Here is a 70,724-nt window from a genome sequence, read left to right on the forward strand (position 1 = left end):
TCTGGAAGTGATTACTCTTACTAAGTTTTAAAACTTGAGAAGCCAAACTTCCCTTGCTATAACTGGTTGAAATGGGCCGGCATGCTTTGGCTTCTTCCTATCCATAGGAATTTAAATGATTTTGAAGGTGATTGTAGAGTGAACTCTTCACACAAAAATCGCAATACAATGTCAAAGTGATTATCGTCATTTAGACTCCACATTTCACACTGGAATATAATTTTCCCAAACAGATAAATGAACCATATGTCCATTAGAAATTACTACCCTACTGTGGAAATGCTACCCAAGAACTAGACAAGAAGGGTTGTCCATCGCCCTCTGAAGCTGCTACCTGTTTGTACACGATTCCTCCAGAAACATGGGTCCATGCTGTGATGAAGTGACCCTCTTGTGTAAAGCAGAAATGGGGAGGGATAATGGCCACAAATTGTCCTGAAAGCGGTCCTGCTTCTCTGAAGTGTTCTCAAGATAAGCGGTTGCCACGGGAAACAGCTTCAGTGGCTATGGTGTCATGGGGCTGGTGGTGCTGTCACCTCCCTCAGTGTGGCTGTCTGAGTTTGTCCATCAGTGTCACACCTTTATCCCCTTCCTTTGGGTTACCATGACACGAAGTGAACTCTGGTGTTGCTGTTGTCGGGTGTACCAACCACAATCAGTTTTCTAGCAGGGGGTGACAGCCCAGCCTGCTAGAGCATCCCATCCTTCACTGAGCATGACTGAAGTCTAACTGGATCGGAACTTAAGGAAGATGCCCAGACGACACATTCAAATGAGTCAAGATTTTAAACTGCCACCTATATTTTCATTGGCAGAATACTGTTTCTTTTTTCCTTCCCAAGCACCATTTGGTAAATTCAGAACCACTGTACCCCTCTCCCGGGATTATAGTGACATGTCTGAACAGGAGCTGAGGTATCAATACCAAAAGAGCATGGGGAGTCTGCACAGTTCCTCTTAGATCGATAGGAAGGTTCACTTGTACAATGCCTGCTTCCTCATCTTCTATTAGCACTAAATTCGTCACTTTAAATTTTGAAACCAGGGAAACGCCACCTGTCATTCTGTCCCCATTCCCCATAGCTCTTTGATCTTTACATACCACCAGACTTTTTTGGTAACTTGTATCCATCCCAGTGTCTGCAGAAACCCCATCATGTAATGTACCGGGCACCTTCTTTTAAGAAAATGTTTACTCAGTGGGTTTGGTTCCTTTCAATTTCTGTGTTCTGACACCTATTTTTTTAATAAAGATGAGAAAGAGAAAATGACTGTTGCAGTACGTTTCTAGACCTACTTTACCTCAGATGACAGTTTGTTAACATATATGGACACATTATTTTTAACTTTATGTACAATACATTCAACAGAACAGCAAAATTTTTAGAAATTTTCCATTAATTTCTGTAACACGCCATGTAAAACGGTTACAAATAAACACGTTTGAGAACAACAGCTTAGCCTGGTTTTGTTCCACAACTTTCTAGCTGGTCAAGCAAGGGATTCGAAGAGGAACTGGTTTCTGGTGTAAAATTTCGCCTCACCAGGAAACAACCTGTTTCCTTGGCTCTGAGCTGAAAAGATCAAGGTTCCCTGGTGGTTCCTAGTCAGCGGGAGTGCTCTGCCTTATTCATATTGATGAAACCTAGAATGACTTGGAAAGGCAGGTAGTGTGGAGCTTAAAGAGGCAGAGAAGTCTCTGTAAGTGTTCACTGGAAAACTCTCCTTACTGATGGCTGCCATGGAATTTCCTGCCTTCATCAAAAGTCGTTTGCTCCAAGGGTCTTAAAGAAGGAAGCATTCTTTTCTCTTTTGAGTATTTTACACATGCATATTTTTAGAAAATCTGAGCCTGAGAAAGGGAAAATTTATGTATATTTAAGAACCCAAAATGAATCTTCATATTAATGTGGTGTGCGTGCGTGCGTGTGTGTGTGTGTGTGTGTGTGTGTGTGTGTAACTGAATCAGTTTACATATCTAATAATGAACTAGATTTCAGCTAGGTGATTGAGATGCCGAACCCCACTTCTGTCACACAGTGGTGGTGTTAATGATTGCATAAACACAAACCTTCAATCTGGCCTTGTTATACTGAAGGGACTAAACAGATGTTATCACCAATTTTGAGAAAAGGAGAGAAATGGCTTCGATTCCAGTAGAGGAAATTCAGAGCAGACAGAAACAGCTCCCATATGGGAAGAAATACTAAATCATGGACGGAGGAACTCCAAGATGCTCCAGCAGTTTCCCTTGGTAATACCCATGTACCCTTCTGAGCAACTTGTGTGTCCTGGTGGGTTCTAGATGCTCCATGTGTGTCCCGTCCGTTCCCACTCACTCTAAACAGTCCAGAGTGGTTTCGAGTGATCACCAAAGCCTTAAGCAAAGAAACAGACAAGGAAATTCAGAGCTGCGTGATTGGAAGTGACAGCCTGGAGCGTTTGACGGTTGAAGTTCCTCTCCCTAGAGCTGATTTCTATTTTAAAAATCGTTGGATAGCCACTGATTTCATAGCCTTCCACAGGACTGTTGAAAACACTGGATTTTGGGTTTCACCGCAAACCTCTAGTTGAGCTTTGATAGTAAGTTTGATTTCTAAACATCTCCAGGTTAAGGTAAAAACAAAGGATCATTGACTGTGCCTCTCTGAAGTTGTTAAATAAACACTCACTTCTTTAATTAGCACCTTAGAAGAGGTGGCTACACAAAGGGTAGGGTATAAACCTTTCTGCCCAACTAGTTCAAATTGAGCTGAAACTGAGCCCTGGGGATTTACTTTGCCAGCCTAAGTGAATCTTTAAGAAGTGACAAATTAAAAGGTGCCCTATTTAACTGTGAGGCATCTGCCAAAATAAATCAAGCAGACATACTCTTCTTTCATTCCGTGCTTGAGAGCAAACCCTTGTTGTTTTGACAGTGAATGTTTTTTGTTTTACCCGAGAGTGACAGTCGGAAAAAACGCAGAGAATAAAAACGGCTTTCATTGAAATCAACCTTCAGAGCGCTGAAAGACTTTTAAAAGGTGTCTGAATTCAAGGGAAGTGTAAGCAATGCTGCCTGAAAGGTGGGGTGTGCAGGGTGGTGGGAACAGCTGTGAGCAGCTCCAGACCATTCCGCTTCTCTGAGTCTGTGCTCCAGCATGAGTAATGGTCGCCACTGTCTTCTGCTTTCTTCGGGCCACTTGTTGACTTCCGGTTGTTTCCAGGTCCTTAGCAGCAAAGACTGAGAGCAGAGAAGCTTTTTCCCATCTCACAGGCCCCGCTGAAATCAAACCTCATGTTGTGGAACAGCTCTGTGTTGATGGCTGAGAGCCCGGCCAGAGAGGGAGCAGCTCTAGGAGGTCTCTTCCTGCAGCTTCAAGCCACCCTGTCCTTCTGTAAAATGCTTCTGTGTCCACTTCCAAGTTGTGGCTATTGTGTCAGAAAAATCACAGCATACATTCCTCTGTCTGATTGGTACAGAGATTGATTCTGTAGTAAAAAGCTTGTAGTTATTTTAAAACAAAGCGGAAAGTTCAGTTTTATTCCTGAGAGCACTAAGGGCTCTAACCCAGTCCAATGAATATTTAATTCCAAAACAAAACCCTCGAACTCTCTTTATCTTCCGAGGTACAGAGATCTGAAGAGGAATCTTTTTGAACAGGCTCTGCTCATTCTCTGCTAAAGAATATTAATGCCTGCCAAGTGGAATATGTCTAAATGGTCTTGTGAGATGGCAGCCTCTGGTGACTTGGATCTTTCATCCTCCAAACAACCTCTTGCTGCATCTGTCATTCAACCTCGGGTCACAACCTGGAGTGGAGAACCCACTGCATGACTGGAGGCAAAATAAGCAGACCAGGAGCTGGCATAGTGTCAACAGTAAAATGTCAAGACATCTCTCTTAGTACTGGGCCAGTACCAACTCTACCATACCTGGGCTTTGGTGTAAGGAGATGCCTCTCCTATCTCAGATAACGGGATCACAACTCAACTAAGAGCTGAGGGACCTGAGCTCAAGTGTCTAGGACAGTGGTTCCAACCTTCCCAATGCTGCAACCCTTTAATTGTTTCTCATGATCATTGATCCCCCAGACAAAACATGATATTTTTTTGCTACTTCATAACTATGTTTGCTACTGTTATGAATTATAATGTAAATATTTAACATGGAGGACCCCACAGGGGTCATGACTCACAAGTTAAGAACCACTATTCTGGGAAGTTGGTGAGTGGCTGAAACAGTGTGTCCTCTTATTTGTCTTGTGCCCTTTTGAACTTTGTGGAAAGAATGAAAAAGCACCCAAGTGTTCCACAACCATGTTATTCCCTTCAGAATAGAGCACATCATAGCATAAACTAATTAACACGAGACTCAGTGGTTTGCCTATGCTCAGACCAAGGAGCGAAGTCAAGGAGATAGCTCGATACTAGTTTGCTGTCTTCCTCTTGGGCACCAAGAGTAAGCAAAACCTGGGAAACCGTGCATCTGAGCAAGCTGTCACTCTCTGCTTGGCATCTGTCTCTTTTCTCACATATGTGGAGGGCATCGTTGCTATTGCTGAGTCCAAGAAAGTTGTGTTCAGATGGTGGGCTTCGAATCTAGAAAACCCTTGCTTTAGATTTTGCCTCTCTGGTCTGCAAGTTGTCCAAGCTCAGACAAGTCACCTAAGTTGTCTGGAACACACATGTAAACTTGGGTGTGATGATGAGAAATCGATTTGATAATTCCACAATGGCAGTAATGCTCAATGCACGCTGCCTTTGGTATTATCAAAGGAAGGTATAAGGCAAGGTGTGCATTCATACTTAATTCTTCACTTTACACTTAAAGTTCCCTTTCACACCCATTATCTTAACATGGTAACTCGCAAAAGTGCAGAATACAGATGGATTACTACCCCTCTTTTCTTATCAAAGAAAAACAAAGAAGTGTACACATAAATCCTTGAAATTTTTCACTACCAAAATGTGTCAAGGATTTATTCATATAACAAAGAATTATTAGACATAAGCTGCTTGCCAGATCCTGAGATGAGTTGAAGATTTAAAATTTTAAAGCAAACGCATGCACCACTATCCTAGCCTGAAGGCATTATGAGCCTTATAGGAGGAGAATATGTTAGGAGAGTCATAACCTGTTGTAAGATTGGCTCTGCCATGAGGGTTTGTGCTAATATCATGGCGCTGGTTGAGCTAGGTGCTCGGATATGAGTAGTTGAGTAGGAAGTGATCAATGGCAGTGGGTGGAAGAGCATCAACAGAGATGGCAGGCCCAGTGGTCATGGAGTGCTGCAGTAGCTAAAAGTGAAACCAAAGAATGAAGCCCCATTTGTGCTGTTGAATAACACAAAGTTTCTCACTTCATATTTCAAAGCTAGGACAGTGAAGCATCAGCAGAGAGGTACATATTACAGCCTCAGTATCTAATCATCAGAAATGGGTCAGCTAAATGCAAATCAAGCACAGTGGTAAACCATAACTAAATAAAGGTGATACTTGGAATGCAAGTAATAAGTCTAGAGAAGTCTGACTGTCAAAGACATCACATCAATTCATTAACCCCTTGAAGACATTAGAGAGTCAGCCTGGCAGTGGCATACTCACATCCCTAATTCTCAGGGGGATCCTGAGTTCTAGACTCCAGAGTGAGTTAAATCACTCAGTAGCTTCACAAGACCTTGTTTAGTATTGTCAAAAAGAGGGTGGGTGCTAGGGATATAAGTCAATGATAGACGCTTATCTGCTTGGCTAACATGTTCAAGGCCCTGAGTTAAAGCCTGAGGATGAAGAAGAAGAAGAAGAAGAAGAAGAAGAAGAAGAAGAAGAAGAAGAAGAAGAAGAAGAAGAAGAAGAAGAAGAAGAAGAAGAAGAAGAGGAGGAGGAGGAGGAGGAGGAAGAGGAGGAGGAGGAGGAGGAGGGGGAGGAGGAGGGGGAGGAGGAGGAGGAGGAGGAGGTATTAGAAGGTAGAATTTTAGTAATATGCTCTTAGTACACTGTCGTAGTTAGGGTTACTATTGCTCTGATGAAACACCATAGTCAAAAGCAAGTTGGGATGGAAAAGACTTAATTGGCTCACATTTCCATATCATTGTCTATCATTGAAGAAAGTCAGGACAGGAACTCAAACAGGGCAGGAACCTTAAGGCAGGAATTGGTGCAGAGACCATGGAGGGATGTAGCTTACTGCCTTGTTCTACCTAGGTATGCCAAGTCCTTCCCCATCAGTCACTAATTATTTCTTACAGCATCACCTACAGCTTCGTCTTAAGAAGCACTTTCTTAATTGAGATTCCCTATTCCTCAGTTGACCTAAACTAGCCAGCACACACATAAAATAATATTTACCTCAAACCAATAACTAACATGAAAAACCTCTCCAGTGGACAATGGTAAGGGTCCCCATTGAAATTAGAGGTCAAAGATGGGTGTGGTGGAATATAACTTTAATACAAGCACTTGGGTTTTCAGAGACAGGTAGATCTATGAGTTCTGAGCCAACCTCAGCTATGTAGTGAGATCCTGCCTCAAAAACATAAAAATTAGAGATCAAGGATATCGGTTATTATACCATTTATTGGCATTATTCTACGGTTTAAGGCAGTGAGTGCAAAAAAATTAGCATGTTTAAATAGCATCCACCTATGAAAATTGTTGGCAAAAGAACGCTGATCTTCAGTGGGCTGTAAGCAGGCAGTGTGGCACAGCGGAATGTGTAGCCATGGACACCAGGAATGCATCCAAAGTGGGTGGAGTGAAGGGAAACTTGGAAAAAGAAATGAGGAAACATATGATCTTAGAAATAATAATCCTTGACCACGAAGGGATGTCACTAGAGTGTTCAAAGATCAGTAGCAGTCTTAAGGTTGAACCAATGACCACGCAGTTCATAACCACAGTGTGTGGCGCCAATCGTTGAAGCTGAGTGGTGCGACAACAAGCACAGATGAGAGTAGACACACTGTGTGCAGCACCAAGACTGGAGTGAGATCCTGTGATGTATCACAGAAGCGCTATATCAGAAGTGCACAGCCTGAAGCATTTTTGGATCTAGTACATGTTTGAGTTAACCAAAAAGTCTGTTCGAATTTGAAGATGGTGAGAAGTTTGGCAATAATGAAAGGTCTCACCACTTTCAAATGCCGTTATAACATACAGTTACCTCTGTTTAGTATGCACCCTTTGTCCTAGTAAACATAAAGGCTAAAATTTTTTTAAGCTATAAAATACATGAGTATTAAATATTCATAAATCTGCTCCTGGTTCCTTCGCAGGAAACCCACTAATTCACATAGCCCCTCCTGCATTCTTCCACGTCTACATTTGTGAATGTTTACTTCAAGAAATACTTAGTTCTGTCTCAGGGGCTTTTTAAATAAATGCTTTCATGTACTTTGTGCAATATGATTTTCTTCACTGAGCTATAGATTTGGGGGTGTGTTGGGGGATCACCTTGTGGAGTTGTCCCCACAGTCAAGTGCCTGTGTCTCCCAGTTTTATTACTGGTGTGTGTGAAGTGCCTAGGCTACGGTAAAGGTAAGTTCTAATCCCTGCCTGAAAGTTTGAGGCCCACAGACGGTGTGGAGCAGAGCTGTGTCTTTCTTCCATCTGTGCACCTGGCTGCTGATGCCGCGTGTTCCACTTACGATGCTGTTTCCAAGGCAGGAACCGTCACTGATCCCACCGCTCTTCTGAGCAAGCTGTGGACAAGCATACAAGTAGCTGGAAATTTCTCTAGGAAATAGGCGGTGGAAACCCTCACTTTCCAAGGCTCTGTTTGGGGAAGTCCATGTGACTGGCCTCACCCTTTGTCAGTATACTAAACTCCCTGGGCTTTGCCATGGCATGTGAAGTGGGGAGGGGGGTAGCACTAGATGCAGAGTAGTTCTGCCTTCCTTCTTGTGGATATGGGCATGCTCAGTGATGAGGGGAGAAATGGGCCCTGATATCTTCTGGGCCTCTCCCTGTCTGAGCCTCCTCCCAGTCTTTACAGATGAGTTCTGATCATTCCACCTTGACCACTTGTGAACATCTCTAGCACACCCTACCATTGAGAACCTAATCTAAGTTGTCATCTTGTCTGTCCTTTAAATCCATCTTGAATAATACCTGGTAAAGGATTCCCAACAGTTCTGCTGATTTACACTGATTTTTCTAAGTCTTTCCACGTCTCTCTGTTACCTGCACAACAGAGAATGGGGAATCTAGTATTTCTTCTCAGGCACTCAAACCAGACTGGGGTGAGGGGGGCGAGAACTAAAGTTGTAAGTGGCAGAACTCCTGAAGCTTCAGCACTAAAATATTACCTGAGCAGTTTCGGGTTCACCTCGACATCCCATGACCCTCAGTGGGATGTCTTCTTGTCCAAATGGGGAACCAGCTGAAACAGGGGACATTTCTCAGGTTTCTGCTCCCTTTGCCCTATGCCAGCACTCTGCTTAGAACTGAGTAGGTTGCAACCACCACAGTTAATTTTAGCAACCCTACCCAACCAGCAGGTAGATTTGGAGATGCTGGGTCCTCCCAAACTTAGAATGGGTCTCCAAAGAACCAGGGCCTTCCTTTCAGATCTGGATGTGAATGTCCATTCCCAATAACCAAGTTTTAATTCCAGTGTGTAATGTCCAGTGAGACTAGTGCTTCCCACAGTGTCAAGCTTGTCTACCTGGAGCTCCGACAAGGTTTCCACAGCAGGGTCATCTTGTCCCTGGAAGACTCTCCCTGTCTTATTGTGCTGAGGGCCTGCTTCAAACACTGCTCATCCCCCACCTTGTAAATCCCCTGACTGCTTGCTAAGAGATACCAGATCACTTGACTATTCTGTCTAGCTAAGCTATTTGGTTACCGGGTCCTGGTATCTCCTCATCTCCAAATGCCTGCTTCAAGTATCTGTACGTTAGTTAGCTCATACGTCATCTTTGTCATGCACAATGTCCTTCTTTCCCTATCCCTTTTAAATGTGTGTGTGTGTATGTTTGTGTGTGTGTTTATGTGTGTGTGTGTTTATGTGTGTGTGTTTGTATGTGTTTGTGTGTGTGTTTGTGTGTGTGTGTGTTTATGTGTGTGTGTGTTTATGTGTATGTGTTTGTATGTGTTTGTGTGTGTGTTTGTGTGTGTGTTTATGTGTGTGTGTTTATGTGTATGTGTTTGTATGTGTTTGTGTGTGTGTTTGTGTGTGTGTTTGTGTGTGTGTGTGTTTATGTGTGTGTGTTTGTATGTGTTTGTGTGTGTGTTTGTGTGTGTGTTTGTGTGTGTGTGTTTATGTGTATGTGTTTGTATGTGTTTGTGTGTGTGTTTGTGTGTGTGTTTATGTGTGTGTGTTTATGTGTATGTGTTTGTATGTGTTTGTGTGTGTGTTTGTGTGTGTGTTTGTGTGTGTGTGTGTGTGTGTGCGTGCGCGCATGCGCGCGCACTCGAGAACGTGCATATCTACATTCTTGGTTTGCTTTCCTCACAGGAAGTATGTATATTGTAACCCTGGTTTTATGAAGGTAGAAATCGAAGCTCAAAGGAAACAAACACCATGCCTGGATATATGTGACAGCCAGTAGCTGACCTCTGACTCACAGATTCCAAAGCCTTCACTCTAACTACTCGTGCTTCCAGGACAAAGTGAGGGACAATCCTTGCTTTCAGGAAGCTGGGAGGATCTGCTCTGCCCAGTGTGTCTCTTGGCTCATTCCAGGTCTCTACCTAAGCAGAATGGAAAGAGCTGATCTGATGAGCTGTATTTATGGGTGGGATTCTCTGCTAATCATGCCGCATCATCTCTGTGAAAACACTGGGTTTATGTGTGAAAAGTTGGGTTTCTCAAGAAAACGTTTTGTCAAACCCCAAATAGGCATCTTTAAAAAAAGAGTGTCAAAAAAATCCACGTGTTCTGAGGGTGCCTCGGGAAGAGCAAGGGGGTGGTCTTCCAAATGTTGATGTAATTCTGCTGCACATGAAGCCATCATCTCAAGAAAAGAAATCTCTTTACCAGGATCTCCGACAACAAGGAAACACATACCAGAGGTATAAAGAAAGGTGGCCCAAGGATGGGTCTTTAAGTGTGCCAGATCATGTTCATCTGTGTGTGTGTGTGTGTGTGTGTGTGTGTGTGTGTGTGTGTGTGTGTTGGCTTCTCCAGAGCATGAGGACAGTGAGTGGCAGTGAGACTAGGTCTCTTCATCAAGACAGGGATCTTAAGAAGAGCCTCAGAGCCATGGAAGAGCCTGGGTACAAAAAGTGCCAAGAAAAATCCAATAAAGTGCTAGAATGCATAAGTAAAGGCAGGAAGTGGACAGAATCTGTCATCAAGAATACAGAGAGAAGGGTTCAGTGCCAGGGTAAGAGAAGACAGAGCAGAGCTCCTGAGAGAGCACCAGTGTCTCCATGACCCTCTCTTTCAAGCGACTCAGTCCACTGATGGACATTGGTCCTTGTGGGAGGACTAATAGTGCGGATGACTTTGCTATGAAGCTTTAGTGAAGAAACATGGCTTATCATGACACAGAGCACCATGCCTACCATGAAGGGGGTGAGTTCCACATGGAGGCACTTGGAGAACAGGTAAGGCTGAGAGAAAGCCTGGGCTGAATGAGAAAGCCTAAAGTTGGCTTGCACCTCTGCTTTTGCAGACCTGGGAAACCTCAGAAAAATTATCTTCCTCTAAAGAGCCTCAGTTTCTGAGTACAATGAAGAGACAGGGGGTGAATGTTATGATCTTGCAGTGTTATAAAATAGTCTGAGCCTGTGAATAAATGCACTAGGGAATGTGAAATTGGTGCCAGTGGAGCTGTTAACCTCCTTCTGAGCAAAAGTGTGTCCTACTCGAAGGACACTGATAAAGGGGCTGATTGTATCCAGATGAATAAGGACAAGGTCTCATTATGGAGAAGAGCAGAGGTAGGGAACACTGGACACAGGAGCTTAGAATCACACTATAAATGAACATGTCAACACCATCCCAAAGAGTCCAATGGGGCCAAAACAGGATGGTGAGGGGGTGTGTCTCAAAGGAAGGGGGCATTTGAGAGCTTGGGTGTGAAAAGGAGAACTCGAGTTCATCAAAAGGAAAATGGGACTCAGAGCAGAAAGGCCAACCAGACAGAGAAGGCTGTACACCAACGATCACAGGTCAGGGAATGTGGGACTTACCAATGGAAATTTAAACCAGAACATGATACACTGGTTATGGCAAGGAGGGAGACACCTAGAGGGAAGGGCCAGCGGGTGCTGATCCACACCATTCAAGAACTGACAGAAGAAACCTGACAATGGGCTTCTAATCGGGAGAGCTGAAGCTGTAGACTGAGTCCCAGAAGGAATGTTGACACCATCCCCACCACGGTTTCGACTGTGTCTCACCCCCTCCCCTTCCTCCATCATGTCTTGAACTGATAGTGCTGAGTTTAAATAGATTCATCTGCCGTCCACAAATTCTGCCATTTGTCTGTCCCATCGATAGGAAGACAGCTCTGCCTTATGTTCATGGCTCAGTTAGAACCCATTGCGGGTTAAATCTCAGTAAGGGAACACAGATTACAAGTAAATCTGTGGACTTTTAAAATGATAGCTTGTGGGAAGAAGTGACTTTCCTAAGGCCCCAGAGCTACAGGGTCTCACGCATGGGATTAAGGCAAGCCGGTCCCTCTGTTTATCTGACTTGAATCTATGATCTTTGTATCTTCTGTCTCTGATGTCCCTATGATGAAATGAGAACACCTGCATGCCCCAACACCTTTTTGTAATGCAAGGCACAGATTGAACAGTATGCTTCCAGGGCTCTGTGTACTTCAGGACACAACTGGGAGCCTGCTCAACAAGGGAAGTGTCCCAAAGATTTCTTCCTCACCTAACCCTGGAACTTCATCACCAGCGTCAACTGAGGCAGCTACGTTCGCCTAAAGAGCCCTTAGCTGAGTGTCGCGGGGGAAAGGAGGGATTCTAATTTGCTACCAGTAAAGAGAATGAAAAGCTGAGGTTTGACATAAAGTTCTCATCTTGCTATTATCAAATAATTAATATAATTGCTATTTTCCTTTTTTCCTTTTTTTTTTTCCGGAGCTGGGGACCGAACCCAGGGCCTTGCGCTTGCTAGGCAAGCGCTCTACCACTGAGCTAAATCCCCAACCCTATAATTGCTATTTTAATACCATACCTGACTTGAACTGATCCTATCTGGGTGCTAAGTATCATAGAAATGGCTCCCACATATCATCCTTCACCCTGACAAAAATCCCAGAGAGGAAGCCTTCCTGTTACATGGGTGAAGAAATGTACCTTGGAGAGTCTGTGGCTCACGTCCAAGGTGACAGAGGGACCCTGTGTGGCACCCGAGGACAGATCACCCTGACTCCATACCTTGTCTCTGAGAGCTGTGTGACCTTGGGCACTGCAGACCCCTCATCTGTGATGTGGCAGATAATGATAATAATTCATGTTGTGGAAGGACTGTGGGAATATATAAATCAAAATGAATAAAATAATTCTAACCCAGCTGGACTGCTGTCAGGACTGAATAAGTTGATATGGGAGAGTGCTCAGTAAATGGCAGTGCACCCTACAAATGTTACCGTTATTATTATTATTATTCCAAAACTATGGCTTCTCCCATACACTAAAGCCCACTGTGGCATGTATATATGGCAACATGCCTCAGAAACAATTTCCATTGTGACAGGTTGCCTCCCTATCATGTTATTAAAAGGTTAAGGAAAATGAACAGTGGAGGATTAAGATTAGATCTTTCACACATGAAACCACAAAATCAATAGAGGCCCCTTAATCTATCTCGTGATATGAAGAAATATACTGAGGTGCCTGGAACAATTACTCAGGAAAATGTCAACAGGTATTGACAGGAAGCCTGGCAGGGAGATGGTGGCCAAGGCTCGGCCGCTGACTCCCTCACTTCCTGGCCGAAAGAGACTAATAATGTTCCGAGAACTTCAGAGGGATGGGGAACCCTGAGAACAGGCACTCTGGATTCCCCCAAAGTTCTGCATCTGCTTTGTCTGTTTCTGCAATTGGGTCAGAGCTGCATGGGGGAAAATGAGCTTCCCAGAAGCACCATGGGGAGCACGTGATGACACCTATTTGTGGCCACTATGGGGCCTTGTTAAAACCTGCTATTAGTGTCCTTATACTATGATGGTCATTATCACTGTCAATGAGAATTATTTAGCATTTACAGAATGCTAGCTATTTTCCAGCCACCTGTGGGATTGGAGACTAAGGCTGGAAAAGGATTCATGGGGACAGCAGAGGAAGAAGGAATGTGATGAGGATTCCAAGCAAATTTTTAAGTCAATAGTTTATGATTTGACTAAATCCCAGACTCATGTCTGGCACTAGGACACCCTAGTTATTATGAAAGAATAGCCTTTCATAAACCTTGACAACTCCATGGTTCTCTATCTGGGTGACCTTCTTCCTACACTTGTACATACAGGCCAAAAGGGCAGCTTCACAAGTGGGAAATCTGCCCAGAGTCAAGCAAGACCCATGAATTTACATACATTATCCCCAATCCTTATAGCCCCCACACAGCTCCCCTACCTTCACAGAGAAAGATCTGAGGATCTGAGAAGTATAACACCAAAGTCACACACTGATGGGTGACAGAACTCAGCACAGTTCAGGCCCTTCTGTGCCTCAAATGTCCAGTGTGCCACTCTTTAATTTTGCTGCTCATAAGCACCAGTATCCACTGGGCATGATGTACACCCACTTCTTTGGAGGCTGATTCAAAAGGATCTTAAGTCCAAGGCCAGCCTGGACCACATAGTGAACTTGAGACCAGCCTAATCTGCATAGCAATGCTCTATCTAGAGGAAGAGGAGGAGGAAAAGGAAGAAAAAGAGGAGGAGGAGGAGGAGGAAGTAGAAAAGAAGGAGGTAGAGGAGGAGGAAGAGGAACAGGAGGAGGAAAAGTCACAAACTAGAAACTATGGCTCAGCCAGACGTATAGGGCAGAATTAATTGCACAACTCCTTCCAAACAGAGCCAAATAGTGGGACCCACAGATACTGAGTGTATCAGCAGCAAGAACCCTAAAAGGAGTACAGAAAACGAGCAGACCCTGGGGCTGGCCAGGAAGGGCTTGACTAAAAGCTCAAGGTTTATATATAAGTGGGATGGCTCCTTGACAAGGAAAAGCCCTTGGGAGAACCCAGACTCCATTTGAACTGTCCTAGCCAGCCCTTAACTGTCAAGCAGCCAAACTAAGTCAAGAGCCCTGTGAGTAGAAACCCATTTGGACTACTGCAGCCTGCTACTGCGCTCAGCCTAAATTCTTGACCTATAGAATTGTGGCTATAGTGATAATGTTGATTTTTAAGTCTTTATGATTTGGGGTCATTTCATCTGATTACAGAAGCCCTGCATACCCATGACCGCAACAAAAAGCTTGACCTTTTAACCTTTTTGTTCCTTTGCTCAAGGCTTCACAACTACAGATTCTTTCCATATTTCCCTAACCTAGCCCCCAAACCAGGACTCGATTAAGAACTACTAATTCATCATTATAGATATATGCAATGATTTGAATTTATTTTCTCTCCAAAAAAAAAAAAAAAAGAAGGCTCTTTGAATTCAGTGAGCCAGGCATGAGAGCTGCTGATGTACCTTCCACCTTGGCGTAGAGCTTGGGCCTCTACACAGTGAGCATTGAAAAATGATTATTTTTGAATGTATAAATGAATCGATGGAAAGTCCAGATTTGTGTGAAGTTGAGAGCATTTGAAGCACACAGATTGAAAAATTGTTCATTTGCTGGGCTAAGGAGTTTGAACTTGGTCCTCTAATGAGTGAATGAGCAGATGAACAAAGTAGATAGGTGTCATCATTTGCTGCGGCTAATCCACAAAATCAATGCAAATACATAATCCATCCAGTTGTTTAAAGTCCCCCAGGGAATTAGTTCCGTGGCACATTGCCAACTACTATCCAGGTTTTCCTCCTCACACATGTGAGCATTCCTGGAAATATCTGAAATAGAAAATGAGTACAATGAATATTTCTATTGTCTTTAAGTTCAGCTGCCTGCACTTAGTTTATTTTTATTCATTATTGTTATCGCTATTATTATTGTTATTATTAGCATGTGTGTGTGTATGTGTGTGTGTGTGTGTGTGTGTGTGTGTATCAGAGGCCAGAAAATCAACTTTGCGGGGCCAGTTCTCTCCTTGTACTTTTACATGATTTCCAAAGTTTAAACTTGGGGCACCAGACTTGCCTTCCAAGAGCTCACCAGGGTTGCCTCCAAGAACAGTTCAGCTCTCCCATGATCGTATATTATCCCTACCTCATAAAGGTACTACTCCACCACCACTAACGTGCTAGTGACTGAGATTCTGCCACACACACCGTGGGAGCTGGGGCACACCCCGAAGCCATGCTTAAGCCTTAGCATTGCCTATCCATGTTTGTCAGGGAGAACAGCACATTTCTACTTTATGGACCTAACACACGCAAGAAGAAGCCTGTGCACATCAACCAACTGCCTATTCTCATGAAGAGATATACAAAGAAAAGACACACAATCCCTCTGTCTATCAACACAGAACAAACAAAACCCTTAGATGTCAGTGAACCTCTCTCAGTAAATAGACACCACCTTTGGGCCCCTCCAGAGCTGTCAGGACAGAGATGGCTGTTTCTCAACCATGACTTTTCCAGGAACTGTGTGCCATGCTGTGAGGTGGGGAATGAGAATGAGGTGGGTATTGGACTATTAGTTTAGGTAATGCTAGTCAATATAGCAGAAAATCACCGGCATCTCCCTAGCACAGAACAATGGTGATCTCTTTCTAACTCAATCATCTGCTCAGCAGAGGGTGGGAAAAATTCTGTTCCATGAAGTCATAATGGGATCCAGGCTGCCAATCTACCCTGTTCTGCATCAGCTTCCAAGTTCATGCCAGCTGTCCACACCAATTGGAAGAAGGAAAGAAGAGAGTCTGTGGGATCATGCATGTCCTGTGTACATCTCTTTAAGTGACATGACTATTGCACACCTTGCCTAGCAGGTCCGTGCTGCAGCTGCTGGATCCAGTGCAAGGCAAAACTGTTGCAATCTTTTCTCCTCAGCATTTTCTCAGTATCTTCTGACACCGCAGAAGCTTATTAACATGAGAGATACTTCTCAAGTGTCCCTGTTGACTTGAGATTGATTTCTGTATGCTGAAGAGCTTGGGAGGCCCATCTTTTTCTGGTGAGGAATTGGTAGTTGATAGCAGTTGGTGTAGGAATAGTTATAATTTATTTGGGGCTATGGCCACTAGTAGTTTGTCCATGATCCAGGGAGTGACCCCATATCCATGTACTAATTGGACACATTAGAGATATATAGATATAGGTAGACACAGACACAGTGATAGATGACAATAGATAGATGATAGATAGATGATAGATAGATAGATAGATAGATAGATAGATAGATAGATAGATAGATAGATAGATAGACGGACAGATGGATGGACGGATGGATGGATGGATGGATGGATGGATGGATGGATGGATGGATAGATGAGGTGGGAAGAAGGGCATGTTGAGAGTGGGAGCTGGAGAAGGTGAATACGATCATCATGTATTGTATACAACTATGAAATTCTCAAATAATAAAATTTAAATGATAATAAAGAAAAATAGATGAAAATGCCCCACAGGCTTATCTACAGCCTGCTATTATGGGGACATTTCCTTCATTGAAGTTTCTTCCTCTCACATGACTTTAGCTAGTGTCAAGCTGACATAAAATTATCCAGCACACTGCTTACACCAAAATGCGGGAGGGAGCATCCCATTGTGGATGGTGCTGTCTCTGGGTTGGTGGTCCTGGAGAAAGAACCATGAGAGCAAGCCAGCAAGCAGCATTCCTCCAAGCCTTAGCTCCTGATTCCAGGTTCCTGCCCTGCTTGGATTCCTGTTCCAACCTTCTTTGGTGATGAACTGTGATGTAGAAGCAGAAGCCAAATAAATCATGCACTCATCACAAAAATAAAGAAATAAAAATAAAAATAGGTGAAGTGGCATATATCACTTCTCCCTCTGTTTACTGAACAAACTTCAGACCCAAGGCCACACATAATGAACAGTAATGGGAGCTGGGAAATGTAGTACAGATTGACCGGAAGGGGATGTGGCTTCCATCGACAGCAGTTCTCTGGGCCACAAAGGGATGAGACTCTCCTGTATACCAGGGCTAAGATTACTTTTCCTTTTATTTTTTTTCCATCTTTCTCATTTGGATCTTGTTTTCCCCAGAGTGTCCTCCAGTGAGCTTGCTGCACACTTATCCCACCACACTTCTTCCAGGAACAATTTTAAGCCACGGAGATGATAATATGCATGCCATGCATAAGGAGTTGCAATATGCACAACCACCTCCAGGGACATAGTTAGCACAGCCAGCCATCTGCTAAGGCTCTTAAAAGGCAGGTGCCCTGGACCTCAAGGAAAATCCTCCAGTCAATCTTACAGAAATCAGGGGTTTTCAGACGCTGGCTGAGACTCTGCTGCTGCCCATAGGTTGTTTGTGTGTGTGTGTGTGTGTGTGTGTGTGTGTGTGTGTGTGTGTGTGTGTGTGTGTGTGTGTGGTGGCGGTGAGGCAAACTCCAACTGCCCAGAACAATGCTGCTCTGACCAGCTGCCTCTCTCAGCCCCTGGGAGTTAATATGCCTTCCTTAACAGAGCCACTATCTCTGTCATAGCACTTCTGCCTTTGTGCCGAGCTGTGCAGCATCCAAAGCCGCTCACAGACAGCATGGCATTGGCCTCTCTCACTCACTCAATGCTCCTGCTCTGCTCCTATCTCTGCAATGCCTCGGGGCTCCTTGCTCCAGTGCTTTTCCCTAATCCATTCTCTGCACTGCAGCAGAAAGACTCTCTATCACAAAGCAAGCTGCCCCTCCCCTCAGCCCCTGATGTTCAGATGCTTCCCCTGCGCTTAGAATAAAGTCCATGTCAGCAGCACTACCCATGAGGCCCTGGTAACGATCCCAGACAACCTTCCCATTTTCATTCCTCCATACTGATAATCATGCTGAATCCCCTATGTGGGAGACCTTTGTGTCTACCCTGATACCCTCTGTCCCTGCATCTGCCCTCCCTCTGGTTTTCTGACTTCTCCTTAACCCTTAAAACCAGCTACCTTCTGAGAACACACCCCCACCCCCAACTACATACATGCTTGTGCACTTGTCTTGTGCACAGACTATGCCAAGCAGACCTCTGTCACAACGCAGCTTCCACAGGAAGATGTCAACTTTCATGGACAAGGGCCAGTGCATCTTGAGACCTAGGGACTTGGCCTGGTACCCATTGTCTAGTAGGTACTCAATAAAATGGCTACTGCTGCAGTATTGCAAGAAGCCTCCATTTGCACTCAGGTAAGTATTTCTCAGAGGTCTTAAGGAACTTGTTCAGGATATAAAGTAGTAAATAAGTTATAGTGATTAACCTTGACTAGATTAAGGACCGCCTGGGAGTTTAATAAAACACACCCTTGTGTGTGTGTGTGTGTGTGTGTGTGTGTGTGTGTGTGTGTGTGAGGGGAGGCCTCTCTAGTGATGGTTAGATGGTAAAGGTCATCTCTAAAAGTAGTTTTATGGTAGGGGGTATCTCTAGAGATGTTTATATGGTAGGGGGCATCTCCAGAAATGGTTATATGGTAGGGGTCATCTCTAGAGATGGCTAGATGGAAGGGGGCATCTCTAGAGATGGCTAGATGGTGAAGGCACTCATGAATTGAACATATTACTGGCTTGTTTCTTTCATCACAGGATGGCATTAGTTGCAAGTGTTGAAAGGTAGGGCTTGAGGTTGTTGGAGAAAGTAGGTCTTTAGGGGTCTTCCTTGAGGACTTTATCTTGTTGTGGCCTCTTCCTGTATGCTGCATGATCATTTCTCGACTTTCAAGAGGTGAAGAATCTTCATCACATGCTTCTGCCGACATGACATTCTGGCCAAGCACATGGAACCGTAGAATATTTAGAAACCACGAAACAAACTAACTCTCCCTCCTACTACTTCTGTTAGGTAGTTTGGTCACATAGACAAATAAGCCAAGTTGCTTTAGATCAGGGTCTTTACTACAGCAACAGAAAACAAAGACTCAAAGCCAGAAGCTGATTGAACCAACACAGTTACCGGCTTTACCCAAACGTGGCAAGTGACCCACAGAACCCTGAGCAGACAGCTGCTTCTTGTTTTAAGTCACATGTAGCAGTCGTGCGTTGTAGATTAAAAGGTAACAAATACAGAGTATGTACTAGGAATGCAGCGCTTTTGTGGCAAAATCATAAAACTTGGAGTTGATAGTGGACCTGGTTGGACACTGCAAAAATCCATCAGCAAAGGTTGGCAAATGGATTCAGATGGTAATGACTTTTTATAAAGAGTTTAAAGGTTTAGGGACACATGACCCAGTTTAAAGCTCCCTCCTGAACAGCAAAAGATGTACAGCCCTTTTGATGGCCTACAACGACAGTGGGACCAGAGGACTGGTGAAGTCTTACCTTTTTGCCAGACCTGAAGCAATGTTGACACTCTCTAAGAGCAGAGGGGAGCCTCTGAACATAAAAAGACAGAGTCTGGGGGTCAGAAAAAGCAACCCAAACCCCTCATATCTAGCAGTGGATTTGCTGCCATCCAACTATGGAAGCACTGTGGGGCCACAACCTCCAGGCATGGGAGGAATCTCTGTTTGTTAACTTACTGTTGACTTCAAACAGGATGATGACTGGGAAGACAGTGACATTGCTAAAGATCTAGCTGTGGGGATGTTAGCTATTAACTCTGCAACTGCCGGCTACCTCCCACATGACCTTACGAGAGCTGCATGAGGAAGCTCAGAGGGTGCTATGAAGTTAAGATTCCAGGAGGTGTTTTTAGGGCCCACAGGACCTGTGAGGCAGGAATAGCTCAGCTGGGAATGCCTATTCATCCAAATGACATTGGCATAAAACAATGAGTACTATCTACCACGCTGTGGCACCTATTCTAGGCAAGTATAGAGGTGAGAACCCATGATTCATTTCTGTAACTTTAACTTTTAGGTTCCTTCATGGGTAATTGGCAGTGAGGAGGTCCAAAGGAGACTTTACTATATAAGGACTTAATCCCTCCTCTTAGTCCTCTTACACATGCTGGGATTTCTTTGTTTATTTGGTTGGTTGGTTTTGTTTGTTTGTTTGGGGTTTTTTGTTTTGTTGTTGTTGTTGTTGTTTTAGAAAATGTCTGATTGGTCTGTGGGCAAATCTGTGGGGTATTTTCTCGATTAATGATTGGTGTTGGAGGGCCCAGCCCACTGCATTTGGTGCCACTACTGGGCAGGTGGGCCCGGAATGTATGAAAGAACGAGCTGAACATTTGGAGATAAGCCAGGAAACAATATCCTCTATGACCTTTGTTTGTATCCCTGCCTCCAGGCTCCTGTGTTGAGTTCCTTCTCTGACTTCCCTTCAGGGTGGACTGGGATCAGGTTGATTCAGTCAACTAAACCTGATCCTCCCTGGATTCTTTGGTCGTGGTTTCTATCATGGCAATATAAAGCAAACTCATACACGCATGGATGGAAACAGGGATAGTTCTTAGAACTCAATTTTCTGCCTGTTTACCAATGATTAACTCCGGTAATCAATTGTGTCAAAGTTCAGGTCAACTGCATCCTTTGGGAATGTTGGGGAGACAGTTTGTGCTTGAGTTAATGGTGACTGTAATATGAATAGGTTGGTCTACGGTAGAACATGTGCTGCTGAACTGTGAGCACAGGGAATGTGAGGGGACCACTATCTTCCCAAGATGTCCCTGTACCCCTTCTCTACAGCCCAGCTACTGCAGCAGACACGGAGAGATGGTGGGCTGACAGAACACTGCAGCTTGCATTGAGAAGTAGGTGAAGGGTCTCATATTTTAAACATTCAAACATGGAGACAACCTAAAGAGCAGATGTCGATGAATGTTCTCTGTTTTACAGATAAGGCAGATTTGGAGAAATACATGATGGCAAAGGACAGCAAATGCTCTTTCTGCCCCACCCTCATGTGTTACATGCCATCCTTCCCTCTGAGATTCCTCACCACATTCCCAGCTTTTCCAGCCTTTGCCCTTTAAAGAACGGCAGGTTGACATTGTTTGACGAATATAATTTGTGATCTGATTGTAGATTTGATTCTTGCTCCACTAAGCCTCCAGTAGTCCCACCATACCTTACCTTTGCACAGGTCCACTGTCACCCCACTTAGCTTTGCCCAGGTCGACTGTCCTCCCACAGCGCTATGCTCTTTGCCACTGTCTCCAGGTTGTAAGTGGTACCACAGTCTAGATAGGACTGAGATGTGTGAATGCCCACCTCATGTCTGGGCATAAACTATCTGGCAGGTGCTTCTTTTCCTTCCCTCCCTCCCTCCTTTCCTTCCTTCCCTCCTTTGAGTGTTGTGTGTGTGCAGCCATATGTATGCAGAGGTCAGAGGAGAACATTGGGTACTCCTTTCATTTTTTAATCTTATTCCTTCAAAACTGGGTCTCCTGGTCCTGGAGATTGTCCTCCCTACAAGTGCTTGTGACCAGACAGCAGGGTTTTGTTTGGGGGTTTCTTTTAAATATGAGTATTGATGATCTGAGCTTAGTCTTCCTGTCTGAACATGTGTTCTTACATACCAAGCCATCTCCCAAGAATTTGGAGACATTTTAAGGAAAGTGGCTGGGTAGATTATGCTATTTCTAGAGTACTTATGTCTGGTCTTTAAGTTGACTGGACAGGGAGGGATGGCAGGTTACCTCGGAGCCATCCTGAGCAACAGAAGCTGTGAATGGGGATGCCTAGCCTAGGCACCAATAGTAGACTGATGGTGGTAAGTGATACGTGCCTTGGCTGCGCTCAGCCCTAGAGAAGTAATCAGGGTTTCTATAACCTGGAAAGTGAGGGAAGTGGTAAGTGCAGAGTCTGCTAGCCACTCAGGCATGTTACCTGTGGCTCTCAACGGTCTCCAGCAAATATTAGAGACAAATGTTGAATTTGCCTGAACCAATGTCTGCTAAACTTTACTTCCCAGGAAGGTCAGGACTGGTTGCCCCATAAATAAGACACTATGGAGGTTGTGTCAATGCCCCAATACATATTTGGATGTTTCCTTAATATTACAATTTTTACAACACCCCCTTGCATGACTTTGGCGCATTTAGTACCTCACCTAAATCTTCCAGCTGTGAGGCATTTAGCCCAGAGGAAATAGAGACTATGAGCTCTACACGGAGAGCACATGGCACCTGAATGGCAATGTTCAACTCAATGTATTCTGAACAGTTAAATTTACTTATGTTTTATGTTTTATTAACATATACTAATCATGATAATAATGGCTTTCATTGTGACATTTTCATGTATATTTTTAATGTATCTCCTATCACCCCCCCAACACACACACACACACACACACACACACACACACACACACGCACACTGACCCCTCCACTGCCCTGGGAAACAGGCACTGTTGTTATCTGTTTCATAGAGAAGAAATATGTCTTCTGGTTACATAGCTGAGAATTATAGAGAAAGAATTTGAACTCAGGTGGAAATCATATAGAAAGAATTCCACCTCCGGCAGCTGGGCTCTGGAGCCCTTCTCAGAGTTCCTATAAACCTGGGACTTGAACACAGTCCCATTTGACTTCAGACCTTGCAGCCCCTTTGCTGAGAACACAACATGAGTTGGCATAGCCAGATTGTGCCTGCGCTCACTCCTTTACCTACACTATCGTACCTAACCCTGAGCATTTGGGGGAGGCTATGGTATGTGGCTACCAGAGGTATTCCAGTAAGGCTGCTTGCCTAGAGTTACACTTCTCACTGTCCTAGGTTTGTGGTGTCACAAGTGAGTACATCCCTGTTGTGCAAAGTCAAGGTTCCAGGCACTGGTGTCTGTTTGCTTTGCTGAGCTGTTTGCCCTGTGGCAACAGAACTGAAAGCGGCAAGAGTGAGCAGGCTTTTCATCCAACCTTGAACCACACAGAAAATATGAAGACAGGGGCCCAGGTTTGGAGGGCACTGGCAAAGTCATGTCTTCTTTGTGCTGCCCTTGGATGTCTCCATCTCCCTGGTGCAAGGTAAGTGGTGGGTACAAATGACTCCCTGATGATCACATGGCAGAAGGCAGAAAGTAATGCTGACCAACTCTGCCACATGCCCGTGGGCAGAGGAATGGCTCTTAAAGCAAGTTGCATGCGTCTGGCAAAATAAGATCAACAATTCCTTCTGAACTCTTATGGACCCAAGTAGCAGGCTTCAACAAAAGTGCCTGGTAAAGGACTGAGAAGTTTTACTGTATCTGTGGTGCTGAGAAGAGTAGGACACAAGTTCCGTAATGAAATAAAGTTTTGATCTGGCTTCACTATGCAAAAGAAGGGTTATTATATCTGAAAAACGAGCCAGTTTACGGGAACGGTCTTAATAACTGACACCTATCTAGGGTGAGTGAATGGGTCTCTCAAACTCTCACTTTCTCTCTTCGTTTCTTTTCCCTTCCCCATCTCTCACAAATGTTTGTTCCCAAAGAGGAAAGAAAGATTTATTTCATCAAAGTTTACATTCATAGGAAGTGAAGAGGCTAGAGAAAATAATCTTAGTCTGGGCTTAAACTTGAGTTCCAAAGAAAGATGTGCCAGAGAGAGCCATCTGCGGACCTTCCTTGTGCTAGAGCAGTTCCCACTGTGAGATGTGGAAGTCTCAGGTCCCTGGGTGCTCGTGAGCACTGCTGTAGAAAGGGAGAGGTAAAGCTGTTCTTCATGCTCAAACTGCTCTCTGTGTGTGAGCAGTACCAGTGTTCCACATGCCTCCTCTTCTGACATCTACACCAGGCTAATCAGCCGCTGTTAAGCACCTTCCTTGGGACCAGGATTCCGAGTATTCACCACCCACCAGACACTCCAGTACTCACCTTCAGAAATGGCATGACCTTCGACTTGGTGAAGAGACTAATTGTGCTGTGGAGGCTTCCCCGTGCATGTACTTCTGGGCACAGAGGACTCTGCAGTACCCAGCGAATTGTACCTGGAAAGGAGGGCTTACACATCCTTCCCGGAAGCAGCAGGTTCCTGTGCACACCTCCTTGACTGCACCACAGGATACAGAACCAGACAAGCCCCAAACTCATGTTCTTGGGGAGTGTGGCCAAGTGGAAACAAATACAGAGAATTGTAAGAGTTGGTACAGGGACAACTAGCAATCAAGGGAGAGAGGGAGAAAGTGACCTGAGCTCCTGAGCAGTGGCCATGACAAAGGATGAAGGGTGCACCAGACAGAGATAACAGCATATGCAAAGGCATGGAGTTGTGTGTGTGTGTGTGTGTGTGTGTGTGTGTGTGTGTGTGTGTGAGAGAGAGAGAGAGAGAGAGAGAGAGAGAGAGAGAGAGAGAGAGAGAGCGAGCGCGCCTGGCTTGTGCCCAGGGCTCTGGGTACATTTCACTATTATTGAGTAGACAACAAGGTGGGAACTGTGAGGAGGAAGGTAGAAATAGTAGCTAGGGATGCAAACCATATCCTTCAGGCACAGGTCTGGAGGGAAGGCATGGCACAATGGGACATACATATTGGCAAGTTCCCTTTGAGGTAGGAGTGGGAGCTCTACCTAGTGAGAAATGTACAGTATATGAAACTCACAGCTGTGTCATGTGAGGAAGAGGTGACCCCTTGTTCCCACTCTGCAGGACAAACTGATCCCCAGAGGGGAGTAGAGAATGGATCAGGCTCAGTGATCCTCCAGCCCTTCTTGGACTGCTGGCTGGATATTTGATCTTAGCCCATGATCTCTATATACCAGTGCTGAACACAGCATGACTTTGAGCATCACGCCCAAACATCAAAAAAGAAAAGCATTCTGTCCGGGGGCAGAAAGTGCAGCAACCTCCTTCCCATTGTAAAGGCTATCATTCGTTCCACTTGCCCAGGTCACACTGTCATATGGCCTATTGATCATTATTGATTGACACTCTGTTCCAGGCACGGACCCTCAGCCTCACAGTCACTCTATGGCTTACAGGTGTAGAGAGAAGGAAACTGAAGACGATGTGACCCCTGAGGCTACTCAGCCCGTGTGTGTGGTGGGGTCGGGGTCAGGCATGCAGAACTCAAACATCCTCTCTGTCTTCTGCCTCTTATTAATGCACCTTTCCCTTCCACCGGACTTGCTGGATCCCTAGGATGACTCTCTGAGACACATGTTTGCTGCTTTGTGATGTTGCTTTAAATTCCACATCTGCAACAGCAAATGACAGAGAGAAATGGGAAACCTTCCTCCCAGAGACTACCTCCTCACCAGCAAAGTGGAGGCTGCTGTTTGCACAGGGATGCAACTGCTAAACAAATCGTGTGTGACAGGAAAGTTGTTGTGTCAGGGTATTTCCAGAGAAAACCAAAATATATTGATGTGCCCCGTCCACATAAGCTGAGGACTGGAAATTTACTGCTGACCTAATCCTGCTGTGAGTGATGGATCCATCTTTATTTTGATCAAAGAAAAGAGAGTAGGAGACCTGGACCCACATGTGATGTGTTCCAAGGATGCCAACAACATTCTCTGCCCCCCAAAGAAAGGCATGTCTGTGCCAGCACTTCCTCAGAAGGGGCATATTTCCAGGGAAGTGTAAAAGGCGGCGGCTTATACTAAGTTTTAAAACATAGCTAAATGTTAGAATATAAATACACCACAAAAGAATCAATGACAAGCAAGAGATATCCCAGGAGAGAAGATCCAGATGAAAGGAGAGAATTAGGAATTGGTGTGGATCTGGGTGATGTGGGTGGGCAGGAGCCAGGTGCAGAACAATGCACAGGGTTTCAGCAAAGCACAGGGATGTGAAGGTGCAGCCACGCAGCGTGCCTGAAAGCATTTCCAGGACATTGGACAGACACAGAGCATGCCTGTGACGGTTGTTGCCTCTGAAGAGGATGGCAAACAGAACCAGGGCTGATGTAAAACTCCAATGCCCAACTCCTGGAGATAGCTTTTACTTAAAGGCATACAAGTATGGCGGGGGGCGGGGGGTGACAGGGGAAGGAGGAGGGTGACAAGGGAAGGGCGAGGGTGTGGAGTGCTGGTCAGTATGGGTATGGGGCCCTGAATGATTAACTTTCAGTACTTCTCCTGGTGGTTTATGTTACCGAGGAATCGGGCTCTGCATTCGTGTCTGTTAATTGCATGTTGGGCGTTCATTGTGGAACCTCCATACATGTTGGTAATATACTATGACCGTACGCACTGCCTCTATTACTCTTTCTTATCTACTCTCCCCATGTGGAGGCAACTCTGCAGAAGCTAAGCCAGCCGGTTTGTTTCTGTGGAAATTCCTCAGGGTGGAAGGCACCCATAGAATCACGAAAGACGCTCCAGTTGGACCTGTCATCTGTGCAGCTCCATGCCATTCTCCAATTCAAGATGTGACTTGACACTAGCCCTTTTTTCAGATTTGCATTTTGCAGCACTAATGAGCCACGCTTCCCCAGTGTCATTTACAAACATACTATTTGTTCGGCTGATTATTCTATTCTATTGCCTCCTCCATAATGGAAATTGGGTGTAAAAATGAGAGACCTGGTGGTTATAGCTACTTCTCTCTAGTTCCTTCTCTAAGCTGTCATCTTGTCCATTAATGGGCTCTTAATTTTCGGAGAGGAAAATAATTGTGACTCTTAATAGCAACTGCACATTACTTATCCACTCGGTCTCTACTGTGGCCCCGAATTGGGTTGATACTTGGGGGAAAAAAGAAAACAGTGTAACTGCTTTGAGGTTGAAATAGGAAGAGGGTGCCCCACAGAGCTGTCAAATACACACTTAGGAGAAGCCAAATCACAGACAGTATTGTTTTGTCAAACCGGAGCAAATTAGTAGAGGGGAGCCCATCGGAGGGCGCCTGCTGGTGTGCAGCATCCTGCCTCAGTAACCGCTTCCCAGTACCCACCTGAGGTTTCCAGTAGAGTCTTTGACCTTTTGTTAAAGATCCGACTTTACTAGGCAATTGATTTTTGCCAGTCTCTGGGGCAGTCATGGAAATGGCGCTTACAGTAGTTAATATTGTGCTCCTTTTAGGGCCGTTGCCAAGTGAGAATGTGTTGTTAATGACCTTGTTTGGAGTGGCATCCTGTGTGCTTGACAGGTGGAAGCTTTGTGATGGTCTCCCTAATGACTTAATCTTAGAGACCGGCATGAAGCAAGTCTTGCAGACACTTACAGAGACAGTAGTGGGAGGTGACTGGAGTGGATGCAGGTTGGTTCTGCTTCCAGACATCATGGGAGAAGAGAGAGTACACGCAGACTCAGCATCAGACAGACCCAATGCTTAATCCCAGAAAAACTGTATCCCGGTTTCACTACGGTAGCCATGCTGTGTCTCTCTGAGCCATTTCAGCATCTGTCCTGCTGACAGCACCCCGAGGTTACCTTCTACTTGTCTGGGGGATGTGATGAAAGACAACAGCTCGCACAATGCTTACGTCTGACATCGTAGGCCCTCCATAAATCTTCATTCCTGCCTTCCTCTCACCTCCTTTATCGCTTAAAAAAGGAAGTGCACACTACAAGGGCTCTTACAGTGATGTACACATACATGGGGAAGAATCATGGTGTATCTGCCATGGTAGGGAAACTGAGGCTCCTGCCAATGAAATAATGAATACATTCATTCACTTGGCCCAGCTCTGTGCCTGGGACTCAACAAATGGCCTGCTTACTTACATTTTAGACATTACTGTTCCCGTGCGGCTTGTCTGCTCTGAAGGTGTGACTACCCTTTCCTTCACCCCACTTCCAAGCTTCATTCATCTCCACAGACCCTTCACATCCTGCCTGGCTCAGCCTGATACTGCCCCTCCCCAACTCTGCATCACTGATATCCCCTAAAGCACTTTTCCTCCTGGTGTGGTGGTTTGAACAAGAACGACCTCATAGGCTTGGATGTTTGATTACATGGCCCCCAGTTGGTGATGATGTCCGGGTAGTCTTAGGAGGTATGGCGCTGATGGAGTACGTACATCATGGGGCCCAGTTTTGAGGTTTTCAAGCCCCATGCTCTCTCCAGTTCACCCCTTTCTGCTTCCTGCCGTGGTTCAAGCTCTCAGCATCTGCTCCAGCTGCCTCGTGTCTACTGTTCTTTGCCACGCTTCCCTACCGTACGGTCTCCTAGTCCTCTGGGAATGTAAGCCAAAAAAACCTTCATATAAGTTGCCTTGGCCATGGCATTATCACAAGGATAAAAAAGAACTAATACACTCGGCCAGCTTCTTTCAAAAGAGACCAGTTATTTCCCTCCTCAGCATGCCCTATCCAGATCTGTGTCTCTAGCACAGGCATCCCGTCCTGATTTCAGACCCAAGTGAGACTGTGTCCTGACTGAGTTTATATAGACATTCCATGGGCACCTAGAGCTCATCCTGTTCCCACCACCTTCCCCAATATCTCTGTCTTCCTTTGTCCCAGCCCCCTTGGCATTCAAGGATACAGCGTCAACCTAAATTCTTTCCTTCCTCCCTAGCCCTTCCAGGCCATCAACTTGCCAAGCACTGCTATCACTTCCATGAAAACATATTCACCCAATCCTCTACCCCACCCCTGTTGGAGTTCAGGTTCACATCAAGCTCTGGGACTCCTGCCCTAGCCTCTCTCCTTCTCCCCAGCCTCCAGACTCTATCAACTCGCACCTAACCTTTATGAATCCTCAAGCTCGGCCCTGGCTATATTGCCTACTAGGCAAAGTTCTCTAGAGCTAAGATGCAAGGCACATTTCTCTCTTAAGTAGACCCTGTGCCATTGACTCTGAAACACCTTCAGTACTAATGTCCTCAGTATCAACTGCTCTTGGCAAATGTGTCATGAACCTTTAATATAACAAGGCATCAGCTAGTCCAAACCCCTCCATTTCCAGAGGATAAAAAAGAGGCCCTGAGAGATAGGGAGTGAGTTGCTGTGGTTGGACTTCCTATATATCCAAAACCCATAAGGGTTTGTTAAAGGCTCACATATTGACTGTCATTTACAATCCAGAAAGAGCTGCATAGAGGAATGTATCTCAGCCACTACGTGGAAGAGAAAAGGGAAGCTCATACAGACTGGAAGTCAGAGTCCACAAGCTGCTGAGACACTGTCTTCTAACTGGAGTTACCAGAGTAGTCCTAATGGGGTACTCCGTACATATCTGTTAGATGAATTAACTAGTATCGAAAATGATGAACAACTTCCTTGTGTGCTCCTGATCTGATCTACATTAATTTGATGTGGTGGTAGGGAATGAATGTAATTCATTTAAGATGCTCAACTCTTCTCTTACGGTGATTTTCAGAGGTGAGAAGCCAGATTTCTTTGAGACAAATGCAGTCAATGGAAGCCTTGTTAGGAGCAGACCAGTACGGAGTGTGGATGTCACCCCAGCACCTACTGACTGTCAACTATCCACCTGGTCCTCCTGGACTGCATGTGACCCCTGTCAGAAGAAAAGGGTAAGATACCAAGCCTTGAGTGAGCACTAAATTCCTGGGCAGGGGTGGGAGGTAGAGAAGACTAATGGTCAACAAGCCTGGCAGAGGTGGTGCCTGGCCGAAGTCTGCCCTTTAAGATGCAGGCTGTTGGAGGGACTTTTCTGTCTCTATGCTTTCAGACAGCAAGCAGGTTTGGTATTACAGAGTTTCGCACACAGATGTCTTAGAAGCTTCCTACCTCTGACCTGTTCTTTCTATCCATCATACACAGTGTAGCCAGGGAAAGGACCACAAAGTTACATCTGCCCAGTCTTTCCCCACATGAGCCCTCAGTATAGACGGCAGACTTCTTTGCCACCTAACCTGGCCTCATCTCTAGGCTATATCAGCTTTTGTATTCTTCCAACTGTATCGCCCCCTCTCTGCCTCTATTTGCACTGTTTTCTCAGCCAGCGATGATGTTTCCCACCAAATTCACTTTCGAACATGATTCCGAACTTGAAACTCTGCTCAGGGCAACCTCTTTTGTGAAGCTTCCACTGACTGCTCATCAGGCCCAGCTCCAGTTAGACAAAGCAACATTCGCATGCTTATCTAGGTACCCCCTACTCAATCCCTAGCATACATCATACTGTGATTTTTATCACTTACTAGCCTAAACAGAAAACTTGTAAAGACACTCAATTCTGTCTTCAGTACACACACATGTAACAAGTGCTTCGTAAGTCTCTTACAGTTGAGCTCATTACGCTTTCTGACATCTTTGCAAGGAAAAGAACATGGCTGCCACATAGCCTGTTAGGTAAATGGAGACTTAGAAAAGTAAGTAGCTTCTTGGAGCCTTCTGGTAGCAGATACAGGCCTTCGCTCAGGCCACAGGGTCCTTACTGACCTTTCTGCCTGTAGAACTAGTCATCATGTTGTTCATCCTTCTGCTTCCTTGTGATGGGAGGGCTGACCCAGGATCCCAGCTCTGAACAAAGCAGATGTTCCGAGAGAGAGAGAGAGAGAGAGAGAGAGAGAGAGAGAGAGAGAGAGAGAGAGAGAGAGAATATGGTTGTCATTCCCTTGGCTCCTTCAGAACCCAGACCTATTATGGCAAAGACTCTGAAGAGGCTGAAGAAGTTGGCCCAGGACAATTACACAGTTAATTGGATCAATGGGGAGATCCAAGCACTATCATTCTGTTCCCAGAGTAGGCTTTCTTGCTAAAGTTGTCAACATTGATCCAATTATCCGGATAATTGCCTCATCTGCACCATAAACCAGAAGGACTAAGCATAAGCCAGCCAGAGCTGCTCACTGCGGCTCTCTGTGGACTTCCTCAGCTGCCATCAGCCCTGTCTGTAGGATCCATGCTTAGAGCTCAGCGAAAGCTCTCAACCAAGACCAGACCAGGTTTCCCTCAATCTTTCCATCCTCCTCAAACTTACTTTGCCTTGAGAGCCTGGAGCTAGTCTTCTGGGAGTCTCTCTCTCTCTCTCTCTCTCTCTCTCTCTCTCTCTCTCTCTCTCTCTCTGTGTGTGTGTGTGTGTGTGTGTGTGTGTGTGTGTGTCTTTTTATCCATTAATTGACCTACAGCATCTGCTTATTTATGGAGTATAGTTTTATAATTTGATACATATAGGCACTGTGTAATGATCCAGCCAGGGCAGTTAGGGCTTCCATCATGCAAACATAATTGTTATCTTGTGCTGACAGGTAGAGAGGCATCAACACAACCCCTGCTAGTTACTTTGAACTGGACAATTATTGTGGGCTTACATATTCTGTATTATAAAGCAATAGAATTCCCCACACAGAGTGTTTTGATAATCAATCCCTGCCTAGGCCCCTTGCCCTTCTTAGTCTTAGCAGCCTCTAGTCTATTCTTCACTTCTTCGATGAAGCACCTCTGCTTCTACAAATGAGTGAGAGCCTCTGATTGGCTTTTTCTACCAAGCTTATTTCCTTAGCACAATGTCCTGAGATCCCATCCATGTTGCCATAAATAACTGGGTCATTCTTTTATAGATGATCAGAGTTCTATTGTCATTCATACCATTTATATCCATTCATCGCTTGATGAAAATGTTTGTTGATTCTTATTTTGGCTATGGTGACTCTTGTAACTCTATCTGTTGTAAAATATCACCATTTCCTTTGGATCTATGCTCAGTATTTAGACTGCTGGCTCATACGGTAAATCTATTTCCAGGATTTTTAATTTTCTATTCCTCCTTCTTCCTTCTCCTCTTGCTCCTACTTTTGTAGAGTCTCGAGTACTGCTTTCCATAATCTAAAATGGTTATATTAACCCACACTCCTATCTGCAGGGTAGAAGACCTTCCCCTTCTCCTAATTTCTGCCATTTGAATGTTATCATTTAAACACATTTGTAGAGACCACTTGCCTATTTTAAACTCAGATTATTAGAAAATTTTTTGGCTCTTTGAATTTTCTTATATATCCTGGGGATTAGCCTCTAGACAGATGAGTAGTATGTAGATATTTTCCTTATTTCTCAGTTTGTTCTTAACACTGTTGACCATTTCCTTGGTTAGACAGAAACCTTCTAATATGATCTAATCGTGTTTGTCTGACTTGGCTTTTGTTGCCTCTACTATCTCAAAATCTTGTTTTCTCTGCTCAGGTCTTGAAGTCTTTTCCCCATGGCTCCTTCCAATAGCTGCATATCTTAAATCTGGGTTCTGAAATTAGGTTGTTGATTCATTTTAAGTTTTTCTTTTCTTTCTTTCTTCCTTTCTTCTTTCTTGGGGGGGGGGTCTTTCTGCATAGATCTGGCTGTCCTAAAACTCACTCTGTAAACCAGGCTGTCTCCCAACGCAGAGATCTGCCACCCTTTCTTTTCTGAGTTCCTGGATTAAAGCTGTGTGCCAATTAAAGCTGTGTGCCATCACAACTGGCAAGAGGTCTTTTTATATCAGGACCTGACTAACTTCAGTGTCCTACGCATGTAGGTGCATACAGTGTTTGCTTATTTATGCTCTCTCTCTCTCTCTCTCTCTCTCTCTCTCTCTCTCTCTCTCTCTCTGTCTCTCTCTCTCTGTGTGAGTGTGTGTGTGTATGTGTGTATGTGTGTGTGTATTAGTGTGTGGTGTTTAAGTGTACTTATGTATGCACACAGGAGGAGGTCTTTCATCATGCTCCTACCTTTTTGAGATAGGGTTATCTGAAATCACCAAGTGGGCTGACTGCATGGTCAGGGATTCCCAGGATTATACCTGTTTCTGCCTCCCCAGCCTTGGCACTAAAAGCACACACCATCGCACCTGGATTTTTAAAAGGTGGGTTTCAGAAATTCATCCCAGGTCCTCATGCTCACAAGATGAGCATGTTGCTTCCCATGTAATCCCCCTTGTATGCCCAGTTCCCAGTAGCACTTCTTTCTAATAGGTGGTCCATTTCCAAGTAGATGTTCTTGGTGCCTTAGAAAACTCCCCTGGTCACAAGTATGTGGATTCTCCCTGAATTTTCTGTCTGTTCTGTCGGTCTGTGTGCATGTGCTCATGTCTACCCCATTCTTTTGGGGTCACTCTAGCTCTGTCTGGAAGTCTCAGGTTGTGGTGCTCCTTGCCTTGCTTTCCTTGCTCGGGATCATCTTCCCTATTCTGGATATTTTGTAGTTCAATGTGAATTTTGTGATTTCCCCCCCATTAGCTCCATAAACACTGTACCTCATCAAGTCTCAATCTTGGGTGATGTGGTAGACATTTTAACATTACTTCTTCTAACCTGTGAAAACGAAGTATCTCCCGCCTTCTTAATTTTTCATTAAGATGATCTACCTCTGCCTAGATTAAACTTATTACCTGTCTTATTATTTTAAGAATGTTGTGACTAAAATGATTTAAAGCTCTTTTTTGACCAGTTTGTTGGAAGCATACAAAATGCTACTAGATTTTGTACATCCTACAACCTTACTGTATTTATCAACTCTAGCTGTGTTTCGATGAAATCTTCAGAGATTTTACATATGATGTCGTATTATTGACAAACAGAATCTTTTCACCTCCCCCCATTTCAATTTATCTGCCTTTTATTTCTTTCTTCTGCCTGGTTATTCTGCCATACACTTTTCTATGTTGAATAGCAATGCCACTTTGTCCCAGACTTTTTGAATATATACCTTCACCTTTCCCATTTAACATGACACTCGCTGTGGTTTGTCATACATTGTATAGAGGTATGTTTCTTCTGCACTTAATTTGTTGATAGTTCCCTGCTTTACTTTTGGTTTGTTTGTTCCTCGAAGAGTATTTGCAGGCCTGTGTCTTCCTTTTAGGAAGAATTGGCCTCCAAGGATAAGTGGGCACAGGTGATGGCTGCCTATATACCTTTCTGGGTTTCCAGGGCCACAGTACAGATGTCACATAAGGAGTAACTGTGCCTTTTGTCACTTTGAAGAGGGGCTATTCTACTCATTTACCACACTTTGTGTACCCAAACTTTGACTGCTAAAATTAGAAAACCACCCAAATGCAATCACTCCCTTTTGTTACCGACCCCCTCCCAGCCTGGGGTTCCTGGCTGCCTGCCCCATTCTGAATCTCTTCACGTGTCCACATTCTTCCTCATATACTGCTCCCCATCCATGACAAAGTCATCTCTAGTCTCTGGGGTAAGAAGATGCATCCTCCAGCCTCTCTGTTTAACTGAAAACCTTCCTCTGCCCAGGCTATCCTTTTCCTAACTTCTGCATCCGCCTGATATTCCTCCTCAATGTGTGGGTCTCAGCCTTGATTCCTTACTAGAAGCCAGTTGCTCGCTCTCTCTCTCTCTCTCTCTCTCTCTCTCTCTCTCTCTCTCTCTCTCGCTATTGGATTTCACCATGAGCTTACAGAGCACTTTGCATCTGCCCGGTCTCGCTCCAGCTCCACTGTGTTGTCGCTGCCTTGTGCCACCTACCACTGGCAATCACCCTCTCCTTTTGAAGGCAGGGTAGGAGACTTAATGACGATTAGAAAACCTACCAACAGGCAAACAAGCAAAAATACCTACCCTTTTAAATAAGAGATAGATTAATCAATATTTTCAGAATAAATTAACAAGAAGAGAGAGAGATAACAATATTGATTCCTAAAACAGTGGGTAATAAAAAAGAAAATACTGACAAGAAATTGGGTACCTACTTTGTGCCAGAAGAAAAAAGTGAGCTTGAGATACTCTGATGATATAGGTTAATATATAATTCATATTATATAAATAATATTAACAAATCTATAACATAATTTAAATTCTCAATGGTACATTTAGGTAATCCATTGCCCCCAGTTTACACATGAGTAGATTTGGATTCCACAGACCGAGCTATTTGCTTGACCTCATAAAAGTAGGAAGGACCAGCACCACTTGGAGCTCCAGAGCACATACTCCTTCATTTACATCCCACTAATGCCTTAAGCAATATGTGACAATATATGAATCACCTACTGGAATAATTAAGCCAAGAGTTAGTTGATTGTTGAACTGACTCTCTGAGCCTTTTTATTAATTTTTGATTCCAAGGCCCATGCCTTTCTCACACTCAACAAATCTTGACAGACCACAGCAGAAACAAAACAAAGACTCAAGACAAGTCCCCCAGATTCATTGAACATGAAGCGCAATAGGACAAACATTCAGAAAGTTGCCAGCCTTGCACAGCACATCAGTGCGTGTAGTGAAGGAAGCAGAAGAATTGGGTAAATAGCAGTCAGCCAACCATATGCCTTCCAGCACCCACAGCTTGGTTGGTGACCGTTTGTATAGAGCACCCTTCGCTCCTGCGGTCCCCGGGGTCCCATTACTGTCTCTTTGTTTCTGTCTGCTACAGTACAGACACACTTACTTGCTCCGGCCCTCTCAGTTCTATGGGGAACTGTGTGACTTCTCCGACAAGGAAGTTGAAGACTGTGTTACCAACCGAGCCTGCAGAAGTCAAGTACGATGTGAAGGCTTTGTGTGTGCACAGACAGGTATGGATGGGTGCGGGACTGGGAAGGGAGGCTTGAAAAGCAGAAGGTAGCATGTGATGATGGAGGAATAGATATATAGGCTTCATGAAGATCAGGGTTGCAGAAGGATTCCTTACCACAAACCTGTGTGTTATTCCATGACAGCATGCATATAGTAAGGTAGTATTATTGTTATTCCTACTTTACATTCTAAGAAATTGAGGTTTGTAGAGGTTACTTACCACAAATCATCCATCATGTCAGAGGAGTCACTGCTGTGAGAATCTGAAGTTCAGCTACATTTAATGACGTTAGTGAGATATGTTGGAATCAGAAGTCCTCGGTCAGGTCTAACTCTGTGCATGATCTAGAATATCTCATTTAACCCTTTGGGATTTTGATTACGTCAATAGAAACTGAGTGTTGTCTTAGGTGTTTTCTATTGCTAAGCTACCATAACCAAGGCAACTCATAGCAGAAAGAATTTAATTGGACTTATAGTTTCAGAGAGTTAGAGTCCATGATGGCAGAGCAAAGGCATGGCAGCAGAAACAGCCTAGAGTCACATCTTGATCTGAAAGCAAGTGACAGATATAACTGAAAATGTCAGGAGAAGTTGGAAACCTCAGAGCCCTCCTCATATCATACCTCCTCCAACAATGCCATATCTCTTAATCTTTCCCAAACAGTTCCACCAATACAAGACTAATTATTCAAGCATATGAGCTTAAGGGGGACATCCCTATTCAAACACAGCAAGGACGATGTTAATAACTTACAAGTCAGTCATAAGCATTACGTAACAACGGAGGTAAAAAGCTCTCTGTCACACATTAGCTCTGTTACTACATGCAGAGCCCTGCGGTGGGGTGGAGAGGCATGAGCAGCATCACGTGCCAATGTAAGGCTTCCCAAATATGGGTCCTGACCTTTGCATTTCTGCATCAGCCCATCTACCAGAAGTCCAAGTGTGCGATGCAGTCAGTTAAGATTGTTGACTTTTCACAAAAAAGGAAAGTGAATGTGGAAGACAGATGGAAAATGGGCAGAAGGAAGGGAACAGCCCACAAATGAACGATTATCTACTGCAGAACCAAGTAAAAACGTGTTTTCCCAACGTATTCACTCAGCCCATCCCAGTAAATCTATGCGCCTCCATTCCTTCAAGGGTCTGGTATAAACAGGGATACTTAGCCCTAAAGTATCTGGCGGGGTGTCCCATTCACTGTACCTGTGTGGATTGTGGTCCGGAGCTTCCAAAAGAGAGACAAAGATTATCAGAGCAATTTCTAGGGTTTACTGCAAATGTAAAATTCCAACCAATAAATCCGAAAGACTTTTTTACAATATACCCAAGGTCTCATTATGGCCAGTGTTCCATGATTTTGCCCAGAGCCATAATGGCTATTCATGCAGGCCTTAGTTTAAATGCCTTGTAGGAAACATTTGAAGACTAGGTTGTTATTTTTCTGCCTTTTATAACAGAAGGACATTGGTTAAAAATGACCCAATATGTCCAAGGAAGTAGAACCACCTGTCTTGTGGACTTTATTGCCCCAAGAATGCACAAATAAGGCAGAAAGTGAAGCCTGTGAGCAAAGCTCTAGAGGAAGTAACAGGGGTACAGACGATGGCGCTGAAGGCGATGCGGGTTAGGGGAAGGATTCACGACTAGGCAGGTAACGTCCCAACCGTGCTGCAAATTACACTTGCAATGTGTGCTTGGCTCTCAGGCATACTAACCCAGCCACGACAGGCTTTTGCAGAACTTCACACGAGTAGGTTCTGTCATTAGTCTCTCACTTTACACACCGGGGCCATGCCGGAGTGGCTATGATGACATCTGCACTTTACAGATGAGGGAACTGAGGCCAGAAACTTGGATCACAGCTGCAAGATAGCTTTGCTGCTGCTACTTGGAGTAGCGACCCACTACCCGTCCCTACCCTCCACAACAGGAAGAGGGATTGTTCCAGACAATCATCTGGCTGTCCACCTGTTCCCTGCTTCTCTGGCATATCACCTTCCCCTTCACAGATTGTTCTAGATAATCTTTCCTCAGTGCTTTCAAAACTGTGGCACTGGACTCCTAGAGGGTGGGGTGACAAACTATTAGTGTCCTTATCAGTCAGGCCCGATACATGAAGACATCAAAACAGGCACCTTAGGCCACATGCCTGGCACTAGCACTGTGTATTCTCTTCGCACAGCCATGTGAGTGTGGTCTCCTCTCTCCATCCCAGGGAGGTGTGTGAATCGCAGACTCCTCTGCAATGGAGACAATGACTGTGGAGACCAATCAGATGAAGCCAACTGTAGGAGGATTTATAAAAAATGCTCACAGGATATGGAACAGTACTGGGCAATTGGCAATCTGGCCAGCGGGTGAGTTGTCTCAGGCATGCTGGGTTGATAGGAAGCCACAGTGGTAAATGGAATTCTGAAGGATGGACAAGGGGTGGAATAGAAAGGCTATAGTGGAAGTGGGTACCTTCATGTGCTCTCTGAGGTCAATTCTATGTTATTCCAGAAGCACATACCATGAACAAACACAGGCCACAGGAGGGTTGACACTATTACTGTTCAAGGGTTGGGGTGAGCCTTATTCTTAACTCTCACCATTACTATGTCGGTATTTTCCTAAGAATACCTTTTGAAGCCTATAGACAACTTAGGTCATAGTTCTGGCTGGTTCTATGTCACTCGTTCCCAGCATCCACAATATTGAAAAAGGGGGAGGGACTTCTGAGCACCATGTGAAGTATTGAGTTCTCAAGATAGGTCTGTCCTGGGGTTTGGTTTAGCTCAGTGGTAGAGCGCTTGCCTAGCAAGCGCAAGGCCCTGGGTTCGGTTCCTAGCTCCGAAAAAAAGAAAAAAGAAAAAAAAAGATTAAAAAAAAAAAAGATAGGTCCGTCCTTCATGAGCGTCCCAGCTTCCGGGTGTGTAAGCATCTTCTGTAAGGTCAAAGGAGTAAGGTCAGGAAAGGCCAAAAAGGCCCATTCATTCATCCCATTTTCTTTTCACATTCTGTAGCATCTAAACCTGCAGGAGGATTGAGCGAGACCATCCTTTTCTACATGATATGAATCACTGTAAAGAATGCCACTAGAAAGGAATCTGAATGGGATTTACCTCCTCTCTAGATAACTGCCAGTCTTGACCTGTAAAAGTAGTTCATCAGAGAGAGACTCTTCACTTGGATGGGAGCTCCTCTCAGGGCCCCTCTCGTAGCTAGTACCCACTTTCAGGACAGGAAAACTGAGGCCCTCGACACTTAATTAGGCTCCAGGGATAGCACAGCTGGAAAGAAGCAGAGAGAACATTCAAAGTCAGTAATAGAGTCCAACTAAGCATGGAGGAGAGCTCCTTGCCTGGAAGAAGCTAAGCACACCGGCAGAAGAACAAAGGGCTGGAGACAGGGCTGTGCATGTGTGTTGGGAGTTGTCTGAGATGAAAGAACTGAGCTGCTGGCACTGGAGAAATGGCTCCATGTTCCATGGTTAAGAGCTCTGACTGCTCTTCCAAAAGACCTGGCATCAATTCCCAGCACCCACAAGGTGGTTCTCAACTGTCTGAGGGGATCTGATGCCCTCTTCTGGCCTCTATACACTGTTCCTGGCACGGATGTGGTACACAGACATACATGCAGGCAAAGCACCCATTCATATAAAATAAAATAATAAGACACGAGTTTTAAAAAGAGAATGCTGCGTTGGTGTGAACCAGTTTCCCATGGTCTTTGCATGTAGAACCAGGAGTTTTGAGTTTCATTCCATGGGATCTGGTCACTTCCAACAGAGAGGACAGAACTCCAAACCCTAAGCTTCCCAGGTCTCTGTGCCTTTCTTCTAGGATAAATCTGTTCACGAACACTTTTGAGGGCCCAGTTCTCGATCACCGGTATTATGCTGGCGCTTGCTCCCCCCACTACATCCTGAACACCAATTTTAGGAAGCCATACAACGTAGAGAGCTACACCCCACAGGTAAGGGACATCTAGGTAAACTGCAGCAGGTAATGAGGGGACCCCTGGCTGGGCACTCCGTAGCCTGTAAGCTGTGCAGCCTTTACACAGCTCTTTCTCTCGGAGCCCCGGTGTCTTCTGGTATCAAGTGGGTGGACCCTAACACAAGGCCTTGTGCTGATGATAGGCTGCATGCAGCACTGGACTAGGAGCTGTAGTAGCAGTAATGTTAGCATGGTACTATCATAGCCATCCCAAAGACAGAGCTTAGGGTTTGGTGTCACACCGGTGTACTGGCTCGTCTGCTTGCAGTCCTAAATGCTCAGAACCTCTATTTTCCTATCTTTATGTTGAAAGTTGTAGGCTTCCTCCCTGAAGTGAAACAATCAGTGAAATAATGTGGCTAAGTGACATCACAGTACCTGTGGTCACAGGGAGTCCTCGGCTCATGTTAACTATTGTTCCCATCACTGCCATGCCCTTGCCCCTCAAGCCAAGCATTGATCTAAATATTTAAAGTTATAAAATGATGTGCCCCTGGGGTTGAAGAGGTAGCTTGAGGATTCAGAATTGCTGCTCTTGCAGACGACCCAGGTTCAGTTCCCAGCTCCCATGTCAGTGGTTCACAGCCATCTCTCAGCTCCAGGGGATCTGAAATCTTCTTCTGGCCTCCATGGCCACCTTCATGTACAGGGACACATGTATACATACTCAAGTGTGCACACACAAACACATACACACAAACATACATACATACAAATAAACCTTTAAACTGAATAAAATGTTGCACCCGTATAAGTCTGTACTATGACTCAAATATACTCCCAGACACGCGGACCACAGAGGAGAATGCAGAACATACCGTGTAGGTACATTACCAACCCCCTTTCCTTCAAATGAAAAGACATGTGTCTTCAGACTAGGCTCCTTTCCACTCTTCCTTCAGGTTCCTCATGTGTGAAGTAAGGAGAGGTTGACTGAGACATCCATGTAGATGGTGGTTTCCACTACCAAAGATGTGCAGTTCTGAGAGGTGGACAACTGCATTTCTCCCCATCTCCCTTTCTGGTCAGGTCTGCAACACTTCCTTGCCACCAGGGGGAGGAAATAGCCTACCTAGGACTAAACAAACCTTCCATCAAGATATCAAGTCCATCCCCTTAACTGCTTTCCAAGGAAGCATTACAGGAGACAGATCCCAGCGCTGACATCACGTGCAGCTTTCTCTCTCCTGGGGCAGCATTTACCAAAGGCTGACTCCTGTGTGAGAGGGACAACTACCATCCCCATTTTATACACGGGAATACAGAGGCCTAGTTTTGTCCCAAGTCATCCACCCAGAAGAAAGCAGTATCACTGTGCCAAAAGCCTACTCAGGCCACGTTTCCACTACTCTCATTCTGTGCTATGGGATTTTGTACAAATTGCCAGTACCCAGATGCTCACAGGAGTGGAGGTAGAGATAACTGGTCACTCCAGGTCCATCAAAGTCCTGTCTCTGGCAGTTCACCTATGCAAGAACAATGAGCACTAATGACTTAGCATGTAACTCTGCTAAGTTCCCTAAGGAAAGTGTGCAAATCAGTCTCCTTCAGTCTTCACTCTCCTGCTGCTGCCTTGCCCCGTCTTTAGTGTGCCACACTCGTCATAGCATCTCCTTCTTGGTTTATGACTCCTCGTTCTGATTTGTTCTTCCCATTCTAACTGCCATGCTGTCCCAGAATGACCACTCCACTCTTTTCCTCTCCCGTCTCATGTTAGCAGTGTGTTACAGTCCAGAACAAGAGATGTCCCAGTGCCAGGATGTTCCCTTGCCACACGTCCCCATTTCCCTCCCTCTGACGTCTTTGATCCACCTATACCAGCATTCAGCACTTGTTCAGACCTACCCACTTCACTTCAAGCCTCTGTTCAAGACCAATCCACGGGTTTAGACATTCCCATCCCTGCTCTCCTGACAATTAGAACCCAAGTAAAACCCAGCCTCTGAACATGAAACAAGGTTATTGAATATGTCTGTCTGTCTTCCTGAAGCGGAGTTCCTGAAGGTATACGCTATCCCTGATATTTTTGTGTTTCCAGAGTTACTGGGTCATCTCTGCCACATAGTAAGAGCACAGTGACTGTCTGATGATGAGGATTTGAACCAAAACATACTAAAAGCACATTTTTTTCTTTCTATAGACCCAAGGCAAATATGAATTTGCACTTACAGAATATGAATCCTATTTCGATTTTGAACATAATGTGACAGAAAAAGCAACCAGCAAGTCTAGTTTCAAGTTTGGTTTTAAACTGGATGGCCTGGTTGAGTTTGGAGTGAGAAAAGAAAGCAACGAGGGCAGACATTACATTAGCAGAACCAAACGGTTCTCCCACACTGTAAGTACCTGTTCAATGCTTTCACTTATTCATTCTAAATGATGTTTTCATTTATTCTTTGAGAGTTTCATAAACATATTCTGATCATATTCATTTCCCTCCCCCACCTCCTCCCAGGTCCTCCTACCAACCCCTACCCACCCAACTTCAAGCTCTCTCTTGCTCTTAAACAAATCAGTTTACTGCCTTTAAATGCATGTGCATTCTTTTACACTCATAGCTGTGTCTGTATTCCACATTCCACCTGGGTCCAAGTAAACAATAAAGTTTTCATAAATCATGTCTTAGTTTTACGTTGACTTACCCATGGAGTGGTATTTTCTTGTTTTTTTTTTTGTTTGTTTGTTTGTTTTTTTTTTGATAAGCCCTTTCCTTTGGTTTTCAATATGCTTAATAAACAGACTTGGCTAAATGAAACTTATCTGGAGGGTTTTCAACCCACTGCAACTTGACCTTTGTTTGAGATCAGTGTCTGGAATGTGACCCAACTCTTCTGGGACTTCTTAGGCATCTGGTGGGATTCCCTTTACTACCCCAACCCCTTATCCTACTTTCTCTCTACCTCTTACCAGTTTCCCATGTGGTTACTAGCCCAGGCTGCTTTGCTTTGTGATGCCCTGACACACAGCATGACTCCCACTTTGCCCTTCACACACATGTGCTGCCCTAGAGATGTTCCCCATGCTAGTCTAATCCTTGTGACCATGAGGCAAGCACTAAGCGATGGGAGCAGGAAGCGATTGGGGTGATGTGTTCAAGAAACAGGTGATGGGCAGCTTTAAGACTTTGAGTTCGTCGGTAAAGAAGGTGGATGGTTTTCTACTAGTTAAGTAGAATTTTCAACTCAGGAAATTAAGGAGATATAAAAGAAAAGAGACAAAGTGTACAATGATTTATATGGATAAAAATATAAAAGAAAGCTCAAAGGGTTCCAACAGGCCCCCACTACAGGTATAGTTACCAGCAGGAAACAAGTGGTCACCATTAAGTAGTCTGTAACTGTCTTCCACTTGTTGACTTGTCTTGTGGTCTGGGGATTGTTGGGGACAGATCTGTTTCCTTCCTCTCTAGACAGGATGGCAAATAGCAAGCACTCCCCATTGAGCTGTAGGAATGAAGGACAGGGCCAACCAGTGGGTACCATCACAGACTGCCTTCCTTCTCCTCTTGCCTCCCTCCTGGCCTTGCCTGCCCAATATAACAGCCAAGTCTACAGAGCTAACGTGTCATCAGGCCTTGGGTCCTAAGACAAATTCTACAAGGTTCTTTTGTGCAATTAAATGTATTATCTGAAAAATCAGATGTCTTTATGGGTCACAGTGTGATAATTTGCTTCATGTATGTAAAATATAATGACCAAGTCAGAGTAATTAGCACTTCTGTCTCCTTAAACATTTGTAAGTTTTTGTGTTGGGCATCTTCAACTTGTCTCTTGAAGCTCTTTTAAAAATATATAACAAATTGTCTTGCCTTCATATTCTCAGTCCAGTGGGAGATGTAAGCCTGTAAGCAATAAATCACTGAAAATCATTTATATCAGCTGCAATATAGCATAACGTATATCATAAAGGAAATAGAAGTGATGTATTATACAAGCTTTAAAAAAGAGACTTCCAGGGATTGTATTAACTATGCGAGAGCTAAATAAGGATTTGAAAGGCAGGTAAGCTCATGCCCAGAAGTAAGGGAAGAACTCAGACGCAGGGGGATGAGTGAGCGTACAACTACCTCGTGCAGGTTAGGGAATCCAGACAGAGTTGGATTAGGACCAATACACTGTATGGCTGATGGAAGTGGACGGGCATTGAAAGGAGCACTTCAATGTCAGGGCAGCTGACACCTCTCAGAGCACTGGTAGACAGGATATGAAGGGTATGTCTCCAAAGTAAGAGAGCAGATTACTTCTGAAGGCAACAGTGAGCGAACGCACCCACGTTCATTTGGTTTGGTTTTGCCTGAAGGCATGTTATTATATGATTATCAGAGGTTTAGGACCTTGACTCTGACTAGGGCACTGAAAACAGGTTAGCGAGGAAGGGGAGAATACAGGGGAAGTTTTATAATAATATGTCAACTTGAATAACAATCAGAGCAGGGCTCCCAGAGAATGCCTTTGTGTATTTGGGAGCTGCAGAACATTGGGGTAGGAGCGAGCAGGCTATAGGAAGCTATATATGTCTCAAGGGGATTGAAGCCAGGGAAGTTTCTAAAGGCAAAAAATGAGGGGATTGCAAACAAAGATCACCAACAGCATGGGTGACAGCATTCTGAAGCCAGGCAGTTGCTGGACAAAGGCCCTTGAAGGAGTGTGCTTTTGTGTACGGTTGCTGTGGCTGTCTTCTATGGCAGCTCCTATTGTCAGACAATTGCGAATGAGTGCTCGTTCTTCCTAACTCCCAGGCCTGATGCATTTTTACTTGCTTACTTTTCGTGAGGGCTGACACAGCCAACTCCATTTTGATTCTGACAACTTTCATAAAGCTGCAGGGAGGAGATAGAAGCTGGGAGATTTGGAGAAGGTGTGAACCAAGTACCCAGTAACTACTTAGGCAGTTGTGGTGGGAGGAAAGGAGACCTGAGCCACTGGACAGGACAGGAATGAAGTGACAGCAAGCCGGGATGAACAGTACAGGTTTTTAGTGACAGCGCAATCAAGGCTGCATAGCTCTTCAGCTACAGGACTCGGTTAGAATAGACTGTACCCCCATTTCTTCCATCCCTACTTCCTCCCATACAAGGATCCCCCATCTCACATGTTCTCATACCTAGCTCTCATCTGGCAACGCCAGCATCCAGTCTATACTCCAGAGGACACCAGACTCTTGCCTGAAAAGGACCAGAGCAAAAAATTGAGGCTTTACACAATATTGAGGGAAGGACCTCTGTTGCAACTACCCTACTCTGCCACTGACAAAAACCGTAGACAGTAAGAAAGTGAATGGGAATATGCAAATGTTTGCAAAACAGACAGTAGATGTGTTCTGGAGGCCATGCTTTGCTGACTCCTGCCAACAGTCACCTTCCAAAGTACTTTGGGACTTGAACTGTTTGGGGGTTTGTTTACAAAGGGCCTAGGCAAATAAATGGTTAAGGCTTGTAAGTTAGCAAACTCTGCTCCCACCTGAGTGGCCTCTAGTGGTCACATCTTATAGTGCAGATTTCTGATTCTCTGTAAGCATTTGCTTCTGTAACAAGATCAGTGCTCATCCGAGCTAAAAAAGGATGCTGGAATATTTATGAGAACTGAAATCTTCCCCCAGATATCCTAAAGGAGTCATAAGTGTGATGACTCCAGGCAAAAACAGTGGATGTGAAGTTCATCTTCCCACTCACGGTTGCTAACTGTAAAAGTTTTTTCCCCCCCCACGTTGCTATTTCATCTAGAAAAGCAAGTTTCTGCACGCGCGCTCTGTCCTTGAAGTGGCGCATTACAAGCTGAAGTCCAGACAGCTCATGCTCCATTACGAATTCCTTCAGAGGGTCAAGAGCCTGCCCCTGGAGTACAGCTATGGAGAATACCGAGATCTCCTTCGTGACTTTGGGACCCATTTCATCACCGAAGCCGTGCTTGGGGGCATCTACGAGTACACGCTTATCATGAACAAAGACGCCATGGAGCGAGGAGGTGCACTGCCTGACTAGCTCAGGAGGGATGAGTGATAGGGGAGCCTTACACTAATGCGCGCGGGGGGTGGGGGATCTTGAGCTGTGCTCCCGTTTTCCTCCCACTGACCTGGCTGTGCCTCCACAGAGGCCTTGGCAGAATCATTATCCTCCTTTTGGTTAGACTGTGTCAGTCCTCCCAGCCCAGCTCTCTCTTTGGGTGATCCTCCTCTCCATGACTAACTGTAGCCAATCAGATCCAAGCTAAGGCGCTGAGTCACACACTCGCATCCTGAATCACAGGGTCACCATGCCTGGTTTCCTCTAGAGTTTTTCACATCTCAGAAATGGTTCCACCATCCAGCCAGAGATACAAGCCAAAAGCTGAGACATCAACCTCGATTATTTTTCTTTCTTTTCTATTCACCAAGTTTCTTCAGATACACCTCAATTTTATATTGTTTCTTTTTTTTTTTTTTTTGTATATTTGTGGATGTGTGGATGTGTATTTTGGTTGGTTTTATTTTTTATTTTTTCACATGTATAAGTACATGCATGTGTGGACTCATGTGTACATAACTACACATGTATGTGGGGGGCTGAAGTTGATACCAGGCTTCATCGGCTATGTTCTTCTAACATATTCATCGGAGCAGAATCTCTCAATCACAGTGTGCTGATATAGCTAGTCTCCCTAACCAGCTTGCTGTGGGGGATTACCTGTTTCTATCTTCCTGGGCTGTAATTGCACAGAGGGCACCGGGTCCACCTAACCTTCACATGGATTTCCTGGAATCTGAACTCTGCTCTTTATTTTATAGGACAGTTTGCCTGCTGAGCCATCTCACTTGTCCTTATATTAATTTTTACAGTTAATCATAAGCTCATCCTGGGACCGGCACTCCACTTGCTCTGATGAATGTGAATGGCAGACAAATCTTGATCTGATTTGATCTTGAGGTGATTGATCTGATCCAGTAGGATCAAGGTTATATCCAAACTCTGCCTTTCCGCCATCCCTGGATGATGCCCAAGGTGCTGGCCAACAGATGACAGTTTCCCTAGTGAGGGGCCACGCTGCTGTGGTCCACAGATTATGTCAATCCCAACACTACTCTCCCTCTCTTTCCATCTTGTCTTTAGGCATTGCTAATCTTTTCAACTGCTTTTAACTCCCTATCTTGAGTGTGAATCCTGCTTTCCAATCCAAAATTCTGCCTCAGGACTGGGCACTTGTCTGGTTATCTGAACTGGTCTGGATCACATGGTCCTATTGGTAGATAGGACTTGGGTATAATTCCAATGTACTTCCAAGAGGGCTTATAATGTAAATGCATGTGTTTAGGACTCGAGTCTACCAAGATCAAAGGTACCTTCCTCCAAAAGAGTTGTTCTGAAGGTTCTTTCTGTGGTTTCTAAAACTGACCCTCTACCAGTGGCCTAGAGAATCACACAATTGAGGGAAAAATAAAATTGATGCTACCCTTAGAAGTTTTCCAGAGCACTGCTAAAGAAAGAGAAAAAATTCCCCACATATCATACAGTTAGCAAATTTGCATGATCACAGGGACATTTTTTCTTATAATACCCATTATTTCCATGAGATTTGTGTTTCAAGGGTTTGGAATACTCTTTGGGAAGTTAGGATCTACAGCAATAATGCTAGGAAGTCTAATAGTTAACGACCCTCTTTTCCTCAGCCAGTCTTAAATCAAGATTCAGTTGCTTTTTGGTCATGATAGTCTACCATGGGTTACATAAGAGAATACCGGATAAAGAGTCTGGCTTTTAGAGGACAGCTCTGAACATGTGACCTATTTGAAAAATGCAAATGTCCTCATAGGCTTGGGGAAAGGAGGCGGCAACTGGAACTTGCAAGTGATCTTCACAGGGCCTTTGTAATCCCCACTATACGTCTTGTCTTCAGATTGATGACATGTTCATCTGAACCTCTGACGCCAGGAAGGTTTAAAGTTAAGGTCACTCATAGGAAAAGGGAGCGGATGAATTACCTAGTAGGTCATGAGCATCTTTCCTTCTTTCTTCAGATTACACTCTGGACCATGTTTCAGCCTGTGCCGGAGGAGGTTTCCAGATTGGTGGTAACGTCTATAAAGTCTACCTCAAATTGGGTGTGTCCGAAAAGAAATGCAGTGACATTCTGAATGAAATCAAAGGTGAGACAGCTTCACATGACTTCTGCACTTTTAGCCACTCTCTCCCCAGCGCCACTGGTCCTAGACTTTAAGTGTGGGATGTTTCAAGACATTTCCACGAACATAATAATCTACCCAATAACACCCACCTCCTCCCTACTAGTATAATCAATACATAAAAATGAATGAGGTTGAATTCCTGTTTTTACAATGACCACATAGAGTAAGTAAAAGGCAAAAAAGGGCCAATATGCAGCCTGAAACCTTAGGACAGAGTTTCCTAAGCTGTGAATTACAACCCAAGTACTACAGCAACATAGTGCAAATAGTTTCACTTTGCTCTAGGGGATGAGAGTTGACCTGGCTGGATATAGAATGGTAGGGACCAAGGTAAGATAGCAGAACCTGGGCCTTACCTGAGATAGAGCATGCCAAAGAGATTAGAAAGTGTGACACACCACCAGCCACATAGCAGAGGAAACATGGCAGAAGATATCCTTGAGTTGAGGATTAAAGCCCGTCTTAGCGTAGAGTCAGGGTCTGGGAGCAAAGGCCTATATGGAGTCTAGGGAGATGGGAGTCTAGCATATGTCGAATAGGAATGAGGCCGGATGTCAGTGTTCTGACCCCAGCTCTTCTGCTGCCTCCCAGTTCCTGCCATGTGAAGTATCCCACAGTAGAAACAGCATCCAGTAAATCACGAACACTGGAATTAGCTGCCAGCCTAGAGCAGACGCACTCGAGATTGAGTTGTTTATAGTTGTGATTATTCGTTCATTGTGGTGGAGATGGATATATAAAACATAGGTGTTCTTTTAAGATGGCTTGTAGCTTAATCCCTATCTAGGTCCCTGAACGAGACATTGCCAGAACCCACAAAGCCCCACTAATTACAATGCCTCCCTCCCTGTCTGCCCAGCTGTTTACTGACCTACTACCTGTCACCTGTCATCTATTTGCCAGCTGTGTGTCTATTTCCTCATGTCTTTCTGTGTATCTATCATCTATGTACAAGTCTCTTTGTCTGTGTATCTTTATCATTCTATTTCCTGTACACTAATTCAGTAACAGGCATTTGGATATGCTCATCACCAATCTTCCTTCCTTGTTCTCCTCATTTGTGTTATGCATGATTGGAAGTTTCCAGTTGCCCCAGGCCCTATCACTTCCCTGTGATCAGGAACATGTCTCGTTCTCCTTTGTCTCCCAGACACGCTCACTACAAATTTACAAGTCTCACTGTCTCAATTGTTTATCTGTAGTCAATTCCAAGGCATAAAAATAGATCCCTCTGATTCTATGCTACTCTTCCTGCCCATTCCAGACAGAAATAAGAGACGCACCATGGTAGAAGACTTGGTAGTTCTTGTGCGAGGAGGGACAAGTGAGTACATCACCTCCTTGGCATACAAGGATCTGCCAACAGCAGAGCTGATGAAGGAATGGGGCGATGCTGTGCAGTACAACCCAGCCATCATCAAGCTCAAGGTACATGCAGCCACCATACCCACTCCACCTCTGTGTGGAGCATGGATTCGGAGAGTCTGCAATGAGCTGTGTGGAATGTGTAGCTCATTAAGGCATGGCCCCATGCTTGAGTTACTTGCATTAGAGTAGAGAATAGATGTGGGGTGAATGGGTTAGAATACAGCACTCCACGCCACCTAAAGATCCCAAGTTCCTCATTTGGTCTCCAAGCTACTAAGGGGACCATCTGCCATGCTATAAGAAACCAGGGGGAAACAAAGGCATGCCTAGGTGAAAGAGGCACTTAGAGAAGTGCAAAATGTGATGATAATAACTTACGTTCCTTAGAGCACCTACTGAGTTCACAGCACCTGCTGGGGCCTCGGGCATGCTATCTAGAGTGCTGCTTTCAGTGGTCTGACAGTTTAACCCGCTCCACTTCTTTTGTGACAAGTCAAGGGTCAGGAAGGTCATGCCCATCTGTGACTGTTCAAGAATCTGTTAGGTCTAGACAAGAGAGTGACCTTCTTCCTCCTCCCTATGGGCTTGGTGAAGAGAAAAATAATGATTCTAATCACCTGACTCCCACACAAGAATCTTGCAGCTGTAAAAAAAACTAAACAGATGCTTGTTAAAACAGGACTGTCATACACATCAGCCATGGTAGATCCTTGCCTGTGGGGACGTCTGCACTGTACCCGTAGCATGCCTTACATCACTCCCTTCTTGCTGCTGTCTGGACTGTCACTGATGGACCGATGTCCACCCCCTGAGAGTTCTCTTTGCAGTCAAGGAGGGGGAAATGGGAGACTGGACCTTGATGAGAGACTCTGCAATCCCGGCGACCCTGACGATTTTCCAACAGGACCTGTATTTGTGCATCAGATCCATAGCTTCAGAGAACAAGAAGGCTGCCATTCAATTCTTGCCTCTGTATTTAGTCACTGGTGACACACAGAGCATAGGTAGGGACAATCACAATAGGTATACAGCCAGCCACGGGTTGCAGGCAGCTCCAGAGAAATGCAAGCTTGATTGATACCATGGTGACACCAGATGGCATCACAGTCAGGTGTGAGAGAGAGCAGGGACTTCAGAGGAAAATAGGTATCTGAATTTTAGCTCTGTACTGTGGTATCCCATCTGCTATCTGTTAAAACTCAAACCGAGAAAGGATGGCTTGGTTACCCAGTGGGGAAAAATGTGACTGTCTGGGCTAGGGATTGCCACACGAGGTCAAACTAGTGATGTCAAGTGGGGCGTGATAGAGGAGAGGATTTTGAGGAGCACAGCAGGAGAGTTGCAGAAGACCTCTGTGCACCTCTGCACATCTGTCACCTGCACTGAAAACACATGTTCATCCATGTCCCGCTTCACGGCCTCTCTGTGCTCTCAGAAACTGCCGGCTGCTCCACATTACCTCAGAATAAGGCCTCTCTACAGATGCAGCTTTCCAGGAGGCTGGAGTGATGGCTGATTTTCAGGAGAGGAAAGCCCAGTGGGTAAACAATTTCTGTGCCACTGCTGAGTATAATGACGTGTCCTTTGAGAAGAGCTGAGATGAGATTTCCGCAGATGCAAGGTGTGCAAGCAAGATCCAGCTCGTGCTATTTCCAGGTAAGCGCAGACAGGATGAGGTGGCACCTTGTTAGAAGAAAAGTTAGAGATGACAATGGATAAATAAAGAGATTTGTTTTAACACAAAAGATGGGAATTGTGTTCAAGCTGCAGAAAATGAGCACATGCCTATAAAACAGAAAAATGGAAGTAAATCTGGGAATGCATTTGCTTTGTGACAACAATAAAATTCAAGAAAACGAGGAATTTATGAAATAAAAATAGAAGCTGAGCTGTTTAGACACTAATCAGATGAAAGGAAAGTCGCTGGATGTGGGGAGCCGAGAGCTCGGTGGCAGAATTAAAACGCACATTGGAAACTATAAAGAACAGAATTGACACTGCAGAAAATCGACTCAGTGAGGTAGACGGTACTATAAAAATGCTCTTATAATATGGAAACAAAAGACAAAGAGATTAAAACACCGACGGGAAAGAAACGTGATAGATAGGGTGCAGAAGTAGAAATCTAAGACATGAAGATTCCTTCCGAGCCAAGGATGAGATTAAGTGTGCCGTACATTCATCAGGTAAGTCATTCAGAACCCGCCCTGCTCTCACAGCGCAGGATGAATGCGGTGTTGAAACCTAAGCAGAAACAAAAAAAAAAAAAGCTGAAAACAAAACAAAACAATATTGCAACACACCCTGCTGACATGTTTTCCTTTTAGGAACAAATGTATCCCCCAGGAGTTAAAATCAAACACTGAAGTCATTCCGGCCTGCAGTGTACCAACGACCTTAGGTCTTTAAAGGAAAAAGCTCACGGCCTGGAGAAATGTTCCTCAGTGGGTGAACTCCTGAGGCATTTTGAGACAAAACAAAAAGGGTTGTCAGATTTAGCAGATGAAAACACAGAGCTTCCAGCTTTGAAATTCAGATAAGGAAAGGGTAATTCTCTTGGTTTAAAGCAACTCCTGTGTATTGCACACGTACTGACTCTTTAATTGCTCCTTACCTGACATTTGGATGTAACTGGGTGTCCTGTATTTAAATGGTATTCCTAGTCACTGGTCTGTCATCTACATATGTTTCTGCATGGGTCAAGGTAGCTAGATGGTACACTTGGACTGAAGCTGATAAAGAAGACACTGTATGGCCTAGGGTAGAAAGAGAAAATATGGATGGTGCTCACAGAAGGTCAGAATAGCCAAGAAACTGCAGAGAAATAACCAAACCTTAGCATCTTAGTGCAATGTGAGTCAGTTTTCCAATTACACATGTCCAAGGAGTATTGGGAAGAACGCTGTACCCAACATGGTTATTCTGACATTCAGAGAATTGCTGATAATGGCTCTGAAGATGGCTGAAAGAATTAAGTTACTTCATTCACTCCACACTCCTGCTCACCTGTCAGTAGTTGGAGCAAGATACATGGAAAGTCTGAGGCCCTGCAGCCCTACTACGTACAAATCTACCTTTGAACACTGTAGCCCTACCATATGAAGACCTGCCTCTGGAGACCTGTGGTCCTACCATCTGCAAACTTTCCTCTAAAGAGATGTATCCCTACCCCGTGCAAGCCTGCTTTTGAGAAGCTAGAGTTTTACCACATGTTGCTCTGCAGAGCTGCAGCCCTACTATGTGTGACCCAGCTTTGGAGTGTCTGCTGTCCTAGCACATGTAAGCCTGCCTTTGAGAGGCTGTGTCCAAAAGGAGGATTTAAGTCTTTGGATCTTCTCAAAGCAAAAGAAGCTATAAAATGTGATGCGTTAGCACTGTTCTAGTAAAACCCTATTCGCTATGGATTTAGAAGATGGTTCAGTAGTAAATTTCTCATGAAGACCAGAGTTCAAATCCCTTGGATCCTTATTTTTAAAAAACCACGTGTGGTGGGCTGCATTTGTAATCCCAGTGCTGAGGAGGCAGTGACAGGAAGACAACTGGAGCTCACTGGCCTAATCAGTGAGTTCCAGGCCACTGAGAGACTGCCTCAAAACAATACAAAGAACATGGATGCTAAACATCACCCAAGATTGAGTTTTGACCTCTATGTGTACCAACATGAACACACACACACACACACACACACACACACACACACACACATACACACACACACACACACACACACACCAGAAAAACAAATATTAGTCAGTCAACATAGCAGAGAGGCAGATAGTTCACTAGTGATGATGATAGTGATGATGATAATGGTGATGATAATGATGATATACCACAAATAAACTCCTTATCATGTGGAAAATGACACAATTCATAAGACAGATACAATCTCTAAGGAAATGGACACCTGTCAGTTGACTAATAAGTTTCCAAACTTTTAACCTCTCTACTAATAAAAACAGCATCATAATGGTGTTATTTTCACCTATCAAATTGACAGTGATTTAAAATCTGTAATACTCAAAGCATTGTGAGTGCTGAGAGAGACCTGTTGTGAGGTAAGACGGCAGTGAGATTTGACTCTAGTCTAGGGAGTTATTTTAAATTCAGTATCTACATACTGTTAAACATGTTGAGATCTATTGATCTGGTTTTAAGTTTTGTAAATAAATATGTATAAAGACAAATTGGGTTGGACACTTGTAGTGGCAAAAGCCAAAAGGGTAAAGGAATCAACCGGAGGCTAAAAGGGTGAGCAGCTGCATAAATAACCAGTCTATCCTTGTGTGCTGAAGCTGTGGAAAGTCGTTTTATCTTCACAGGCTGAGCCAAACAGGGAGAGCCTCACATTATGATAGGTGAAACAGTGAGATATAAAATTACATTTATACACCGATATGACTGTCCATAAGTCTAAAAATATATACAAATTAATGGGCAACAAAACACACTATTAACAATCAAAGGCCACCCTGGGTGGAGGTGACACCGTTGCCAGATTACTTAGTTTTTCTACACCCCAGCCTTTTCAGCTGTAGCAGAAGATGGAGAAACACCCCGTTCTCAAACTGCTGCGAAGAGTTGGGAAGGGGTGTGTATGCAGCGTGTACTTTATCTCCGAGAGGTGACTATCTCTGCTGACAATCATCTGACACAGTTAGGATCAACGGGGTGCTTGGCAGAGATTTGCCTGGAGCGTAATAGATATTCTCCAGCGTCCCCTAAAAAATGCTGTGATAAGAAAAAAATTTTTCCCAAGGGCAAGTGTGTTAAAGAAGATCCAGTGACCATTATAGTCAAGATTGAGTATCTAAGAGAGGTAGAAGGAATGAAGGGAAAGAAGAGAAACGGGGGAAGGAGAAGCGAGAGGGGAGAACAGACCATGAGCAAATACTGGGCACAGCCATGTTAACATAAATGCAAGGGGCTGCCCTGAAGCCATGGGGTTTCTGCTTCACCTAAGAAAACCATCATAGCCTGCAATCTCTGGAGAACTCGGGCTGAGGCTAGTGATGGGAACTCCTGAGACGCGCGAATCAGTAATCATTCTAAACTAGGAGGGGAAACAGGTTTTGGACTCCAAGCCTGATTGTATGAGGATTATCATCTTGGAGTTCTTGTTTTGTTTGTTTTTGTTTGTTTGTGCTTTAATGAGTCATGTGACCACCTGGAGCTTTTCCTCACCTGACAATTGCACTAATCATCGCCATGTTGTGAGAACAGAAGTTCATCAGCTTTCGAGGTGCAGTGTATGTAGGGAGTTTATTCAGACTTGGCTGCCAGCTAGCGCTGTGTCTTGGTAGGAAAACACCATGATGGTTAAAGTAGACCTTTCAAGGAGCTCAGAGCAAAAGCCAAAAGCTGACTGTTGAGAACCTTGTCAGTGGTGTAAACCAAGCTCCCCTCTCTTTACCCTCCCCCACGTGGGACCAGCAGGCCGGTCTCTCTGAAAACAGCCTCTGGATCAATTCATTGACCACAGACCGGTGAGACAATGGGACCTCCAAGGGGCCTTGCTTTGCCCACTGGAGCGAAGGTCAGCATCAGATGCATTAAGAAATGGAAGCAATTTTCTTCCCACTGGAGGCTTCTATTAGGCATGATTGCCTGCATTTAGACAGACCCTAAACTCTCCAGGGCTGAATTAGGACAGGATCACAAACAAAATCTGGAGAGGAACCAGGCCCTGGAGCTGCATCCCAAGGAGGAACAGAACACAGCAAAACAGCAGGCGGACCCTGGTTCCTCTCACGCACAGAGGGCATAGCCACTGATGCGCATGTGCAGAGTGACCAGCACCTCTGGTTTCTGCTTATACTTTTCTAACCCCTGTGGGTTGGTCCGTCTCCCATGCCTACCGCCTCTGACCCTCTTCAGTCAGCCATCCTCTCTTTACCCTTCATTCTGAGGCTGTGCCCAAAGACAGTGAGCAGCTCCAAGCCTCCCTCCCTGCCAGCTTACTATGAAAGCAGAGAAGAAAAAGGGAGACTTTGTGTGAAAAAGTTTAAGGATTATAAAGGACCATTTGGAATTTTCAAATGAATAGCGCAGTGGTCTCTGAGGGAAGGGACTGTAGCCTTGGGGTAAGGCTCAGGGAGTGAGCTTTTGGATAACAGGTGTGACTCCCATAAAAGTGGAAGGCGTGATGCAGGGACAACAATCCTAAAGGAAGCCAAAGAGCTGCCGAATGATCACCTGCCAGGCACATCAAGGCAGGTGAGCCTCTTCCTTCCTCAGCTCTCCGTCCTCCCTCCCCTCCCCACACCTACACCTCTCTGCTGGTTTGGTTGTTACTTTGAATCCACATGGTGCAGAAACCATGCGCCTTGACCTATTGTGGGGCTGGGTTTGGATAAACCTATCATGAATTGAATATGTCAAGGCAGAAATAAATGCATTCAACCCATCTAACCTGTGGAACGCGACATTGGCTGCAGTACAGTACTCTTGACAGACTAGCCTGGGAAGTACACAATACACTTCAACTAAAGAGGAATCACTTTATTGCCTTCCTAAGGTCGAGAGATCTCAAGTCTAACCTCAAGTCAGAGACTATCTGTAAGCCTCTAGTTTGCACTAGTGTCTGCCTCTGGCTTTGGAAGTCCCAAGGTATGGATTCTCACATTACGGTTATTTTAGATCCGTGTCTAGCGCTTAGTTGGTATTCCTCATTAATTGATTTGAGTTTGAACAGATAAATTTCTATCTCCCAAGGTAGGGGAGGCAGAGAGGATGGCATCTAGGTGCATGCTGTAGCTTTTGTCCTGTTGTGGGGGTTCCCTCCTGCATTCTCCATGCACTGCCCTCTCTGACCGTCCTTCCCCTGTAGCTTTGCTTTGGCCTCTAGGTGATGTGCGTTTTATCTCTCATGTCCCAGGCTGAGCCCCTGTATGAACTTGTGACAGCCACAGACTTTGCGTACTCCAGCACAGTGAAACAGAACATGAAGAAGGCCCTAGAAGAATTCCAGATGGAGGTCAGCTCCTGCCGCTGTGCTCCGTGCAGGAACAATGGAGTCCCCATCCTGAAAGGTACCACCTTTTAGAGCCCTGGGGTTTCTTTGTGGAAGGCATTGTCTTCAAGGATACTGACTCTGGGACAACTCTTTGTCCACTTTTACTTCCCAAGAAGTCAGAAAGTTGGAAGCACGGGATTCTGCTCTGGTTGTCCAGCCTCAGGGGGCTTCATGGGTTATAGTAGCATATATAGTAGCATATAGTTATCTAATGCTTGGAGCTGCGACCATGATGGCCACTTCACAGGAAGTGGGGTCAGCTCAGCAGCTCAGAGTTTGGGTCTAGGATTACTATAGAGTTTCTTGCAAAGCAAGAAATTTAGAACTTAGCAGCTGGTGTCTACTATTATCCCATGCCTGGCATGGGATAATGCAGTCAGATTAGGACATTCACAGAGTCTGTCCTGAAGAGACATTCTTCATGGTCAGATGAGATACTGCAAGGGGGCAGATTACCGATCAGTATAAAGAAGCATTTCCAAAGGTCGAGAACTTGCCAAAGGTAGGTGGGGCAAGACTCACAGAGTGGGGACCTCCCTAGAGGAACTTAAGCAGAGACTAGACTATTACTTGTGGTGAGAAAGGGCTGGCCTCAGGGTCTGCTAATGCAGCATCTGATCCCGAACAAATATAGGTGTGAGTCAAAAATCAACTCTGGGGCAATTTTCTCAGTGTCACCATATACCCCCATCATGGCGACGAACACCCCTTCATAACAGCCCTTCCTGCCCAGGAAAGGAGCAGGCTTTGGCACTGCATCTGCACATTACGTAACGTCCACTTGCTGTTTCATCCCCATGTCTACCTGATGGAAATAGAGGTGCATGGGGGTTGAGCTCTTGGGTCCTGGTTTTATGGGGTGTGATCACTCTCTCTGTCTGTTTTCCTAAGAATCCCGCTGTGAGTGCATCTGTCCTGCTGGCTTCCAAGGTGTAGCCTGTGAGGTCACCAATCGGAAAGGTAATGAGTCTTCCAGAGTTGGTTGGGTAAATTCACTCTGGGAAAATGTCTGAGAAGAACAGGAGCAAGGTGAGATGTGGACTGGGAGGCTGACACTGTGGTGCTCAGGATCCTGCCGAATCCTAGTGCTATTTTTTACTTTTGAGAATGCACTGTGGTGCAGGGCTGCTAATGTGTGACATTCCCAAGCCCATCTTAGATTGTGGTGGAAAGCTTATGTCCTTTCTGTATTATCCAACTCAATTCCAGGGTGAGTGTGTGTGTGTGTGTGTGTGTGTGTGTGTGTGTATTTGTATGTGTGTGTGTATGTGTGTGTGTGTATTTGTATGTGTGTGTGTGTATGTGTGTGTGTATTTGTATGTGTGTGTGTATGTGTGTGTGTATTTGTATGTGTGTGTGTGTATGTGTGTGTGTGCGTGCGCACGCACATGCACATGAATTCTATGTAGAAATTCCTATAACTCTCCCTACCCCCTCAATGGAGTTAGTCAGTTCTTATTGAAGATGCTCATAAGATTTTGAAAATATGTACACATAATGCCTTTCACATTGTTTTTCCTCTCCTTCATTCTGTAAGTAATGCCATATCCCATTGACTTTGGCACCTTCATGACTGAGGTGCGGTTGTCTCTCAGTGATAAATGATAGATAGATAGATAGATAGATAGATAGATAGATAGATAGATAGATAGATTATAGATAGATAGATAGATAGATAGATAGATAGATAGATACATACATACATACATACATAGATACATAGATATGTAGATGATAGATGATAGACATCTAACAAATGAAAAGGCTAGTAAAACTTCCCTTCCCACTCTCGAATTCTTCACCCACTTTGTTGTGTAAGAATTGTCAAACTCACATTCCTCTCTAATTTTTATTCCTTAAATGTACTTAACAGATCTGATAAAGCATCTCACCTCATCTGATAGGCATTCTCACCTCACCGGTCACTGGGCTGCTTGGCTTGGTTCTTGAACTCAGCTTGAATTCAGATCTCATCACTGTCATTTAATAACTCTGACTTGAGCAAGACCCTTGACCTCTCTCCTCTGTGAGATGGACATGATCCTGTTACTACCTGACACACCTGAGTTTATAATGAGGCATTTAAATCATTTAAAATAATGGCTGATACGCTGGAAAAACCAAATAAGTACTAATTGCTTTGGGTTTATTATTTATATTTTGTATATAGAAAATAATTTATTCTTTACAACAACCCCATGAAGACAATACTGGCGATATCCCCATTATATAGATGAAGAAGTGAAAGGTCAGCGGGCCACCATTCACAGTGAAAGCAGGAAGCCAGGTTCAGCTTAGCAGACATGGCTGACTGCACAGCCTTTAAGCATGTCCTTCTAGGTCATAGTTGGCTTTGTTATCTCCTCTTTCACCTCACCCAGGTCTTGGAGAGTGAACTGCCCAGAGTGTAGGATTACAAGACCACAGGGTTTCCACAGTGTTTCTTTTTGGAGGAGACCTTGGAATCTGTCCATCTTTCATTTTACACATATTTATCACGGGGAAACAAACAGTTATTCAGTAACCTCATCTATGACCAAAGCCAATTTTTTTTATTTATTTATTAACTTGAGTATTTCTTATTTACATTTCAAGTGTTATTCCCTTTCCCAGTTTCCGGGCCAACATCCCCCTAACCCTTCCCCCTCCCCTTCTTTATGGGTGTTCCCCTCCCCATCCTCCCCCCATTGCCACCCTCCCCCCAACAATCACGTTCACTGGGGGTTCAGTCTTAGCAGGACCAAGGGCTTCCCCTTCCACTGGTGCTCTTACTAGGCTATTCAATGCCAAAGCCAATTCTTAGTAGACAACAAGCATCAAGAAATAGTCAGTGATATTCACCTCATTTAAAATATACCACTCTCACATTACATAACGTAGCTCTCATGCATGAGAAACTATCCAGTATCTTAATGTGTCTAATCTGAAAACCATCCATTCACCCATCCCCCTCCTACACACTCATCTACCCATCCATCCATCTGTCCATGCCTCTGTCCACCTACCTACCAATTCACCATCCACCAATCCATCTATCCACCAACATGTTTACCCATCCATCCATCCACCCACCCACTCACCCACCTAGTCATATATCCATTTATTCATTTATCCACCCACCCATCCACCCTCTCACCATTCATACATGCATCTATGCACCCACTCACCTACCCATCCATCCACCCACCCATTCATCCTGCTGCCAACCATTGCTTATTTGCAGGAGACCTTCTGTACGCCAGCCTAGGTGTTACAATTCAATGTAAGCAAATCAGGTACGGTCCCTGTCATCACAAATACTGTGATGTAACAAGACTAATGCTGTGTGAATTATCCCATAAGCACAATTAAATTTTTTATGCAACAACTGCTACAAATTCTCTGAAAGTTTAAAAATACAGGGAAGAGGTAAGGATCCGAGGCTTCTATGAAGAAATTCAAGATTACCGAGCTCTAAAGGGTTAATAGGATTGATGATATCAATTGGAAAGGCAGGAATAATTGTAGAATGTGAAAATATTCTGCAATAGAAGAGAATGAAGAAAAGAATGGCCAGAGGAAAAGACCGTTCTTTAAAAGGGAGATATCAGAAATCCAGATTCCAAAAGCCTGTTGGCTTATTCACCCAATCCTACCCCACCTCCTAGGAGAAGAGAGTGTAAAGACCAATTGACATTCACCGTCCATCTTTCTTACAGATATCCCCATAGATGGGAAGTGGAGTTGCTGGTCTGACTGGTCTCCATGCTCTGGAGGACGCAAAACAAGACAAAGGCAGTGCAACAACCCGGCACCTCAGAGAGGAGGCAGCCCCTGCTCAGGTCCTGCTTCAGAAACACTCGACTGTTAAAGGGAGGGAACACAGCCGGCAGGTGATCAGCAGGGCTCTAACCCTCTCACACTTAGCCAGGCTTTAGCACACCAGCTCCCACCCAGGGCTACCACAACAAAAAGCAATGCCACTCTGCCCTTTAAAGGCTTTAGTTTCTTCAGTGCATGTTAATTCCAGTAAACAGTGGGTGGAGCAAAACCCTAAGTCCTTGCATGGTGAAACTCCCTTTGCTCACTGCACTTTTGTTACCGTCCCATGGTCCGGGAGCCAGAAACTTTCTTGGTCACCATGGGTCACCATGTAGTGACAAAGGCACATAGTAGGTGTTGAATTATGAAGCAGTAAATTGATAAGAAGCTGTTCATCCCTTGGTAAGCACAGAGTGTTCTTCAGTAATAAAGACAGCCAATCTCGATAAAAATGATCTTCTGTGTGCCACCAATCCATCCCCCATGACAACCTTGCAAGACAAATATCTGGGAAACAGGCTTGGGGGATATAATGACTTGTCCCAGGTCATACAATTAGGAAATGCCAGAATTGTGCAGCCAACAAGGCTCTGGATTCGATGAGGCTCGTCTTTTTCTGAATGAGCGTGCAGTTAGCAAAGAATTGTTCATGGAATAAAACGCAACAGAAAGCCTCGTGTGTTTGTGTGAGGGGGTGGGTGGGCAGGTCTGTGCGCATGTGTGCACAGGCGTGTGCTCTTGTGCATTTCACGTTACTGATCAGCCTCTTCCAGCTGCCTAGTCAGGGGAGTGCCTTTGGGTCCCTTAGCTTCTCTGATGCTAAGTCGAGGCAGCAAAGCGTATGGGAACAGAAGTCAAGGAACCAACCTGGATGGTGATGAGTAGCAGAACATGACTGGGAGCCAAGGAAACCTGATCACCCCAGGAGAAAAGATCTACAATGGAAAGAGAAGACCCTTGGCCGGAAAACAGGTCAAGGGGCTCTTGGCAGTGTGGCAGTGTGCACTGCCGTCCCACTCTGTCCCCTCTGAGGGATTGTCTCATTCCGCTCAGCTCACTGGGCTTTTGTGCAAACACTATTTGCAGGGATGAGAACTTGAAGAGGTCAACTGGTTGACTACTGTTGTCCAGCTACCAATATCTTCATTATTATTATTTGAAATGCTAAGTGGTCAAGCTCCATATTTCATATCCATCCCTTCTTTCCATTGTTCTGTTTGCCCATGGGCACGTCTCCCTGATTGAGGAACTTCAGGTGAGTTTATTCTTGGAATAAATCAGATGTGGAAAAGCAGTTTGCTACAGGTAATGTTTGGGTCATCAGATTCATTTGCAATCAACTGTTTTCAGGCAAGATACCTGCTTTACATCTGTAGCAGCTGGACCCTGAGAGCTGAACATGTCCATGGTACTGAAGCTTTTCTCCAGTCTGGCCTGGCCAGTCCTCTCCAGCAGAGTCATTAAGAAACTGGGAAGTAGCTGAGGATTCACTGCCGGGGGCAGTGGCATGCAGCATAGCAGCTCTGTCTGCCTTTCTGCCTCCCCTGTCCCCTGCAATCGAACTGACGGGTCTGGGCCCTTGTTTAGCTTAATATTATTGCTTTGCTGTCTGCTGTTATTTCAACAGGATAATGCAATAATGTTTTATCTCTTTCATTATACAGAGGCAGTATAATTTTCTTGAGTTATAATCTATCTTCTTTTAAGATTCCCCCGAGACAGGGAAGAGCCACTCTGTCTTTGGTTGACGGGAGGCTCCCAGAAAGCTGACAGTAGCACATCGAGGCGAGCACCGCCAAATTAAATTCTGAATCTCAATCACAGCCACCACTTCTAATGGGAAATTTGAGTTGATTATGGAGATGACAGCCCAGGTTCACATTTATTGCGTTTAGCAGAAATTGTTTATCCTATTAAATGTGGTCTTGAAGGAGAGACAATTGAATTGTGAAGCACCACTGAGTACCCGGGTGACGCCCAGGCACTGCTAAACTGTGTAATAATTATATTCTTATTTGTGGGCTGAACTTCCCCCACGTGGCTCTTTCTGCAAACAAATGCGCTTAGGAGGAGGTGGAAACATAGTGTAAGAATTAAACAAAATAAATGCAACCTGTGCTCTTGGAGTCTTGGAGACTGTGGCTCAGACCGCTGTACCTGGGCTGAGCTGAAGTGTTCCATAGGCAGAGCCCAAGCAGTGTGGCTTAGCAGTGGCCCTGGACTGTGAGTACAAGCACAGCCCAAGGTACCTGTGTGGGAGGGATGTTCTCATCCAAGAGGAGGATCTCAAAAACGTCACGAACTCCTCTGCATGTTGAATGCCAGGAAAGGAGGCTTTCCAGAGTGACCTTGGGCTAATAGCATAACTTCTGTGGGGATAATAACTGTTATAATTACTTTGACAATAGTAATAGTAATAATAATAATAATAATAATAACAGCTGCCAATTAGAGTGTTTTGCACTTTATGAAGTCTTTAATCTGAATTATCCCATTTAATTTTTGTCTGAGTTTAATGGGGAAGAATTTATGCAAGCAGAAGGTGACAGAGGAAGTTTCAGATAGAATCCAGACCCTTACCAAGAACTGGCCAACTACAGCAAGCAAGAAGGGGTGCAGGGCCAGGACAGAGCTGCTGCTGGCCAGACTATAGGCAGAGAAGGGCCATCTCTGTCTAAAAAGAAGACCCTGATGCTAGGTGCTTGTGGTGCACACCTTTAATCCCAGCACTCGGGAGGAAGAGGCAGGCAGATCTCTTGAGTTCCAGGCCAGCCTGGTCTACAAAGGGATTTCCAAGAACAGCCAGGGCTACACGGACAAAAACATCGATATTGTGGTTCTCAAGCACTTATAGCACATCTTTTGGGAAAGAGTATGCCCAGTGCAGAAAGCCTTTAGCAGCACCCTGGGGGACCTGAGTGCTTTCATCGATGAAGAAACGCCCTGCCCCTGCATTCCCGTAGATCTTACACACAGCAGCATGAACTTCTCCTACTCAGTTCATCCTCCACCTGTCAGCTGTCTCTTCCTTCAGTTGTTCTTGCGAGGTTAAGGTAAGCTACAGTGTTGGTTAGAATAATATTGGAAGGTATCGGAAATCTTCGTGTGGTAGAACATGGTGGGAGTTTGTAGGTCACTGGGGCATGCCACCAACCATGGCTGGGAACCAAAACAATTCTTTTCTTTAACTTTACAATCTCAGCTGTTTGGTTACAGTGACGGAAAGCTGACCCTTGGAGAACAGGTGTTTTCCTCTACTGCTGTTTCAGCCTATACTTCGCTTACGGTAGCATTCAGCATAGAAACCTTTTATAGATTAAAGACACTGCCTGGCACTAGGGGGTTGTCAATAAATATCACATCAAGTAATGGACTAGTGAAAAGGAATGAGGAGAGCCAAGGGAAGAACTGCCCTGTGCTGGTGAATAGCTTTCTAGCCTTAGTGACCTGGTGCAAGACAGGACTTCGGGCCCAGAAACCCCAAAGAAAGACAGTTAAGCATCAATGAAAGATGGCCCTGTTCCGGAGCTTCATGCACTGTAAGAGAAGGGTGGAGACCGGGAGGAGAAGATGTGGTGATATCGGGAGGGTTGACAGGGTGAGTTTATCCCAGTAATGGGTAAGTCTGAAAGCCTGGTAAGAACAAGGGTCATAGGTAATAAATTTCCATCCATGGGCAGCAGATTAAATTGTCTTCCAATATTCTGACTCAAATTTCATATCCTAAGACAGCCTGAAAGGGCAGTGGTCCCCCTGCCAGCCATGTGGAACCTTCTAGGCTTCCTCTGCCATAGGGGAGTAAGTTCCACTAATGTCCCCTTCTGGTGCAAGCCTTGACCTAGGTTATTTTTGTCTTGTTTCGTTTATTTCATTTTATTTACTTTCTCCTCCTCCTGCTGCTCCTCCTTCTCTTCCTCCTCCTCCTCTTCCTTCTCCTCCTCCTCCTCCACCTTCTCTCTGTCTGTCTTTCTCTCTCTGTCTCTCTGTCTCTCTATCTCTCCTCTCCTCTCCTCTTCTCTCCTTTCCAGACAGGATGTCATGGAGGTCAGGCTACCTTTAAAATTACTGTGCAACCGAAGAAGACCTTGAATTCCTCCTCTAATGCCTACCCACACCGGGAATTACATGTGTGATCTCAGACTCCACTCCAGACTACTCTTTCACTGTTTCAATTTGTGGTGCTGCTGGTGGTGTACATGTGTGTTCGCCTACACCCATGCATGGCATGTGTTTGCCAGTTTTCAAATCTCTATCTTTTTTAAAAAATAAATTGATAAGCTCTATCATTTTATCTATAACTCCAGTTTTGGCTAGACTGGCTGACCATCAAGTCTCTAGAATCCTCCTGTCTCTGTCTCCTCCTGACCAGTGCCAGCAGGTACAGATGTATACTGCCATGCCCAACTTTTGTGTGGGTGCTTGTAGTCCAAGTTCACAGTACCCACTGAGCATCTCCATAGCCTGCAGTTTTTCTTATAGCTGAACTTCCTCATATAACCTAACAGCAGCATGTTGGTCTTTGCAACACCCTGCTAAGACCTTTCCTCTAAATAACCTGTCTTTAGTATTGGCTGGATTCTTACCCTGAGGCATTCAAATGCTTAAGTGTGTGTTCATAGAGACAGAGGCATGATGTCATACCTTTTAGGCAAAGCTAGAGCCATTGAGGAGAGTCTGCATAGTAGAATACTCCACAGACATGCTCTGAAGCCAGTGCTGATATCTGAGGCTGGGTTCAGTGGCTGCTCTATGGCTCCTCTGTATGGTAGGAGCCTCTGTTCCCTCACTTATAGGAAGGGCATGACACATTCTCTTTTTGGGGCAGTGTAGACATCATGGATCCCTAGAGCTAGAAGAAGCCCTGGCTGGGCCCAGTAGACCTTCTTTACTTAGGCAAATTGCTGCTGGGGTCATTTTCAGGGATTCTCAAAGCATCAATAAGAGACCTATGTTGTTGGTTTTCATTTAAAACTACCTTAAAAACCTCTCAGTGCAAAACCCTCTACAACATACAAGAATTAAAGTACATAAGATTGCTTAGCTCCTAAGGATGTCTTAATAAAGAACGTGGAGGGCTTTTCTCTCCCAAGCTCCACATTATTAAGGAAAATATAACAGTGTAATAACTAATATTTGTAGAGACCATTACCGGTGAAAAAGAACTTCACATACCTAATCCAGGCCTAATCCTCTCAGTGCCTGCAAGAGGCAGATCTATTGTCTGCCTGTGACAAGTGACAGGACAGCCTTGGAAAGACCAGGTGAGTTCCCTAAGACCATACTGAAGTGGAAACTTAAGGGTTCTTTGGGAAGTCAATTGCATGGCGTTGTGCTGGGGCAAACACACGAAGGAACATTTCATGAAAGTGGACACAGGTGTGAAAGGCTAAGGCAGACTTGTGAAGGAATGTTTTGCTGAAGCAGACACAGGAGAGAGGATAGTTTGCTAAAGCAAGCATGTGAAAGAACACGTGGTGAAAGATTCTTTGCAAATGACACGCATGTATTGGTCTGCCTTACATCGTGTGGTTGAGCTGCATTTGTTGGGGCGCCATAGAGAGAAACAACCCAAAAGGTTCTGGTGGTGTGCTGCAGTTTCTTGCCACCTCCTCGGATTCAGGCTGCTTGGATGCACGTGTTGAGGAAAGGCACAGGAAGGACATGTGATATATAGAGGGTATAAATAGGACTCCACAGAGTGACGGAGACAGAGCTTGGCTTGCTGGTACAGCTAGCTGTGTAACGCTTGTGGGTCTCTCATCTTTGTTGATCTTTGCTTCCCTAAGAGAGGCACAGCCAAGAACTTCTCCTGGTCCTTCTTTCTGACTCCTGCTGAGGCTGAGGCCTGACTATCTCGGCTAGGTCACGTCACTGCCCTTGCTAACCCAACTCTACCAAACTGGACTGCTGGTGTATCGGTGAAGCATTTGCGAATAGACTGAGCTGCTACTTGCTAACCTATGAACTGAACTGTCAATTTCTAAACAACACAGACAGGAGTTGCTCCAAAGAACCTTTCTAAATAGGTCCACTTCCCCCAATATTCTTTCCTTTCCACTACCTCTGGTAGGTGGCGGGTTACAAGGAGGTTAAAGGGTTTAAGAATCATCATTAAAAATATGAAAAAAATTAAAGTTACACCACCCAGCTCCAAAGCAGTTCGAGCAGTCCAGGTCTTCTGTGGCTGTCAAGTATAGCCTTCCAGTACAGGCAAAGCAGACCCAGATTACTCTCAGGGAGGTCACCAGTACCCACAGGGAAATGACCCTCGCCTGCCATCCCTTCAGTACAGAGATCAAATGGACTATGGGTCTCTGTGGAAAGTTGAAGACTGAAGACCCGAGTTCCATACCTTCTCTTCCTAGAGCTCTCCATGAATGTGACACAGATGTGATAGTTTCGTGAGGTGGCACATGCAAAGGGAAGGTATCACCCACAAATTCTTGGCGTAAGGCAGATACTAGACTAACTTCCTGTGCTTGGGTGCTATACACGAAGCACCCTGCCCGTTTCCTGCCTCGCTTTCCTGCCAACTGCTTCCTTGAGCATGCATTTTATAGAGAGAAAGGAGAGAGAGGGAACCATGGCCATGTGTGCAGAGTGGAATTCTTGGAGGATTTTCAGCAGGAGTCAAGTGTCTGGCCTGACACTGGCCTCGAAGCAGGACTAGGCACGGAGCCCGGGCACTCCCATTATCTTCCCAGCAGCGGCTACCAGTTATCTCAAGTCCACACCTTGCAGCCCCAGGTGTCCCTCCATCCATCACTGGCCATTGTCTGAGATCCACTCAGCTTCCCCCACTGCCTCCTGCCCAGTGACTCCTTGTTAATAATCCGGTTTGTTCACATCCTGAAAACGATCTGATTCCGGCCCCTTTTCATCCCAAACACCATCCATCCATCAACTGCTGGCTCCACATGCTTGGTTAGGAAAATGAGAGTGGGGGAGGGGGACGAATAACAGATAAAACTTCTCAGTGTTATCTCTAAAGAAATAGAATGGATAAATAGATCTGTCAGACATATATCATGCCACCTGACAGCCAAGTCTATTTGTTAAAAACAGGTTAGGATGGGAGGATTTATCTCACGCTTTAAGCTGTTAATACAGGAAGGAGACATATTTTTCTTTATCTCTTCAGGGGAAGGGGGGAAATCCCAAGGCCATGAAAAAGGGACTTTTAATTTGATTTGATAGACTTTCTCTCACTAAGGTGGAAAGGGGTGAGCTTCCTCTTCAATTCGTGCCTCTGGGATGCTATGGGCTTGGCTGTCCTCTAATGCTTTGTGAAGGTCATGGGATCCACAAATCCTGCTCAGGGTCTTGCTTTGAAGCCCTTTCTTACAAGTGTTGACATCCAAACAGGAAGGCCATGTTGGTTTAGGTCTTTGGTACCGAAGAACAAGAGGAAAATGGAGAGGTGTATCTTAGCTGTTGGGTCCCCATCTGTCATGGAAGTCAGTAGATGGGACAAAAAGGCAGGCTATAGTGATAGGACTTGGGACATGTAGGAAGACAGTCACTCAGGGACATACTGGAGACAGGAGTAGCTGGATTGGCTTCCTGGGAAAGGAACCTAAGCCATGCCCAAAGAATGCGGGAAGGAGAGGGAAGGAGAGGGGAGCTAGGTCCAGACACAGACTTGGGAACTAGTTATGGAGGGCTTTGTCCATTGTGTCAAGGAGAGTAGTAGGCTTTTGAGACAATGATTTTAATGGCTTCTGAGGAATACATTGAAGGCAGAGTGGCACAGGCCTTAGATTGAAAAGCATGCTATGAATGCAGCCATTATAATTACAGAGCACAGAAATTCCAGAAAGGCGGCTGGCAAAGGCTATGAGATGAAGCACCTGCTACTCCCAGGAAGGCCCATGGCCACACCTGAGGCTCACAGTCACTACCACCCACTTGAGAAGAACACACCCCAGAGCTAACAGAACACCCATGTGTGCTAGTTCTGTGACTTTGCCCAGTCATTGTGCCTCTGTGTAGTCCCCTTCCTGTGATACATGTTGCTTTTCTGACTTTCACTTTTTCTCCAGGGCTCAGCTTGGCTGTCCGGCTTCCAGCTATCTTCCCTGATTCTTGACTAGACTTTCTCTATACCTCTCTGGACTTCTTCCCAGTTAGGGACCCGTTGCAATTATCTGTGTACTGACAGGTCTGTGCCTCAGCACCTCCAGCATCCAGCAGTGGCCTATGTGCCAGGTATCACTGGATGTTAGCCTGATGGTTCCTTTTCTTTTTCTCTATTTCTCTTTTCTTTTAAATTTTTTTATTACCATTGTTATTGTCATTGGTGCTACTGCTGTTGTTATGGTTGTTGTTGTTGTTAGATTTTTCTGGGGGAAAGGACAACTAGCTGAGGAATGTAGTCACCTTCAAAAGCTGGAGAATGCCCAGAACAGATTGTCCTCTGAGTCTTATAGGAGAAACATAGCCTTGTTGGTTTTATCTGTATGTTTAGGTATGAGTGTATTGATTACTCTTTTTCTTAAAATATTCAATGAATGTGGTTCTGAGTTATAAAGCATTTTCATACATGTACAGTATATTAAACATATTCCTTCATACTCCCCTGTCCTTTCTTACCCTCTCCTGTCTTCTTAGACCTCATTGTCTCCTAGACAATTTTACTTCTCCATTAAAAAAATGATCTTTTTAAAAAATGTGTGTATGAGCATCCCATGCATGCAATGCTCACAGAAGCCAGAAGAGAGCATTCGATCTCTGTAGATGGAGTCCTGGGCAGATGTGAGTCACCTGTCATGGATGCTGGGACCCAAACCTGGATCCTCCGGAAGAGCAATAAGTGTCCTAACCACTCCAGGCCCTCACTTCTATACTTGTGTCATATATACAAACATGATTTTATGTATCTATGTAAAGTCCAGTAAGCATCAGTGAGAGGAAAAAATTTGAGACTGAATTTACTTAATATGATTATCTGCCTCTGCATTTACCTTTTCCTCCCGAACGACATAGTTTCATTCTTTAGGGCTGGAAATTTATTTTCTTCATGCATTCCTCTGCTTTTAGAAACCTAGGTGTGCCCTGAAACTTAGCCATGGTAACTAAACTATAATAACCAATTAGCTTTATTTAGAGTAGGGAGACCTCTTTCAAGCTTCAGGCCCTCACAGTATTAAGCCAATAAATTTGTATTACTACAAAAAATAGATTTTCTTTGAGATAATAACTGCTCCTAGTCCAGGCTGGTCTTGAACTTGCTATATACTTGAGCTTCTATTGCTCCTGCCCCTACCTCCTTGTGAGCCTTCATGGCCAGTTTATATTATAGTGTGGTGATGTGATTAAGAATGGTCTTAATAGGCTCAAATATTTGAATGTTTATGGAGTAGCACTATTTGAAAAGACTAGGAGGTGTGGCCTTGTTGGCGTGGGTGTAGCCTTCTCGGGGTAGGTGTGGCCTTGTTGGAGGAAGTGTGTTACTGTGAGTGGGCTTTGGGGTTTCAGAAGCCCAAGCCAGGGTCAGTGACTCATCCTGCTCCCTGTGGATCTGGATATAGAACTCTCAGCTACCACACATTTCCATGCTCCCCACATGCCAATAATAAACTAAACCTTTGAAACTGTAAGCAAGCCTCTTTTTTTGTAAGAGTTGCCATGGTCATGATGTCTCTTCACAGCAATAGAGCACTGACTAAGACATGTAGTATTAAAGATTGAATTTAGCACTTTCTATGTGCTAGACTAGCATTCTATTAATTGAGCCCCATTTGCAGCCTAGCCTGCTTGTTTCTGAAGTGAATGAGTGGCAGGGGAGCCTGTCTTCCTGAACAGTGAAATGCCGGTCTGTTATTCAAGCATCGTCTTCCCATCCCTGCAAGGCACAGAGGCTTTGCTGAGCCATCCCTCATTTCTGCAGTGTGGCTTTTGAAGCCTGCCCTTTCTCTGTGTCCATTTTCTCCCCCTAAAGGTATACTACTCAGGGGAGATCCATTGAGTGTGGGACTCTTTAGATCTTCCTCGCAGAGAAGGAAAAGAAGAAAGTCTCTCTCCTTACTGCCATTCTCTCTGTCGTTAATTTACTTTTCAAAAGACACACTGTCAAGCTGAAGAGTATATCTTTAAGCCATGTGTTTACACCCCACTCCCTATAAAACCTGAGATTATAGATCTCTTTAAAGGACCTAGGGGGAAATGTACTGGGAGAGGTGTATGTTCTGTGGGGGTGAACCACTGCTAGGAGAGAGAGACTGATGTCGTAAAAGATTGCCACAGTTGATTTATTTTAATGGCCAGTGATGCTGGGGAAAGAGTTCTGTGTTTTTCTGGTGGTCTGGACTCATGTGTGATCCTTTAGTCCAGTGGTTCTCAACCTTCCTCATGCTCTGACCCTTTAAAACAATCCCTCATGCTATGGTGACCCCCCACCATAAAATTGTTTTGGTGCCAATTCACAAATGTAACTTTGTTACTGTTACAAATCATAATGTAAATACGATAGCTGATGTACAACCCCCAGAAGGAGTCGAAACCCACTAGTTGAGAATCGCTACTTTAGCCTCTTCCTCCAAATTTCCCATCGTGTTCCCAGGTTTCCCAACCCCCTGACAAGGATCCCTACATCACCATCTCTTCCCTGCCTTGAGCACCACAAACTACCATGCAAAACCCAGCAGAGACAGACAGAACAGAGCTAGGGGGTGGGAGTGAAGGAGTGGGGGTAGGGAGCAAGAGCTTGAAGTAGTGCATGAAATGTCTGGTCCACAGCTCTGACCCATGAGACTTAGTTTCCTTAACTGTAGAGTAGACCTCACAAAACAAACCTTTAGAGGTCCCCGGTAAGCCGACATGAAATAGCAAAGATCAAGCTTTGTGCCCCCGGCCCTCTGTGTGCCATGGACCCCATTCCTCATGGGCATATAACGACTCTTTCGCGCTCCTCAGTGTTCAACCTTGCCTGTGCTTGGAATTGCCAAGGGAGTGTTGGAAGACTGCTGAGGGCTGACTCCAGCCCCCAGTGATTCAGATTTAATTAG

The 70,724-nt window shown here is 44.8% G+C and overlaps 2 protein-coding genes and 1 long non-coding RNA gene across 9 annotated transcripts in view; 2 read left to right on the forward strand and 1 right to left on the reverse strand.

Moving 5' to 3' along the window:
- The window catches only part of Dab1 (DAB adaptor protein 1), a 1,121,076-nt gene extending 1,119,621 nt beyond the window's left edge, over positions 1–1,455 (forward strand). For 4 of the 6 annotated variants that reach the window (XM_039109333.2, XM_063287212.1, XM_063287213.1 and 1 more), the window contains one exon: positions 1–1,455. This exon is cut by the window's left edge and continues 1,877 nt beyond it. The gene's annotated coding sequence lies outside the window, so the exon portion shown is untranslated. The other 2 variants (NM_001411819.1, NM_153621.2) reach the window with 1 other exon arrangement.
- Positions 1,456–5,883: 4,428 nt separating this feature from the next.
- Positions 5,884–24,419, reverse strand: LOC120102937 (uncharacterized). The gene is made up of 3 exons (XR_010066564.1): positions 23,903–24,419; positions 16,742–16,913; positions 5,884–14,951 (listed from the first exon to the last, which is right to left on the reverse strand). It is a non-coding gene; the product is annotated as an uncharacterized LOC120102937 (long non-coding RNA).
- Positions 22,844–60,392, forward strand: C8b (complement C8 beta chain). 2 transcript variants are annotated; one of them, NM_001191759.1, is made up of 12 exons: positions 22,984–23,072; positions 29,298–29,454; positions 35,249–35,390; positions 37,613–37,754; positions 39,222–39,354; positions 41,518–41,715; positions 45,100–45,340; positions 47,367–47,495; positions 48,799–48,962; positions 55,780–55,933; positions 56,809–56,877; positions 59,616–60,392. In NM_001191759.1, exons 1-12 carry the CDS (start codon positions 22,984–22,986, stop codon positions 59,765–59,767), a joined length of 1,770 nt encoding a protein of 589 aa, NP_001178688.1. In that variant the 3' UTR covers positions 59,768–60,392. The 2 variants fall into 2 exon arrangements, with proteins under 2 accessions (XP_038965886.1, NP_001178688.1); XM_039109958.2 differs by lacking the exons at positions 45,100–45,340; positions 47,367–47,495; positions 48,799–48,962; ... (1 more) ...; positions 56,809–56,877; positions 59,616–60,392 and adding an exon at positions 41,833–41,992 and having other exon boundaries at positions 22,844–23,072.
- Positions 60,393–70,724: the final 10,332 nt, after the last annotated feature.

This window comes from Rattus norvegicus, chromosome 5, assembly GCF_036323735.1.
Source record: "Rattus norvegicus strain BN/NHsdMcwi chromosome 5, GRCr8, whole genome shotgun sequence".
NCBI classification, from domain to species: domain Eukaryota; kingdom Metazoa; phylum Chordata; class Mammalia; order Rodentia; family Muridae; genus Rattus; species Rattus norvegicus.

Excerpts from the sequence above, each read along its gene's own strand:
- C8b (NM_001191759.1), top strand. The coding sequence starts at position 22,984 with ATGAAGACAGGGGCCCAGGTTTGGAGGGCACTGGCAAAGTCATGTCTT. Across the intron at positions 37,755-39,221 it reads ATTGGCAATCTGGCCAGCGG|GATAAATCTGTTCACGAACA; the intron begins GTGAGTTGTCTC and ends CCTTTCTTCTAG. Across the intron at positions 55,934-56,808 it reads TGGAGTCCCCATCCTGAAAG|AATCCCGCTGTGAGTGCATC; the intron begins GTACCACCTTTT and ends TGTTTTCCTAAG.